The 72,089-nt window shown below is 38.6% G+C and overlaps 1 protein-coding gene across 1 annotated transcript; it reads right to left on the minus strand.

Annotated features, from left to right (window-relative positions):
• Positions 1 to 7,615: 7,615 nt before the first annotated feature.
• Positions 7,616 to 59,567, minus strand: Kdsr (3-ketodihydrosphingosine reductase). The gene is made up of 8 exons (XM_083118543.1): positions 59,524 to 59,567; positions 53,966 to 54,079; positions 41,741 to 41,909; positions 40,790 to 40,932; positions 39,551 to 39,742; positions 38,690 to 38,857; positions 22,281 to 22,382; positions 7,616 to 20,644 (listed from the first exon to the last, which is right to left on the minus strand). Exons 2-8 carry the CDS (start codon positions 54,071 to 54,073, stop codon positions 20,534 to 20,536), a joined length of 993 nt encoding a protein of 330 aa, XP_082974669.1. The 5' UTR covers positions 54,074 to 54,079; positions 59,524 to 59,567; the 3' UTR covers positions 7,616 to 20,533.
• Between the last annotated feature and the right edge of the window lie 12,522 nt (positions 59,568 to 72,089).

Genomic DNA, 72,089 nt, shown 5'->3' on the forward strand with positions numbered 1-72,089 from the left:
TCAGCATTTTGTCAAAATATTACTCGAGAGTCGAGAATCCATTATTGCTTTATCAATACTAATATGACATGTTCCGGATTTCCCGATCTATAAAATTCTCGAATTCTACTTACTATTTCTTTGTTCTCCACATTGGAATGAAAACTGCCGTTTCCAATCAGGCCGTACACAAGGATTGGGGGGTATGGGGCCATGCCCCATCCTCGAGCGATGAAATTCTTAAATTTGAACTTACAAAAAGAAAAACCTGCGGAAATAACGTTGATGATTTTTTCAAATTTTCCAAGAATTTCGGTATTGTCCTTGCACAAATGAAAGGTTGTTTCTGGAAGGAACCATGCCACTGCAATATTTCGTAATTTTAGTTTTATAACCACTGATGTAAGGCTATCATGTTTCCCGATTTATTTGAAACTGTCCATTCCTTTTAATTCATGTCCCGCCTTTTTTTTAATTTCGCCTCTGACGCTACTTGATATAAAGGAAGACTCTTGCACCAATATGCAGGCCTCTGTGGCAGAGTGGTTAGTACATCACAATATGGCACCTGGATTCCGGGTTCGAATCCTGGTCTGGGCATGGGTATTTGTGACTGTCGATTTATCAATTATATCATCATTCGGCCTCATCTTCACAATTAGCCAAACGTGACAAAGGAAATGTAACTGAGAGGATAGAGTACACAAGTTCTTAACTATGAAAAATCATTCATGTCCATCAATGGTCATGTTTTCATGACTTAGTACTGAAGTGTTCACAAGAAACTTGTAGGTAAGTTAAATGGACATTAACCCCTTGAATCCCAGCCTGAAGATAGAGAGCATGATCCCACGACCATGATACTTCAATACCAGTCTCATAAATGTTTTTCACATTAAAGAAATGGATAACATGATCGTCACTTAGTATTTCTTTTTAATGCTGACTTCCACTGCAGATTGGGTAACAGAACTCTATGATTACCAGGGCCCCAGGATTGAATCCCCACCTGGGCAGTGATGGGGATTAGGGGGGCGAAAGGTGACAGTTGCCCCCCACCACTTTTTCCACCACTATATGCTAAATCTTATATACAAAGGGAAATATACTGTCTTTGCTCCCCCCCCCCAGTTTTTGGAACCTAATCACCGCCTGCAATCATCTTTGTGAGCATCCCTTCGTCAATATCATCATATCATTGCTCCTCCTCATTTTCGCAATTGGCCAAAAATGGCAGAAAAGCGAAGTAAAATAAACTAAATCTCAATCAATTATTTCTGTTTAACTCTATTATTCATATAATTCTTCTTTTTTAAAAATAACACATGACAAATTCTCACGTGCATCACTCAAAGGATCATTCACGTTGTCCAATCTCCGACAGACTTTGCCTCGTCTTCTACATAAGATATATCTGAATATTCAGACTCACTACAGTCACTCTCCTTTTCTTCCAGAACATAATCTGACTAACTACTATCCTACTCCTCCATATTTTTCTGCTTTTGTTTTACAAAATATGCAAGAAAACAAAAACACACAGGTCTCCTCAATACATACTTTCAGCAACAGATGGCGTAACAAGCATGCTTTGCTCATAGCTTGCAATAGTCACGTGCTCAAATGACGTACAGCAACATGTAGACATGGGTCCTTCCCAACCAGAGGCATTCGTACCTTTTCTTGGCCATTACCATGCAAGAATATTTCCTTGTCGGTCAATAGTACCAGCTACGTATGTGCCGTACGTAGTGGTAGGAGAGCATGCAGGTTAAGTTTGAACTTGGCAATAGCAATTTGGTCAAGTTTTCGGTGTTACTAGTTCGATAGCTCTTTTTTGTGAATGAGTTTGGGTTTTCTTAGAATACTGTCTCTATATTAAGTGTAAATGTTACAAGATTTAATGGTCTAGGTTAGAACCAATTTCTTAAGGTAGTTAGAACCACAATGCAATAATTTAGTTTACTGACTGGTAACATATACAAAATTTTCATACCCAAAGATACATAAATTTGCCACCAAGTGGACATCCCCTAAAGGGAAAGAGCTTAATTCGCACAGTGACTATAGGCATTGTACTGGTTATGTAGAACATTCTGTAGAATACTGGATACATTCTTAAAATTGTTTTGAATTTAATGAATATAATGTAATTACGAGAATCCACTTCACTGCAAAGCATTGCTGTTTTATTTTGTCAAACATTTGACTGAAGTACTTCTTTCCAGTAGCGGCTCGTGCCTAAAATAACAGGTGAAGAAGTATATTTATAGGCAATGAAAAACAAATAGTAAGTGCCAGTGCCCCCCCTCCCCAATTTAAAACGTCTTTTTTGTCTTCATCCGTCCATCTGGAAAATGGTGTCTGCAACAAATTACACACTAAGTCATTTACTGGGTTCATTGTAGAAACCACAGCTCAACACATGAACCCAACACACGATAGGAAACGCGAAACACACACGCGGAACAAGATCTCGCGAGAACGCAAAGATTTTGCCACAAGCACTGGATGCAATGTTTTCTCCGACGAGAGAACTGCTTCATCTAGAAGGCGACACCCGTTCAAGGCCAACGCTAGGTGACGTCACCGTTGCCATGACAACCAACTAAGTTTTCCGCAACCTAGCGGTGTTTGCTCTTGGGTTGGGACGAACTCAATACGTGCGTAGCGCCGAGCGGCGTGTTATTTGAGTATTATCGTGTGCGTTCTGCTGGGAAATAGTTTAATTTAACAAGCAAATGAAAAATGTCAATATTAATTTGAAAATTAGGTGAAAACATCTGCACTTGTTGCACTTGGCCAGCCGCCACTGCTTCTTTCCAGATACCATTATTTTTCAAAAACACTCAAGAAATGAAGTTCAATATTATTAATGATATTCTATCAATCGGAATTTATTTTAACTATACTGTGCAGCTTTATGACAGAAACGTGTTTTGATGCACCTTTAATGGTTTCATCAGGATGAAGCCAGGCCATACACTTTTCTGCTCCGTCCTTTCAAGCATCCCTTCATCTCCAATCACTATCCTGATCATTGGCGTGCGGTGCTAAATCAGTTAGGGGAACAGGTGACCTGCACTCCCCCCCCCACCTGTCATAATATAATGCAGTAGAGCAAGTAAAATTCAACCCTTACTGAAATGAACCAAATAAATATACGATACATATGTTACAAATTGTCAGAAATGTCATACATGAAGCACGTTAAAATTATGACAATAACATTGTTAAAGCAAATATGATATAATTTAAAGAAAACATTAAAACCAAAATTGTTGATGCACAACAAAGAAGAAAATAATGAAAGCAATTTATGAGTGATCAGAGGAAATAAATGTTTGGTCAAAACCTGTTTCATCTCTCTATTTGTAGATTACAAAACATCCTCAATTAAATAATTAAATTCAGATGGCCGAGTTTTTTCATGACGTCCGCTCGATTTGTAGAAATTGTGACAAAACCCGAACTGTTCCAAACTCCCTTCTCAGGAACAAACAAGGTCAACAATAATTTGAAACTGGAAGAGTATCCAGTTAATCATTTTACAGAGTTGTAGTAACTTGTTTGAAAATGCCTTGTGTATGATTTCGTTTTAGTTTTTAATCCAGTTAGGATAGGTATTGGTTTGCTGTCTTTTCTGTTAAGTTCAATGAACTAAAAGCTTTCGTCTTCATCTTCAGCCGGTCGATCATACAACATTCGCAACCCTACACTCGCAACATTCGCTGTCTTGTCCTCAAAACTATCATTACGACGCAATTAAACTTTAGTACATAGCAAAAATTCGAAAGAAAAGGAATTCACAGGGAACAGCTAGAGAGTTCAGCTTCCATGGTGAGGATCGTTTACCTTTTTTTTTACTTGGCATCAGGCCGTAGAGGGTGGAACGACGAGGGTAGGTGAAGTAAACAAACGCCCAGTCACGGTGAAAGTTTTTCTTCAGCGTTACTTTTGGAAATGTTGATTTCGGGAGAAAGAAATGTTCTTATTATGTCAATATAAATAATTTAAATAGCTTCAATGGGCAATAAGTAGGAGGGAACAGCCTGTTCCCTCTGTTCCATGGAGGGACCACCACTGATCCTGATTGGCTTACAGTGGCCACTCATGAGTTCTGAACTAAACCTCATGTGACTTTTTCCTATGGGATTTTCTAAAGCAAGAAATCTTTAAATATGCAGCAAGGACACTGGGAGAACTGAGATTAACACTGTGATGCAACCATCACCCATAAAACTCTGATTCAAGTTTCACACATGGTTGACACTTTGAACATGTTACGTACAAATTTTGAACTATGCTCTTTCGACAACTGTAGTTCTTTTGCCTGTGCAATGTGCTTAATTCAGGACTCCTTAATTGCAAGGGATCAGTTATTACACCATTGCGGAGGCTTAGAATAAGTAAATCTTCATTGAGAGAAATTCTTCATGTTCTCTATGCCGTGTGAAAGTTTATCAGCGATGTACATCATCCTGTATACACCCCTTTTTTGCATTAGTGTACAGTCAAGAAAGGATATACTTCCCCCATAAGACTACTGGTATTAAGGCACTGTGGGAGAAGAATATTTTTCAATGACTGTACATGCATATGTTGGTAGGTACAGCTGACTGCTCAGGAGAAGATCCCCAGCGGAAGTGAAATGATGTAGCGGCAGGCAACTCCACTATTAGCATTGGAGGAGTGCACCCTGGATCAGAAACATGATTGTTGTAAGGTGTTGGTTTCTTGACAGAGTATACAGATTTTTTTGGTATAAAGAACCTACCAACTGTACTAACTACAATGTTTAAGAGATTTTCAATGACAGAATTGGCTGTTACAGCACTGGCGTTAGAAGAGAAGAAAATAACAAAGAACAATAATTGTGAGAACGTTTATCTGCACTTGCAATACTGCAAATGCCAACAATGGAAAACACTACTTTTTCGGTATAAGTTTGGCATGAAATTTTCAAACTCATTGTTTCATATTGACATTGTTGATCAATTCTTTTATTCAAAAGTTTCTGATACAACACGTGACAAATATACTTCAGGTTGTAAGCCAAGTTTCAGGGACCCAATTGTTACACACATCCAGTGAAGAGTTCCATCCTCCGACTTAAATAAAAACAGAGATGCTTTTTTGTAAAGGAAGAACAAGTTCATTCTTAATCTTGATTTGGAGCTCAATCAAGAATGATATTTTCCCATGGCAGATGGTTAACTCTCCCTTTGCACACACACACACACAGACACACACACACACACACACACAGACACACACACACACACACACACACACACACACACAGGCATAAAGACTATTTGGTTGTCTGCAAAAAATATGATGCTCAATAAGTTTTAGCTTCTTTATTTAAGGATTTAATTTATTTCATTGACTGTAATTGTAATTTGGTTGTTTCAGTTTTTCGGAAGATGAAAGTGAATATTAAACGTTGGGAAATTAAGTTTTTGTCCTATGACAGACAAAAGTTTCTGACAGGTCGGCACACTTTTTTCACATATATACATATCACGAATTGAATTCCTGATGACATCCATGTCAAAATCACCAAGTCACATTACGATGCGGTGGTCTTTTCTTAATCTTTCCAGGGGACTCAAGTTTTCTCATCGGTGACCGATCATTCTACTCCCACGATTTGTTCCGATTCAACCTGATCGGCGGCTTCGACAAACTTGTTGCTGCAGAGGCATGCTTAGGGCTCTGTGTAATTGGAACCAAATATTGCTTTTTTTCAGATTCACGATCACAGAAATCAATTACTTGGCTGACAAATTCACGTGTTTCATTATGCACAGTAGCACCTTTCCTTCTAACACTTGCCATAACTCTTACACCATGAAAATCACGAAAAAACAACAAAAAAACGCAATTCAACACCCACACACATGCACTTTCACAAGGACATTAACCGCAGCGGAAGACTTCCTGCTACTTCTAAAATTTGCAAATGGACCAGTCTTCCCCTGTCCCCTTGCATTCAAAAACAGATGATTCACAATCTCCATGCTGTCATTGGAATTTCCACAAGGGTCAAGGTCAGTGCTCTACAAATTTTTCTCTGAAACCTTGGACTCCAGAAAATTGTGCTCTTAATGGGTTCCGAGGAACACAAAAAGAGCACATTGACCAGTGCTATGGCATTTTTGACCCGATACCAGGGGGAAGGTGATGAATTGTTGGACCACATCACATAGGGCATGAGACATGGGTGAAGCATCTCAGACTAAAGTAAAATTCAAACAGACAATCTCAACGCATAAGATTATGGCAAGCGTGTTTTCAGACAGATTCAGTGTTTTTGCTAGTGGACTTCATGCTGCAAGGCACAATAAACTCACGAGTGTATTATCTGACCTTGTGGTGCAATTCAGAATAAACAGAGCAGCCTACTCTCAGCCAGGGTTTTGTTGCTTCATAACAATGCGAGGCCTCGCACCACTCATCAAAAAGCAAGATCACATCCCATCATTTGGCTGAGAACAATGGGCTCATTCTCCTTGTATCCCTGACCTTGCACATAGTGAACTTGCCTTGCAGGCAGCTGACTTTTAAGAGAAGGGTCTACAAAAGCTCATCGTATGTTTCAACAAATATTTAAATAACCACAGAAATTATGTGGAGATATAGATCAAGGCATGTAGAATCTGATACAAAATTAACTTTCACTAAAAATTCGGCAGCATAGTTTTTTGGCAAAATGGACCTTACTTAAAAATATCCTTTATACTACAACCTAAAGGACTTATTTAAAGAAAGGGTTATTTTTAGGGTTGAGCCGATACCACTTTGAACCGATACTCTTACCGATTCCCACTGATACTGATACTTGGAAATTGAAAAAATTAAAATTTGTTCAAAACATTGATCAATATTGGTGGGTAAATATTCTTCTCAATTATATGCATCAATTTACCAAGAAATTTGTTTTAGAATATTTAAGAATTCTATCAGGATATTAAAATAGTTATTATATAATCACAAAATATATACTGCTGGAGAAAGAAAACCAGGCACCTTAATATTTGACATCTGAATTGCAATGACAGCTCGCAGGTATATTACAGAATGTTTGGCAGATAATGTAGTATCATATGCACCATTCATAGGCTCTGACTTTGTTTATGCATTTGTACTTAATTCAGTTTCTGTAACATTTAATTAGCTTTCGAATCAGAGCTTTTATCGACCCATTGCGTTATCACAAAAAATGCAAGTGTCCGGTTTTTTTGTCCAGCAGTGTAGTTTTTTGTGCAAAATTGGTGCAAAATAAACAGACAGTTTGAATTTCCAGAACAATTAGACTCCGCAAAAGTGTTGCATGAGATTTTTGCAGGCCATGTGAAAGACCAATGTGCCGTAAAAGTATCAGCTGGTATCGGTAGATGAATTACAACCGATACTTTCCGATACTGATACATTGGTATCGGCTCAACCCTATTTATTTTACATATTTTAGACTTCACTGTGCATGGGACTGACAAAGTTTGAAGGGTAAAAGAAAGGTTATTTCAAGAATCAGAAAAATTTTTGGAGTAAGATGTAAAGGCAGTGTAGGGGAAATGTTTAAAATATTAACTAAAAAAGCATAACTGTAGATGTTTATTTTATTGTTCATTAAGACAGTATAAGTAATATACAAAAAGAAATAGAAACTTGCTTGTCAGTTGAATTCCTCTGACAATTTTGCATATTGTATGAGACTCATATTTACATGTTTACTCCCAAACAGTGGCATTTTAATGTTGAACCCGTGCATATACAATTAATTTACCTAGGCCTGATCTCTCCCTTCATGAAACAGTCATGAGAAATTGCATAGAAAATTATTATAAAGGCAATTTAAAAGTAGTAAAAACTAAATGAATGATCTAATTCAAAAATTAAAAGCATCTAACACTACAGAAGGTTGTTTGGAATACATCCGAATGACTTTTCGATGTCACTACCATCTGTGGAATTGAGCTGGGGTGAAGGTGCAGCTGTTGTTATCAGCCATCTATCACAGCTTGCAGGTGGCAGTGGCGTGCACATTGCTTTTAAATGGCACCAAAAGTGAAATGTTGTTGGGAAGGATACGCAATGGGCCTTTTCCATGCACATTTCTCGTATGAGCAAATAGTAAAACAGTTTTGACCATTGGGAAAATCACTGTGAAAGACAGTGTCCAACCGTAAACATTCACCCACAAAAGGCAACAGTAGAGGACACCATTAAAAATATTGCCTGTTGTGCTCAGATATATTCAGCGAATAGCATGCCAGAAAAATCCACCAACCCAACCTGAAATGGCCAGGAGAGTGTATATGGCTTGTAACCGTACATATTACCATTAATATATATTAATACTAATTATGTTAAGTATAGGTATATGCATATTTATATTATTTATTTCAATAAGCATATTGCTCATATCCTCGTTTAAGGAAACTACTTCTCGTGGGAACTAAGCAGATTCTTGTCTCCCAGCTCTGACCTAAATTCCACATCTTTCTTCCAAAAGGGTGAATCTTCTGCCCGTCATCTCCCACCTTTTCAGAACAATAGTAGTGGCTATTCCGGCCCAAACTTTCATCACCACCTACCGTGCTTGGCGACAGCCGCTTGCTGTTTTTCTGCAAAAATAGATCCCTCTTCTCAGATAACGTTCATCAGGTTGAGTATGTCGGTAGCCGACAGTTTCTGGAACCTTGGCCTGCATGACCCCGTGGTTCAAAAGGAAAGGGCCAATCAGAACTTGCCCCTTTATGTGGAAGTGTTAGGAAGAATGGAAGCCCGCGAGAGGAGAGAACAACATTTTTTGGTGGACAACATGAGAACAAGACAGTTCTAGCCAAGTGTTCGTAGAGAGCGGTGGTTCGTTGAGTTACACACACACACACATACAGTTCATTGCAAGTGTTGGATGTGCTTTACAAGACTTCGTGCATAACAGTTCGCAGTGCATTAGTTCAGTGCAGCAGTACTCGTACGCTAAGGGATGCTGAGTGTGATCTAAGTTTCTCGCAACAGACAATTTGTTTGAAATATTGTTACGCCGGCTGAGTGATATTCGAGTTGCCCGGAGGGACTCAATGTGCATTTGAAGTGTCACGCAACTGAATCATCCTGCGATTAGGCCAGACGCGGAAGCAGCAGTGCTCTGAACTACAAGTTGCGACTGTGGGACAAGCCAGTGTGACGGGTTCGCATCCCGGCTACCGTACGGAAGTGTGTGGGGAACTTTTCCGGTATACCAGGTTAGAGTCCCGCCAGCGGGCACCGCAGGTAAGTGGAGCAGAACTAAATGTGCGCCGTACCCAAAGAGGAGTAGCGAGCAGTGTAAATAAATGTAAATAAAATGTATATAGTGTATACAACGTCTCTCCATAAGAGCTCCTTGATTCTTTCACTGAGATCTGCGGGATTTTGTTGTGTTTTGGTCCCTGCAAACTGAGTCGGCCACGTTGGTGAGAATTATTGTATGTCAGCAATCTTCTTACTTGGCGTGGTCTGGCTATATTGTGGCTTCCAATAGCGAGACGGCAACTATTTGAGTGGCGTCTCGGCTTGGTCACTTACAAATTAGCTTACCCAACCTGGGGCTCGTTATTCTTTACGCCCTGAAGATCAATATATCATGCTCAAAAAAATAAATTAAATTCTATCTTTTCGAAAAATCTCATTAATGACTGTTCAGTATACACTTCAAAGGAATGGTAAAGGAGGCATTAATCTGCTCACTTCCCACAATTTTGCTCAATTCAAAACTTTTCACTTTGTTATGCTCTGTATTTGCGGCTAAAGCGGTCGATCTACACATCTCGGTACGACTCAACGACAAAGTTTTCGTACTGTGAGCATGCGCTGGACCAGATTCGGAAGAACAGTATCCTAAAGGAACCTCTTTCGGATGAGGAGTTGGTTGCTGTGATATCGAAACAATACCATTCTTTTGTCCAGCGGACGTTAATAGCGGCGAAGCCAGCTTCCATCCAAGAACTACTTTCAGTCCTGAGGAACCTCACCAAAATAGATCGATCCAGAATATCCCAGACGGATGCAAGACAAGGCGGGAGACACGTCACGAACATGGCCACCGTAACGGAGGAGCAACCACTACGATATCCCGCACCTTTCCGTGGTTCAGGCCGAGGACGGAGAAACAGGAGAGATCATTTTTCGTCATGCCCGAATTCCCCGTCGGAGCTCGTCAAAGCTGGAGGGGCCGCTGAAAGAGGGACCCACGAGGGAAATTTTAGCAGATTGGCGAACAGATATAACCACAGCAACAGAGGCGCCCCAAATCAAGATGGCCGACGCCCCTACAATCGCCCTGTAAGAGGCGACTCACATCAAAATGAAGAGCCGGAAAACTAAATTCACTCAGGCTACAAGGCCCCAGTAACTTGAGTGACAACACCCATGAAGCAACATATTCAGAGAATATACCGGAAGTGACGTATAGAGGGCCACCGGAAGTGACGGACATCCCCAGTTGCACACCCGGAGAAGCGAGCGGAAATGGACAAAAGAGAACATCCTTTTCTTGTGACCGGCGTGTGGAAGATGAACGCAACACCGATGGACAGAAGGATGGCTCAAGGCTACAAGAGAACGAAGTAAGTGATAGGCAAGAGCAAGAGTACAAAGTTTTGCCACAAGAGGAGGAGAGTGCGGAGACGATCGTAAAGGAAGTGATCGAGCCCCCTCTGGAGCAAAATAACGCAATTTCTCGTCCCGAGCAGTGAGGAAAGGCACTCAGCGTTGAGGTCAATGAACCTGAAGAGGACGGCACGCCTGCAAAGAAGCAGAAGAAAATTTTGCCCGAGATTGTTGTGAGCATCCATGGTTCTCCTTATAAAGTTCTCATAGACTCGGGAAGCACCGCTAACGTTCTCAGCCAAGAATTCTTCGAATATCTCTTGGAAAGAGATCCCGAATTGCCGTTCGTGAAAGTCTACAACGTTGTTGTACGTTTTGCCACGCCGTCGAAAGATTCAAAAGTGAAACATCAGGCACTTCTGACAATAAAGATCCAAGAAAGAACTGTTTTGTGTCCAGCTCTCGTCGTGAACGGGTTATGCCACCAACTACTTTTGGGTTGTGATTTTCTATTTCAATATCAGGCGCAATTGGATTTCTCGTCGCAAACCATGACGTGTCAAACAGAAGAAGACGCTGTTACCGTTAACTTTCACTCCAGGGTTGAAACAGAATCGCACAGTCTGTCATTACTGACCACGCTTGATAACTCCGACACAGAAGTCGTGAGGGTTGTGTCCCCCCAGGGGTCGAGCACCGAGAAAGAGAAAGTGAATCAGATCTTCGCTATCTCGAACAGCCCTTTGGAGAAAGTAACGGCAAATCTGGAGGGTGGATACAGTGTTGCCGATATCCGCGAATGCGTAGGAAAACAAACACACTTGAACGCGGAGCAACAAGGAAAGTTGTTTGAGCTTTTGATAAAATACCAAATATTATTTTCGGATGCACCAGGAAATGTAAATAATTACGTACACAAAATAAAAATGAAACAGAATAAGCCTTTTTCGTCAAGAATGAATTACATTCCTTTTCAGTACAGGAGGGTCGTTGATGAAGAGATCGCGAGGATGCTTGAACTCGGAGTGATAAAAAGAGGATGTAGCGAATATATTAGTCCACTCCTTATTGTAAAGAAGAAAGACTTGAAATTACGCATTTGTGCGGATCTAAGAAAATTGAACCTGATGACTGAGAAAGACAGTGAGAGAGTGCTTAATATAGAAGAGGTGTTACATAGATTTGAAGGTGTAAAATATCTTACGTCACTGGATTTGAGTCAGTGCTTCTGGAGTATCAATCTTCACCCTGATAGTCAAAAGTATGTAGCATTTTTGTACAATGGAAAAACGTATGTGTTCGCAAGGGTACCTTTTGGTCTGAAAAATTCACCTGCAGCGTGCCAACGTTGTATTGAAAAGACGCTCGGAGAAGAAGTACTTTCATTTACAGCCTATTACTGTGACGATATTCTTTTTGGAGACGGTACATTCGAAGGATTGTTATTAAGAATGGAAAGAATGTTCCAGAGGTTACTGCAAGCTGGATTCACAGTGAAATTGCGCAAATGTTCATTTGGGAAACAGGAAATAAACTTTCTTGGCTTCATTTTGTCACCAGACGGCATCAAACCTGACCCAGATAAACTGGCCGCCTTGGAGAAACTGCCTGCGCCACGTAACGTGCGTCAAGTGAAACGCTTCTTGGGAATGTGCTCTTTCTACCGTGATAACGCACCGAAGTTTGCAACACTGGCTGGACCGCTGTACGACCTATTGCGCAAGAACACGAAGTGGAAATGGACCTCGGTTGAAGAGGAAGCCTTTCAGCATGTGAAATCTGCATTCTTGAAAGGTGTAGTGTTATATCATCCCTTACAGAGAGACCTGTCCATGTTGATTGTGATAGTAGCGGGATTGGACTAGGAGGGGCCATTTATCAGTTAACAGATGACAATGAGTCTCGAGTCATTGCTTTTGCGTCACTCACGTTGACGCCTACTGAACGCTCGTACACAGTGTGTGAGAGAGAAATGTTGTGTGTAGTGTACATGATAAAGAAGTTCAGATATTTACTAGAAGGTAACCACTTTTACATATGGACTGATCACCGTGCATTATCTTTTCTCTTGCGATGCAGAATAACCAATCGTCGATTAGAGTCCTGGATGTTATTTCTGCAGGGATTTGACTTCAAAATCGGCTACAAGCCAGGAAAGGATAACGTCATGGCCGATTTGCTGTCCCGCCAGCCTCTCAATCAAGATAATGAGATATGTGACAAGTATGATGTTAATGATTCAGCGGAGATGCTGGCTGCTTTATCACTTGAAGTGGATGATCGCGTTTTCAAGGACATAAAGGATCTTGAGAATCTACAAAAGCAGGATGAAGAGCTTGCGAATATTATGAAAAAGTTGCAAGAGGATGATCCGAAGACTCAAGATAATTACAAAATTGAGAAAGGCATTCTTTACAAAAGGATAAGACAAAACACAGAGGAATGGCGAATAGTTGTTCCGAAAGGAACGAGGGAAAAACGTATTGGTACTATCACACCAGATTTGGTCACTTCGGTTACGAGAAATCGTATGCTGGAATATCTGAGTTATTCACATGGAGGAACATAGCCAGGAATGTTCGACAGACACTTGCCACATGCGACATATGCCGGAAAGCAAAAGTCCCCACACGACGCATGCAAGGACCACTACAGCCTATTCTTTCCGAAAGGAAGGGTCAATTGGTGGCCATTGATATAGTTGGACCATTACCGAGAGGTAGAGGAGGCGTGTGCTATATGTTGACAGTTCTTGACTGCTTTTCGAAGTTTCTTGTGCTGTGCGACCACAGCAGCCATCTTGGACAAGCTGCTGACCGACTATCGAGTGAAAGTGCAACAGTTAGAGAATATTCTGTGCGATAATGCCACCACTTTCACCAATAGAAGATTCGTGGGAGCAATAGAAGAATACGGTGTTCACGTGAAGCATAGCTCTCTTTATTATCCAGCAGGAAACCCAGTTGAACGTGTGCACCGAGAAATCAAAAGGATTCTGCACACTTTTTGCCACGAAAAGCACACGTTATGGCCACAAGTCGTGCCCACAGCAGCGTGGTGCTGGAACATGACGACACATTCAAGCTTGAAATTCAGTCCATATGAGATCCATACAGGCAGGTCCCCTTATCGCGAAAGCTTGGGCTATCTAATGCTCCAGACACTTGTCGTGACAGGGAGTACATGATCTCTATGGCTAAGGAAAACATGCAAAAGAGTGCGAAGAAACGCAAAGCGCAGGCTGATAAAAGAGTGCATGAAGTGACTTTCAAGGAAGGAGATCTAGTGTTAGTGAGAGTCAAGTCTAAGAGCAGTGCGCTTGACTGCACAACAGCAAAACTTTTCCTTATTTTCAAGGGACCCTATGAAATTGAGCGCAAGGTCGCTGAAAACGCCTATCGGCTGAAAACGGTGCCTGAGGGTCTTGAAGCAGGTACCTGGAATGTCGCGAATCTGAAAGGGTACCGTAGGCCGCTCCAGTCGCCTGACGAGGACACCCGACAGGAGAAAGTTTAAAGGGACTTCCTCAAGAAATGTAAATAAACACAAGAAAGTGAATGACCTTTTGTTTATATTTATATTGCAAAGATGTTTCTCAGTTTGTGTAATGTAGTTATAATTTAATTTCAGAATATACAATTGTCATTTATATATATATTTATATTATCCATCGTTTAGATATTTTAGATATTTTAATAATGTAGTGTTTGTGATATGTCCATTTGTGATCTTTACATGTACTCAGTCGTACGATTTGTGAATAATTATAAAATAACCACTTTTTAATATGTCCGTTACATAATATTTTATATTTTAATGTAATATTGATTTGTTTGGGAAATTATTTCGTCGATTAAACTCCTCATAACTTCCCAGGAGGGGCAGTGTAACCGTACATATTACCATTAATATATATTAATACTAATTATGTTAAGAATAGGTATATGCATATTTATATAATTTATTTCAATATGCATATTGCTCATATCCTCGTTTAAGGAAACTACTTCTCGTGGGAACTAATCAGATTCTTGTCTCCCAGCTCTGACCTAAATTCCACATCTTTCTTCCAAAAGGGTGAATCTTCTGCCCGTCATCTCCCACCTTTTCAGAACAATAGTAGTGGCTATTCCGGCCCAAACTTTCATCACCACCTACCGTGCTTGGCGACAGCCGCTTGCTGTTTTTCTGCAAAAATAGATCCCTCTTCTCAGATAACGTTCATCAGGTTGGGTATGTCGGTAGCCGACAGTTTCTGGAACCTTGGCCTGCATGACCCCGTGGTTCAAAAGGAAAAGGCCAATCAGAACTTGCCCCTTTATGTGGAAGTGTTAGGAAGAATGGAAGCCCGCGAGAGGAGAGAACAACATTTTTTGGTGGACAACATGAGAACAAGACAGTTCTAGCCAAGTGTTCGTAGAGAGCGGTTCGTTGAGTTACACACACACACACATACAGTTCATTGCAAGTGTTGGATGTGCTTTACAAGACTTCGTGCATAACAGTTCGCAGTGCATTAGTTCAGTGCAGCAGTACTCGTACGCTAAGGGATGCTGAGTGTGATCTAAGTTTCTCGCAACAGACAATTTGTTTGAAATATTGTTACGCCGGCTGAGTGATATTCGAGTTGCCCGGAGGGACTCAATGTGCATTTGAAGTGTCACGCAACTGACTCATCCTGCGATTAGGCCAGACGCGGAAGCAGCAGTGCTCTGAACTACAAGTTGCGACTGTGGGACAAGCCAGTGTGACGGGTTCGCATCCCGGCTACCGTACGGAAGTGTGCGGGGAACTTTTCCGGTATACCAGGTTAGAGTCCCGCCAGCGGGCACCGCAGGTAAGCGGAGCAGAACTAAATGTGCGCCGTACCCAAAGAGGAGCAGCGAGCAGTGTAAATAAATGTAAATAAAATGTATATAGTGTATACGACGTCTCTCCATAAGAGCCCCTTGATTCTTTCACCGAGATCTGCTGGATTTTGTTGTGTTTTGGTCCCTGCAAACTGAGTCGGCCACGTTGGTGAGAATTATTGTATGTCAGCAATCTTCTTACTCGGCGTGGTCTGGCTATATTGTGGCTTCCAAAGGCGACACAGCAACTATTTGAGTGGCATCTCGGCTTGGTCGCTTAAAGGCTCCTTCACTGTGAACACGACTATCCATAACCATCTTGGACTGCAGTGGGTTCATAAGGCCCATGTGCACCACCTCCTCCGTGCCACATTGCCAAATGCAGGATCAACTGCAGAAAACTCTATGAAAGACATCTGACGGGGTCCTAAATGAGGACTGTGGTCACAATCGTCAAAGCATACATTTGCCTCACTGGCAGTAGTTGTATTCGGTCGATATGTACCATAACACTGATGGCAAGGGTTCCCTCCTGCCAGACACTTTTCCAAAGGGCTTCATGGTTGTCACTGGATTCGGTCTTACAGGGAAGTTGCCGATATGTAAGGAGGACAGAAGTGAGAAAAATGAATGCTATCTACTTTCAATCTTCCATTATGATCTCCCATACAGATATACCTCGTTTGTACTGAGAGATAATTCAACAGGCATGCATTCATCTGGACAAGGCCTCAAGCCACACATTCCGAACATCAGTTCACTATTATCAGGAGATGGAGTGGGAAACGGGGATCTGTGTTATCCCATTTCAGGACATTTGGGTGAAAAGCCCTGATACCAGTCCCATGGATTTCTGTGTCTTCGGACTCTTGAAACGACATCTGAAGCATCACCATCCACACACCCTACCCAGTCTTTGGAAATTCTGCAAAGAGGAATGGGATAGGATTCCCATGCCCAATCTCTACAATGCTGGTAGCCCGATAAAACAATCGGTAGCGGTGGCATGGCATTTAATAAGGTCAGTACACCTTGAAAGTCGTTCAGATATATCCTGAACAACCTTCTGTATATTTCAACTTGATCAGTCATCATCAGGAACACATCAAGTATCTTAGTCTTCAGTGCGCAACGGTTGCTGAGTTATTTGCCTACCTGCTCAGCCAGCAGATTTTCTCTGTGCTTAGCAAAGATGTCACAAAATATAGTGGAATTGTGCAACTGATGCAAGTTTTATGGCAATACCAGAATATTTTCAAGGAATCGAGGATAACAACTTGCAATTGTTATAAATAGGGACATGAAGTTTTCATTTTAACAATAATGTCGAAAAGTTGAGTAAAGCAAAATAAAGTGTTTAAAAAGTATTTGGGTAGGTTAAGGAGGCAAGTTTTCAGAGTTTCAGAATCGTGAAATAACTAACATGAACATTTTTCAGAATAACACCAAATTTGTACTTTAACGTGAAAAACGCCACAAAATATGCAATATAAACTGGGCATAACACTTCCAAAAATAACTACCTGAAGCTCTATGAGATCTGTTATTTTTAGTCTAGCTGGTGAAAGTTCGATTCAAAAGAGATTGTCATGCTTCATTTATTGCAGCGTAATGCAGAAATGATTGACAATGCTTTGACCTCATCCTGAAATAGAATTAGCTGTGTGGATCTTCTCAGAAGGGAAGTTTTCTAGGGTGGGGACAATTTTCAGGGAGAAACAGCTGTTGTGTTGCGACTAGCTGTGTGGGTGTATGTGTGTAAACGAAACTGTATTTTGAGGTCAGAGAGGAATTTTTTGGCATTGTTAGGGAAATTTAGTTGAGTCAGAATCACTGAGGCTTCATGGTTTGTGCATAGTCTTGCATTTCCTTTCCTTCTGTGTTGTACTCATCGATGAACTACTAGATGGTGTACTTCTCAGCATGCAGTAAATGCATTAGTTTGCATTTGAAAGACATTATACTTCAGATAGAACTACATGATTTTGTAATCACTGAATTGCAAAATAACGTGGGAGCAGAAGGATTTCTTGATTAAGCACAATGGAAGTGACAGGCATAAAGAGAAGAAAATTTGTTTGTTTGAATTGTTGTTTTACTTTCACTTTATGCACATAAAGGCTAATTGAGACTGGACCTATGGTTTAAATTGGGATTCGAACCACTGTGTCATGTGACTCCACCGGGTATCGGAACTGGAACCACTTCATTACAAGGTGGTGACTTTACCACTATGCCATCAGGGAGGCCCGAGAAGAAAAGTAAAGCAAGTGAAACGAACTGGTACTTTCTGTAGTCGAAGGAAAGAAGACAAGGCCATCATCAGGGTGGCCACTCTAGGACCATGAAAAAATTCAAGTATAATTCCCGGATTTCAAGGCAAACTTTCCAAAAATTCGAGGGTACAATCCGTTTGTCTTCTCTATTTCAAACTTAGATATCACCATCTCTCACCTCCCATACACAACTATACAAATATTTACTATATAAAGGCTTTGTGCGATTTCAGTGGATCCAAAAATTCTAATTCAATTCAATTGAAAGGTATATATATTTATTTTAAGGTGCGGAGTTTACATTTGCCATTTCACATACTCAGACTAGAAATACATCTACCTAGGTACAAAAACAAGTCACAAATGTAACGGGATATATAATCAATGAAAAATTGTTATTTGTATAAGAATTTCAAATTCACCACATCAACTTCAAGATAATTTATCTTGCAATAATCTTCCATCTGTCAGATTCAATTGTAGATTGTTCTGCAAAGGACACAAACAAAGCAAATGGATTGAGAGAATTCTCTTTCATTTTCCAAGGAGCTTTTTCCTTTCCTTCCTTGATAAAAATAAGCGCCTCCCATATGGCATAGTGGTAGTGTCGTCGCCTTGTAATCAAGGTACATAGTGGTTCGGATTCCACTTTAAACTGTAGGTCCAAACCCGATTAGCCTTACTGTGCATAAATTGGACTTAAAACACCAACTCAATCAACCAATCGATAAAAATGTAAGATAAACTGTCAAAAACTTGCTTCAGAGCATTAATAAATATGTATAAATTCAATGGAATTGGGATTTTTAAAAAGTTTCAATTTTTCACGTCTACCAAGAAAAATTCAAGTAGAATTAACGCATAATTCCCGGAGCCAAAAATTCACGCATAGTTCACGGAATTCAAGGAATTCCAGGTGAGTAGCCACCCTGATCATACTTTGAATTATAGCAATAATTTCATTTGAGTGAATTGAAAAAAAAATGCTTTCTATTTAGAAGTGCGTTTTGTACAGCAAATGTTATGTTGTGAGTGAATACTGGGAACATTTACTACGGACTGTACGTGGAAAACCATCAATGTTATTGTAAACTGAAAAGTGAATTTAAGAAAACTATTTTTGAAAATTTTATTCTGTGAGAGTGGAAAGTTGGAAATGTGATTGTGTTCAAGGATTTGGATGATATCCTTCAATAAACATTTCATATTTAATACCGATGGGATGAAATAGTTTTCCAAATGCAAGAAATATGGTCATCTCATACAGTTAAGCCTTAAATTTATTTATTTTTGTCAATTAAACTAAAATTTGTTTCAATTTTCCACAACTAAAGCAATGCGAAAATCTTATGCCTAGAAGAAACAGTAAAAACGCAGGTAAAAGTAACAACGATAATCAATAAATAACACCGAATTTTGCCTTAAACCACGAAAAATAACACAGAATTGCAGTAAAAAAATAACACTGAAATTTAGGGAAAAATAAATCTAAAACTTCATGTCCCAAATTATAAATTGTGCTGAAATGGCTGATCATTCAGCAAAATACACTAAGCAGTGAAGTAAATGATCAGTCCACTCAATGTGAAAAGACTTTGCTTGGATACCTAAAGTGCTTTAGTGACAAAATAAGGGTATTCTGCCAATGGTTATTATACAGCTGAAATACAGTGGGAAGGAAAAAAAGTATGCCGCAAGTGTACTACTTTTTACAAACATTTAAATAATAAATTAATGAAGTTAGCAAAATGCATGAACAAAAAATGTTTTTGCTTGCAACACACATTAGAAAAACATCTGTAACTTTACATGTTTTTTTTATGATGCCTCTTGTAGTAACTTTCCCTTGTAAAATAGGCAAAATTATGTTTACAATCACAAAAGTGTACAAATATCATACGTAAACATTACAATCTTATTTCACTCTTGATGAAGCTCAGAACCGTGTTTACACATAGGTGAAACATGAACATGAAAATACATAAGATTTCATTTCTAGATCAAACCTACAGCAAGAACATTAAATTACAGTAGTTGACCACAAAGTTAATATTGGACCACACAGATTTTATGTAAAAAATGCAATAAAGTGAATGTGTGATATTCTGAAATGTATGTTTATATGCTTGCAGAAAGCACATACACCTACATGTCTTGCTTTTTGACACAGATGGGATAAATATGGTAGAATCAACAAATGTCAGGAAGTGAAAAGTGATATTTTGACGTATCTTAGATGATAATATAAGTAGGTGGATTTTTAGGTTCACAATGAAGCCTCATTGTGTGAAAATGCATTTACATGCATTGCCAATATGCCAGTTAAAAGTGCTCCTCAATAATATTTATTGCATGTACAGTCACGAATACTTCTGGGTTGTAATGGCCTCATTTACTTAGGAATGGAATCGCTACAATGCAGTGTCCGTGACTGTACAATGATTAATGCATAGCACAAGCAAGAAAGGCAAATTCAAAACTTTTGTTTTTGTCTGTTACATAGACACTATTTGAAAAATATATGTATTATCCCCTAAATCATCATATTGCAATAGTTTATCAAGAACACATAACACCCCACAGAAGACAACCCTAAACTATCACATTACTTGATCAAGTGCTTATTTTTTTACAATCTGCTTGAAGTATCATACAAAAATAGAAAAATAGTACATATATAAAACATTGACATTACACTTACATATAATACAGGCAATTATGCAATGGAATATACAATATCTCTTCTCCCTGAAACCATTTTCACTGGTATTTTTAAGTACAAGACTTTTAAGATTTCCTTTCTTCTGTTGGTAACTAAATTTGACATTATTCAGATTTCTTTGTCTGGTCTCTTGTTTTCATGCATTTCAGAATAATTTTATGGAATGACAGCAAGTAAAACACACCAACAAAGCGAAGAACACCCATTAAGAAAACCTGAAAGGAATGTAAAGAGTAATTTATATTTTGTACCCTTCATAAAATATGTTTAAAATTCTTGCAGTTTGGTACTTTTAAATACTATTTGGTAGATTTGTTATGAATCCTGCATTATTTATTTTTATTTTTATTTAAAACTCATGCCATTCATGTTGAAACAATGACAATGCAACTTTTCATGAAATTCTTGAATAATCTTACCTGCCCATGTCATTTGTGACTAACTGCCAGCAGAACAATGAAATACCATCTTAAAATTCGCAATTCTACACAAGAATCATTATCACTAGGGATGCGAAATTCCATTATCTTTTTGCTGCCCCCATGGTGGAGTGATTAGCACATCATGCTATGACACGAGGGGTTCGTCCCGTATTCGAATCCCGGCCTGTGCATGGATGTTTGTGAGTGTCCATTCATCAATTTCACCATATCATCACTCATTCCCATCTTCGCAAAAAAAAAAGCCAAAAGTGGCACATGAAGTGAAGGAAAAAAAAGCAAATTAATCAATCAAACCATTATCTTTTTACCTTCAGAAAACTCACTCTTAATAAAGGAATGTTCAGTTTATATGGAATCAATTTGCTGTTCCAAAGCAAGCCTGTGAGATGCCTGTAAATGCAGTCTGGGCTCACCGTGGCAGTGCCCACAAAGCATTGCCCTCACACAAAGTCCAAGTCGCTCAGCAGTTGCTCCCCGGAGACAATGACAAATGTAAAGATTACCATCAGTGGTTTATAGGAAGAACTGGACGATTGGTAATGGTCTGAAGAAGTGTGGTTTCACCTTGATGGGTATGTGAATGACCAAAATTCTCCAATTTAGAAAACCCTCATCAGCTGCATAAGATGCTTCTCCACTCACAAACACTTGGTGTCTGGTGTTCAATGTCACACAGTCGCATCTCCATTACATTCGTTTATGACACAGTGAACAGTGACCACTGATACATACAGATGGTACAAGAGTTTGTTGACACTATACAAGCAGACAGGTTACAGCATACGTGGTTTCAACAGAATAGTGCTACAGCCCACACCACCAACAACGTAATGGCATATTTGGTGCACTGTTTTCATAGACAAGTAATCTCTCTGGGGTTGTGACCAGCCTGATCTCCAGATTTATCATCATCCCCACACTATTCCGGATCAAGCAAATATTCAAAACTATGTTGATGCAATTGTACAGCATACGTTAAGAAGAGTCTTTAAAAACATGACTCACCATCTCACAATGTTTGTGAATTGTGTGAATCTCACAATGGCAAACACTTCCAGCACTTATTGTAAATATTGTACAATGAATTGTTTTCCCATAAGGTTGCATCTCTTTTTGATCACCCTGTACTTTTCTAGTAATAAAATGGAAGAACTAGCAATTTCTACAACACCCAAGTATGAGTTCAGTAATTAGTTTGTATTTTTGCTATTTAGTGTCATTTTTTTTTACACTTTTGGCTAGTTGCAATGATGAGGGTGAATAATGATTTGATAAAACTGATGAAGGGACACTCACAAAAAACATCCATGCCTAGGTTAGGACTTGAGTCTGGGAACTCACTGGAGAGTCCAAGCCAGCTTTCAAATGTGTTTAAATATAAATTAAACAAATAACAAAATCTACATACCTGACAAGAGAGTTCCAAAACTGAGGAAACTGGTGACATTCCTGAGCACAGTGTGGTCAAAATGTAACTTTCGAAGCCAACTATACTGAAGAAATTACCTTGCTGTAATTAAGAAACAAATTCATTTACAGTGTGAAAATAAAATTTTCGAATTTAGGAATATATATTTAATATATTTTTTGAAATACACACGGAAACAACAAAACCTCATACACTTACTCATTGTTCCTCCCTACCTCGCGGCCAGAGTTGGGGAGTAACATAACACAAGTAACTTGTTTCCTTTCTTGGTACTGCAGTTCATTACTTGTTTTAGTAATACGAGGTGTGGCTAGAAAAAAACCGGACTGTTGCTACAAAATCTTTTATTGGTAATTTTGTACAATACGAACATTATCCCCTTCAATGTACTCCCCTGAACTATCGATACACTGCTCCATACGAATCTTCCATTTCTGGAAGCAGTGCTAGAAATCATTTTCTGAAACCATGTTCATGACTTCCGTTGCTTTTGTTTTCACAAGTTCTATGGTCGTAAATCTGTTCTTTTTCAGTGCTGATATGACCTCTGGCAATAAAAAAGTCGCACGGAGTGATACTCGGCGAATAGGGTGGATGTTCTAACACTGGGATCCCATGTTTGGCCAAAAAAGCCTTGACTGACAATGCCATATGGACAGGAGCATTGTCCTGATGAAGAATCCATGACTTGCTTTTCCACAAATCAGGTTGACGCAGGCGCGGTTGGCTGTATAGCGCAAATGTGCAGTGAACCCCCAGTAATATATAAAATAAACAATAACTGAGATGTTCGTAAGCGTAGAGTGGCAAATTCTCTTAGTGAGAAGGAGAAACCGCGGGCCAGAGCCACTCAGCTCCCCTCTAGTTCCGTTTCGTGCAAAGTCTCCGCTGAACCCCTACCATGCTAAAAGCTTAGGACGGCTAGCAGAAGCTCGACGCGTACATATGGCGAAAATACATGCAGTCTGAGACTGGAGGAAGGCCGTCTCGTCAAAACGGACATGCGCAGTTCGTAGGATCACCAGCGAGCTGGAGTGAATCACGCTCTTCTCTCTTCCAGTGTTGCACTATGTGTTTCAATTTGAATTCATTTGGCATTCTCTTTGTATTTTTATATTTTACAAGACTTATTAGATTAATGAAGAGGGTGTAATATAAATGTAGAGGTAACACCGAACGAAAGCTAGAAGTAAAGATGATGGGACAAATAAGATAAATATGATAGAAAACAACTTGCCTACACATTCAGAGTTTTCATCTTTAAGATGGAAACACTTCAGGTGGAAGGAGCCGAAAAGTCAAAAATAGCGCGAGGGAGAGTGGTCGCTTATCGGACAAGACTTAAACAACCTTTTGGTCTTCTTACGTCAGACTAAATGCTTTCGTTGACATGTTAGGCTTTTTAGGTTTAGTTGTCTTAGAATATATACACTCAATTTTCGGGGCTTACCGTGCTTGACCAAAAATGTAATATTTGCTATTTATTCAAGCCTAACCTAACAATGAAGGCATTTCGCACTTCAGAAGACGACCAAAAAGTTGTTTGGGTTTCGTGCGATCAGTTATACTCTAGCGCGAGAGGGTGTTCGAAGGGACGCGCGCATTTAACTTTGTTACGTGTCATTGTCTCCATACTTGTTAGTTTGTTTTGAAGTGCATGGCTGGTGATTGAAATATATATATGGCATAGTGATACGTTGAGTGAAGTGAGGTGGATTGTGTATTGGAAGGAGTGTAGTTGTTGCTGTGCGAGAAGTTAACATATTGCATAGAATAGAATCTAATCGCTTTGATTTAGCGATATACTTTCGAATAGTTATATAAGAATTATCTTGTAATCAAGGGGTCTTGGGTTCGATTACTGATACATACTCATTTTAGCAGGCAGAGATTTGTATTTTTTAACTGTAGGTTCAGGATCCAGTTTCAATAATATAGTCTATTTGACAGTGGTGGGACCAGAAAAGAGTTGGCAAGAGTGGAAGAGGCAAAATTGAGGCGAGAATATTTTCTGAATTCTGAGATACCCCTAAATACAATACCATACGAAAATCTTAAATTAAAATGATCGCCCCCTACACACACACTCCTTGGTGCTGTCACTGTTATCTGAAGATAAAGCAAATCAACTTTGTCAGTAATCTACTGGCCAAAATTTGATAATTTTCCCAGAACTATCTCTACGAACCAAATCATGTAGTGTCTCAAAAGGTTACGTCCACTTTGCATAATTTTGGTGAATCCCCAGGAAAATTATGCACGAGCCGCGCCTGGGTTGACGTCTTCTTACTCGCTCACGAAGGGTCGTCAGCACCTTAATGTAGTAATGTTGGTTGTTTTGCAATAGCTCGAATACTCAAGCAACGATCCTCTCGAATCAATTCACTGACATTTGCAATGTTTGATTCAGTTTTCGACGTGCAAGGCTGTCCAGGACGCAAGTTGTCCGCAATCACTTCTCGTCCCTCTTTAAACATTTGAAACCACTCAAACACTTTCGTGCGTGATAAACACTCATCTCCTTATACTTCCTTCAACAAACCATAAGTTTCTGTGGCGGATTTTCCAAGTTTCATAAGAAACTTCACATTGATACGCTCTTCCACTTTCACACTTAACATTTTTCCGATGGAGCACAGATGTACGGTTCACTTCGTCGACAAGCTACAGCAGAACTGAGCGCTGCGCACCCTGGGAAATCACACAGTCGTTAGGCAGGATATCACATTATACACTCATGCACTGCTTGAGCTTGACGTGCTTGCCATTTGTCAACAGCAACATCAATCTGTATTTTTTCTAGAAACACCTCGTATATTGCCAAAATTTATGAGTAACTGCAACATTAATTTGTTACTTTATTTGCCCTACTTTGATAAATTCAGAATGGAGGATTTATTTTCCAGGATGAAACGTGCACTGGGAAAGCAGGCACTACAGAGAAAAGTGTGATACTTGTATAATGATTCCGTGCTGTCAGCTTCCTCTATTGACGGTGTAATTCTTCAGTGCAGATCAGCCTTTCTGGATTTAAACGTAACAGATCAACTACAGATCAAATTTTTCACATTAGACAGACACTCGAAAAAAGTGGGAATATAATCAAAATGTCCATCAGCTATTCATTGATTTCAAAAAAGCATATGATTCAGTCAAAAGAGATAAATTATATAAAAAAAGCATGATTCAGTCAAAAGAGATAAATTATATAATATATTAGTAGAGTTTGGAATACCTAAGAAGCTTGTTAGTATGATAAAAGTATGCACCAGTGAAACAGAAAGTAAAATTTGTGTGGGTATTAATGTGTCTGACAAATTTACAATTCATGATGGGTTAAAACAAGGAGATGCATTATCTCCATTGCTCTTTAATTTTGCTTTAGAATATGATGTTAGGAAGGTAAAAGAAACTAACGAAGGACTAAAATTAAATGGTGTGACTCAGTTGTTAGCATATGCAGATGATGTAGACTTATTAGGGGATGATATAAATACAATTAAGAATAATGCTAAATTATTTTTCAAAACTGCTAAGAGATAGGTTTGGAAGTTAACAAAGAGAAAACTAAATATATGCTTACAGGCCGAAACCAAGTGTTAGGTAATAATCAAAATCTAATTATTGATAACAACTCGTTTGAACTATTACTTAGGAGTAATATTAACACGTGAAAATTATATTAAAGAGGAAATAAAAAGTAGGCTCAATTCAGGAAATGCATGTTACTTCTCTCCTCATAAACTTTTGTCTTCTCGTTTAATATCTAAGAAACTAAAAGTTAAAATACACAAAACAGTAATTTTGCCTGTAGTATTATATGGGTGTGAAACTTGGTCCCTTACATTGAAAGAGGAACATAAATTGAGAGTATTTGAAAATAAGATCCTTAGGAAAATATTTGGACCTAAAAGGGATGAGGAGACAGGTGAGTGGAGAAGGTTACATAATTTAGAACTACATAATTTGTATTCATGTCCAGATATTATTAGAATGATTAAATCAAGAAGACTTAGGTGGGCAGGCCATGTGGCACGAATGGGAGAGGAAAGAGGAGTTTATAGGATTCTTGTTGGGAAACCTGATGGTAAGAGACCTATAAGAAGGCCAAGACGAAGATGGAGGGACAACACTGAGATAGACCTAAAGGAAATCGGTAGGGATGGAAAAGAGTATATAGATCTTGCTCAAGATAGGGACACATGGAAGGCCTGTGTTGCTGCAGCCATGAACCTTTGGGTTTAAAAAGGCTAGAGAGTTAGTTAGTTAGTTAGTTAGTTAGATCAGCCCTTCAAGAAACCTAATCCTTTAGGACCACAAATCGCTGACTCACATGCCCAGATGCCAATATCCTGTTTGCCACAAAGCACCCAGGGATGACATAAATTCAGCCCTGGATTCCACCCTCTGGACAATACCGGAAAGTGGAAGTGTGGACAAAGTGAGTGACATGCTTACAGATGTGAATCATGCAGTGAAAAATACTACATGCTACTCACAAAAGCTAAATTCTCTTCTTGGTATGATACTGAACTTTTACTTGCCCTTAGAAACTGAAAGAAAAGCTGGAAACTTTGGGGGAAAAAAATTCTAATGAAAACACACGCAAAATATTTACTGATTTGGCTATTAGAGAAGGTTAAATTTATGCTTTTTACCTCCCAGTAATGAAAAGTAAAGGAAGAAAAAGAAAAGGAAAATTTTACAGAAAAATCAATGTGGCCATCACAATAGTAGTCCAGGGTCATATGTAATCCCGTGGGTTTTGAATGAAGGGAATATAGGACTACCGGTGATACGTTGCCAGTGTGATACACAATCATGTATTACCAGGTGTTTTGCCTGCAATTGTGGCATATGGCCTGTGTAACATCATAATTCCAAGATGCACTAACAAAGAAAATCGATCAACTCCTATAAGAGTGAGTTTTGACAAAATTTTGTAGATAACTTTTTTTATTCAGAATTGAAAAAGAAACAAAATTGATTCTTATAGTTTTATTTGTATCTCGTACTGTTATGAAGATATATCCAGTAAAACTATTTTGTGTCCTTTTCTGCAAGGATTCTAAGCATATTTTACACTTTACTTGGCATTCTGGTATATATAAGGCAAAAATTACTGCCTGTGATATTTTGTTGATGCCTACTATTGTGGCGTATGGCTTGTGTGACGTCATACATCCAAGATGGTTGCCTCTACAGACATTAACAAAGGAAAATGACCATATCTGCTAAACTCCTTTGGGAGTCATTTTGAGCATTTGTAAGTTTGTTGAGTTTTTGCCTGAAGGAAAGACATGTGTATGGAGGATGCCTTCATTTGGATGCATGCAATCATGTATGTGCTAGTGTCGTAGAGGCTTGAGCATTTTACTTTATTTTATGCTCAGAAAATCACAATTCTACTTCACAGCAAATTATGAAATAAGAGTAACGTAAATAGTTCAAAATTACAACACCGTTCTCTGGCGAACATACTTATTATTTATACTAAATAAATACATTAGATTATGCTCGATTTAAAGTGATTCGAACTACTCACAAACATTCTTGTTATCCCTTTCAATTGTTTTCAAAAACTGGTTGCTAAGCAACAAAACAGTATACTATATAAAATTCTTTCTTTTTCTTTTACACAAGAAATTATTATACATGTTACAATTTGAAAACAGTCACATATTACTACAGGTGCTTTGCTGAAAAATGTGTCAGAGACCATACATGACATCCGAAATCCAAGATGGACACCATGGAGGTTCTGCACATGAAATATTGTCCATATCCTAAATTAGAGTTCAATTATCAGATTCTTCCAGAGGCATTTTATGTTAATAAATAACAAGTGAAAAATATTCATTATTATTATTATTACCATTATCATTACTATTATTACAGGGTGGACCATGAATAAGCAGCCTGGCTCCACAGTACCCCATGCCAGCCTGGGGCTACTTTTTCATGGCCCAGTGTGTATAACTATTATAGTAAAGGAGTAATAATACCACCTGTGACTTCCGTATTGTCTTTTGAAATGTAAGCAGCTCATCTGTTATCAAGATTAAGAGTGGTTGTAATCATTTAGGAAAAATCATGTCATCAATACAGTCACTTTAGTCAAATCTCTCGTCACTCTAATCTGAATCTCTGTCCTGTCACTCATTGTTTTCACACTTTCTTCATCTGCACTATCAAGACACAGTTCAGTACGTCGCATGGACTGATCCCGGCATATGCATGAACATTTCCTCTTTCTGCAACCACATGTCAACTGTAATATTCTCTGAAGCTCTAGGCAGTGTCACTATGACAGAAATGATCTTCTTGTCATTATCATTTTTTTCTTTTCCCCTACAACAGCCTAATGGGCTGGGTAGTTTTGGTTGTCCCTTTTATGCTTTTATTTCACTCCAATACTTGGAAGTAACTCCTTCTGGTGAAAGGGGCACACTATTAATGGTATCCCAGTTTGTGTTTGTACTTGCAAAGAAGGCAAAGAGGTGGTTGTTGAACGTATTTGATGGTGCAGAAGATGATGTGCTTCAATCTCTTGCAAACCTTGGTTCTCCTGGATTCGATGAACAAGATGACATAATGAAAGAATGAATTGATTTAATTTACTTATCATTTCTGCTACTTTTGGCTAATTTCAAATATGAGAATGAATGATAAGATTAAATAGATGAAAGGACAATCACAAACAACTCATGTCCGAAAAGTGTATTATGTTGAAGTGAGGTTGACATTTGTATGTATCTTGCACCACAATTTTTAACCAAAATCAAAGATTTTGGCAAACTAATATGGCATCTGTTCACAAAAAGGGATGTTCAAGGCTCACGTCTTCCTCCAACCAAAATGCCTATCACACCTTTTATCAGAACGAGTTACTTCCAACTATTGGAGTGAGATAAAAGCAGAAAAGGAACATCTAAATCTACCCAGCCCAATAGGCTGTTGATGGGGGGGGGAGGAATGTGGATGACAAAGATGATTGTTCCTGTCATATTGACACTGCCTAGAGCTCCAGAGAATGTTGAATGAGGAAGTCACAGGCGACGTTATTACTCCTTTACCATAATACGATAGTGTCCAAAGAGTAGAAAAATGAAAGCGGAAGATTTGCACAATGGAAGATTTGCACAATCACCATAAATATTTAACAAGGAGTGTAACTCACCTTACACGCATAGGCAACAGTACTGCTTGTGTCAAATAGACCCATGATTAAAAGGTAAACAAAACAGAGCATATCAGAACAAGAATGCCTCATTCTGTATCGAAGGCTCATTGTGATCGGAGGATAATCTCTTGGTAAAGTGTGCAATGGACAGTAATAACATGGCACAAAGACGTCAGCAAAGAATCATCGGACTCCTTTAAGCAGGTCAAACACATACTGAAGTCACATCAGGCTTTGGTGACAGTTTTAAGACACAGTAGATGTTCATGGTGGGCCAGAACAAGGTTGTCAACAAGTAACAACGCCACAACATGGCCAATATCTGGCTTTAACTGCACGACGAAACCGAACGATGTCTGCAACACAACTGTCCTCAAAGCTTGCAACCATCTCAGGGGTTAGAGTTTCTATCGCCAAACTGTGTACTGGAGACTCAAGACAGCTGGTCTCTAGGGCAGATGTCCAGTGTTTCTTTCAGAAAATTTGCTCGGGGGGGGGGGGGGGTCATTTCAGAGAACCAGGAGGGCATTGTGAATCTCATCTGCGATATACAACATATGTGCGTTTAACATTGAGAATTAACAGTGGTCATTCATGGTTCATCAAGGAACTTGACCCTGAGCATTACAGATGGGAAATGACATACATACAGTAACAAAAATAAAGTAGGATGCGGAGACCTAAGTATACTTATTAATTCAATGTGGAAATACATATATTTTTCTTTTTACTTGTCTCTGTTTCTTTTTATAAGTCTGTTGTCTAACTTTTACAAATATACTGCTGGACAAAGAAAACCGGACACTTTAATATTTGACATCTGAATTGCAATTACTTATGAATTACGCTCTCAGTTTGGTAGTTTTCTGTAACTTTAGTTTTTGTTCTAATTTAACTTATTAATGTATGTAGAACATCCTCAAAGTTTGTTTTCTGTTGAATATATTTCCAATAATTTAGTTAGCCTTCGAATCAGAATGTATGCGTTATCACAAAAAATGCAAGTGTCCGGTTTTTTTTGTCCAGCAGTATATTATGTTGAGCAATTAGCAATACAATAGTATATAGTGAACTACATCACCTACTTTTACATTTTATCCTCCAGAACAAATTCCTCGATGGTGAACCAAGAAAAATATTACAATTATTAAACTCAATAGAACACATCATGCAAAGCTTAAGATGGCATGAAGAATTTACAGCAATCTTATTCTGCGAGCATGTAAATCTACAGTTTTCTCCAGAAAATCATCAGTTGGAATCTTAGGTCCCTCAATGCTTATTATCATGCAATGCATTGAAGTTCCTGGTAGCATTCTACTTCTTGTCCAAGTTAGTATCATATTCATAGTACTGAAAGACCTTCGCTGGCTGTCACTACGGGAATGGTTAGAAGGACTTCACAGAGTTTTTTCAACTCGCAATATCCCACGTCAGCTTTTAAGATTATCAACAATGGATTGCCAGCTTCTGTATATATTCCATTATCAAGCATCAACTTGACAAAAAATTTGTAGGTCTTGAGGTCAGCAAGAAGGTTCTTTTTTAACTCAACACTTTTCAGTCAGTCCACCTTTGACTCGATAATCGATTTTCTTATCGATTACAAATATACTGTTGTGTATCAATTACAAAGAAAATACTTTGATGACAACGAGTCGGCGCTTTTGGTGTGGAAAGCACTACTGCACATTCAAGATGGGAGAGAAGAGATAAGGCTAGTGCGGTTGCCATTTTTATTCTGCTTCTTTTGTAAGATTGGATAAGTGTGGGTGTTGTTATTTACGGAGGGAAATATAAAGGCAAAAATATTCACCACACAAAGTAATGCGGTCCAATGCGAGGGAAAGAACGGCAGCAGAAAAGTTTTATACTTTGCTTTTTAGTACAATTTTGTCTGGGGGGGCAGTAGATTCCCTCCGGGGGCCCAAAAGAAACACTGCAGATGTCCAGTAGTGTGTGTCCCACTTGATACAGTACACAGAAGGGCCCACTTACAGTGGAGTCAGCATCATCGAATTTGAACCCCCCACGAATGGAGGAACGTTCTCTTCACAGATCAGTCTGCAAAATGATTCCAGTCACCCCATTAACCTGGAGAGAACCTCGATCACGATTTAATCCAACGGATATCATGGAAAGGGATCAGTTTGGTGGATGTGGGATACCAGTATGGGAAAACATCATGCTCAATGGACGTACAGAGCTGCACATATCTGCTGGAAGTACTGTCACTGCCAAGAGGCACAGAAACTAGGTACTCCAACAACATGTGCAACTTATCAGAGGTGCAGTCGGCCCATACTTCATTTTCAAGGATGATAATACATGTGCACATCGAACCAAATTAGCGGATGACTTTCTTGAATGTGAAGAAATCCACTGCTTGGACTGGCAACCGAAGTACCCAGACATAAATCATATGGTGCCTTAAGGAGATGAGTTAACCCGCATGAACCACCTTGTATAGAGCATGCTAAGTCGTTGCATGTTAGGGGTAACTTCGCCCCATTCAAACCTCTTTTTTCGTTAAGGAAGTGATCTTCTATTTTCTTATCTTTTGCATGTGTTGTACTAAAAAACAAATGTTAATTTCATGCATTCTACTCTATTGTATATCAGATAAGGTTTTGATTAATTTACATTGTTTAGGCAGTTCTGACACTTCATTAATTAAACATTTTCTCATATCTAAGTCATGCTTAACTTTTGAACATTACTGTAGTTATAAAAATTGTAATCATATTTTTCACTTTTTAATTATTAACAGAAAATGTCTCTAGAAAATTCTGATAATGAAACTCTAAATCAGGATATGGATAGTATAGATTTTATGTGCAGAATTTCCATGGCGACCATATTGGATTTCGGATGTCATGTCAAGTCACATTTTCCACATGATTCCATGCCTCCAAATGAAGGCATCCTCCATACACATGTCTTCCCTTCAGGCAAAAACCCAACAAACTTACAAATGGTCAAAATGACTCCCAATGGAGTTTAGGAGATATGGTTATTTTTCTTTGTTAATGTCTTCAGAGGGAACCATCTTGGATCTATGATGTCAGACAAGCCATACCCTACAATAGTAGGTAGGCATAAACAAATACCAAAGGCAGTAATTTTTGCCTTTTATATGCCAGAATGTCAAGTAAAGTGTAAAATATGCTTAGAACCCTTGCTGAAAAGGACACAAAATAGTTTCACTGGATATATCTCCATAACAGTGAGAGATCTGAAAAAAAAAGTAAGAATCAATTTTGTTCCTTTTTCAATTCTGAATAAAAAAATGTATCTACAAAATTTTGTCAAAAAGCACTTGATTTTCTTTGTTAGTGCATGAAGTGGCAGCCATCTTGGATTTATGACATCACACAGGCCATATGCCACAATTGCAGGCAAAACACCTGGTAGTACATGATTGTGTACCACACTAGGAACGTATCACCGGTAGTCATATTTTCCCTTCATTCAAAAACCTGCGGACTATAGAAATATTTACATATGCCACTGGACTATAGACCAAAGTGAACAAAAAATTTAGTATGTAGCAGTAGTACATTCCTACAACCATGTAAAGTCCTGCATAAAATAGGCAGATACTCCTTGGGGAAAAAATAATAAAACTATATATGCAGAAAGCAGTGTAGCCATCTTACAGAAAATATTTCAGGAAAATAGCTTCTAGCGTCAGCCCTATAGATGCTGGATTGACCAAATTTGATGGGCAAAGAACACTCTTCAAGAACATGTAATCTTCATCCCTCAATTGTGGGAGGGAGGGAGAAAAAAAAAAAGCAAACTTTTAGAAAATCGTAATTTTAGATTAATTTTAAAAATTGCACATCTCCCGCTGGACCCCTAATATGCACAGAAAGGCCAACCGGGACTGGACATACAGTTTAAAGTGGGATCCATGTGCATGCACCAGGTATTTAACCTGGGACCCCTTGATTACAAGGCAATGAAGCTACCACTGCGCCATCAGGGAGACCCAAACAGCTATGGTAAATTTAAATATATTGTTTTGTCATTCCAGTATGTTATTATTTATTACTTGTTTTTTAATTATTTTTACTACTTTACCCTACAAAAGAGAAAGAAACCAATGCTGCAAAAGAAGGTTGATTTCATTACACATACAGTATTCAACAAACAATGGAGTAATTTCAAATCTTCCATACATTTTTCTTTTACCTCCTTGACAAATAGATCACATATTTTAATAATATTGACAAAGAAAAGTGAATAAATATATCACAAAAATTCCATCTTAATAAAGAGGTCAGGTAGCAGACATGAAATATGTCTTGTGAATGTGCAATTCAGCAACAAAAATGCCACGTAGAGTACAAACAATGAGCAACATGCTTTGGTGCATTTTTTATGGACACAAAAAAATGACTTCATGCAAAGGCTATTCTAGAAGAAATTCTTCCCTTTAATGGTGAGGAGCATTTGTCAAGTAGAGGTACATAATTGGGTCAATTAAATCTCTCAAAGATGCTCCAAAGTGGTTCATGGATACTGGACTGACCGTTCTGTTGAGATTGCAACATAAGCTATGTGCAGAAGTGGAGGAGATATTTGGAGTTGGAGTGTAGCAACTGCAATAGGGCATTCTCATTGTTTAGCCTACAGCATAATGCATGGTGCTTTTAATTTCTGAAAAATGTGATTACAGTGGGTGCCAAGAAGACAAAGACTTATTTGTCATGATATAATAGAATATGTTTGGTATATTTGATTTATTTACTGACTTTCCCTCAAAGATGCAGTTTACTGCATTGGAACTGAATGTAAAAGTGCATCAAACACACCCCAGTAACCCTTCCTTTATTATATTCCTTGTATCAGGGAATACACTGTGCATCTCATGTGTGCTCAGTTATGTCTGTCTGGAAACAGGCAGAGGTTGTGCGGCATGTGCTCCTCTTAGTCCGTGAGCCAGGACCTAAAATTTAGGCGATCGGTACCACTCGGGGGGGGATGGGTTCTCATTTGATTTTTTTTCAAGGTGTGGATGCCTGGAACTGGAAAATGTGTGATGGCATCTCATAACTCTTTGCTTTGTATATAATATTATTGAATTAGTAACCATAGCCGAAAAATAATGGTTTTTCATATTTTTTTATAAAAGGCATATACATTGATCACAATATTTCAATAAATAAATTTAATTTCATCAGACTTATCAAATTCAATGTTATTTTATAATAATTATAACTATTGAGTGCAATAATATTAATATAATCCTTATAATAATAATATAACTTTATTATACTGCTTATATATTGACATAGATTAAATACATAAGTTTCACTTACAATTTCGAATAAAATAATGGCTAAATCTTAAATATGCATGTATGTTATAATTTAACATAAACAAGATTTTATAATTTACATTCATCATCATCATCTTCTGAATAGGTGTCATCACAATCACATGTGGGTAGTCTGCACTTGTCAGTGCAACTGATGTTATTTAGACAGAAGACGCAGTTTGTAGTTTCAAATGGATTTGTTGGTTGGTTGATTGATTTGGTGTTTCAAGTCCACTTTATGCACAGTAAGCCTAATTGGGACTGGACCTACAGTTTAAAGTGGGATCCGAACCACTAAGTGCCTCTACCGAGTATCGAACCTGGGACCCCTTCATTACAAGGCAGTGATGCTACCACTGCACCATCTGGGAGACAGTTTCTAATGCAGTTGCAAGCTAGTAGTCTAACAGAGTTTAAGATGCTGGCTGCCATTCCATCCAATTCATTACCAGTTCCTCTGCTCCATCGTGTTTTTTTTTTTCAATGTCCACCTTCTCCCACTTGGTCTAGGTGTACATGGATCATTCAGAACACATCTCTTGCTTATAGCGGATTGATAATCGCATGTTAAGCATGTTTCTTGCAAGTTTATAAATGTCTATCTCACCCTTCTTTACACAGAATAGACGACATGTCATTTCATTCACACAATGTACGGAAGATTTTGGAGCATACAGTAAGCACGAGAACTATAGTTTGCGCATTACTATTTCACTGAGATACCATTGATCTAAAGGGTGTGAAAATATTTCCTGTGTTTGTCTGTTGGCAGGAAGGATGCACTTACTTTTCTTTTTCCTGCAAATGCACATGGAGACTTATCATATTTCAACAAACATTTTTAATACGAATTGAAGCTATTTTCTTAATGTCAAGAACTCACATGGGTATTTTAGTACTGTATTTCAGAAAGACTTTAACCATGATTCTTTCATGGAATCTCAAGCACAGAATACACACATCTGTGTCGTCTGAGCCTCTAATTACAGCTTCATAACCATCATGAGCAGCGGCAGTATTCACCAACAAATTACCATCTCCTATTCATGTTTACTGTTGAGACTGAGCACTTTGGGGCTCCCTTCAGACGTGATGTTCCATCATTTATCTCCATAGTTCGCGAAGTGTTTTATTCAAAAGATTTACAAAATGCTTTGGTTTCCTACATTCGTTAACAAGAAATGCAATTAGAGTTGTTTTATTCATTACGTGACAGGAATTTCCTTCACTTTCTGACAATCTGGGAAGATGAGATGCTCTGTGACTGATGCCCGAGTTCTTCCCATGTGATTATCCTTTTGGTGTTCTTTATAGTCATCTCATTGTATGTATGAAACAAACATTGATTCTTGGACTAGTATTTCCTTCTGGAAAGCAATGGACAAGGCAGATAGACCTCACCAAAGTTTGACTTCTCTTATTTTACTCTCTGAATAAGAACCATATCATCAATCGCCATGGCTGAATTTCCAGATATTTCCTCAGGGGGAATAACATTTTTCTGCAAGTATGTATCTGAAGCCCATGATAATGGTTCTAAGAGAAATACCATTTGAAGATTTCGATTCTGTGCTGTCACAATAATTCGACCAAATAGTGTCTTTTCTGATAATTGACCTGCCATAACTATCCCCCGCCTTCTTCTTGGATCAATGGAAGAACAGAAAGAACTATACGAAAACAATTTACAGCCAATGTTTATGCAACTGAAAGAACATTCAGAGAACAGATACAGCAGTGTATGGATTAGTACAGGTAACAGGAATACCCTACAGTGACTTGAACCAATGCTCACATGATGTGTGTCACTATAGAGCAATGTACCAATAGAACAGCTCAGGAACGGACATAGTCATAGCAGTAACTCACCCCTAATATGGTGGGTTATCTCGAATGCCCAACACCGCTGCACATCTGTGTGGCATGGACTCGATGAGGTGATTAATGAGAGCTTGGAGGATTCCTCGGCACTCTTCACTTTGAGCAATTTCGCTCTTTAATAGTTGAGGGAGGTGTCATCCTACCAAGAATGTATCTGCCAAGTGAATCCCAGACATTCTCTATGGGATTTAAGTCCAGAGTAATCATAGTGGCCACTCCATACTCGGTATTCCCTCATCCTCTGGTATGTTGTGCACTAACAGAACTCTGTGAGGATGAGCATTATTGTCTATGAAAAGGAAACGATCACCTATTGCATCTGCGCACGGCATGGCAAGAGGTCTGAGGTTCTCGTCTCCATATCTAAGGGATGTCAAACTGCCATTTTGGATGACGTGGAGGTCCGTACGTCCCACAATTTTGATTCCAACCCACACCATCAGTCCACCACTTCCATTTTAGAATGTTTCTTGAACAAAAACAGGGCTATAGCCTGTTCCACATTCCCTTCAGATTAGGCACGTCTATTGTAAGGCTAGGGGCTGAATCGCGACTCATAGGAAAACACCACCCAACCCCATTCGTTGTGGCCCCAATTGCGATGTTCCTCAGCCAAGTTTCTACGGATTGAAAGCTGTACGGTGATGGAACACACACCATGAATCTATATGCATAGAGGCCATCTTTAAGAAGGCGATTGCAGACAGACAGTTTGAGATGACATCCGCACCCTATTGCTGTGAGAATGGCATGTTATAGTTTCGTTTCATTCTGTCGTCTGTTCCAATTGGTTGTTAACAAGAGGTACCTGCTGTCTCTTGCTGTTGTTGATCGCAGATGGCCTTGACCTTGCCTTCGTCGCACATTTCTCATTGTTTGGAACCGAATCTACAGGCGAGAAATGGCATTTTGAGACACACTAAGGGATACAGATACCTCTTGTTGTCTGTCCAGCTTCCATCCTTCCACGCCATTGATTCAGGTAAATCACACTTTAGAGGCATTGTAGCACTTGCCATGTTCCTTGGACTGCTACTGTTATTCTCTCAGCTGCGCACTTCAGTTGTTAATTCAGAGATATCGGCATTAATGATGGGCAAATAGCCAATTGACTCCAGTGATGGTGTTAAATACCACCCAACTTGTCAATTAAATTATTAAAATATTAACATATTTTAATTAGTGTTATTATTATAATCTTAATTATTATTATCATTATTATTAATTTAGATAAAAATTACTGTAATTGTCATTTCTAATAGTAAAAGTCAAAATATTAAAAATTATCACAACTTTCCATTTACATCAAGGTTATCTGGAAAGTGGAGTGATAACACACAGAAGGAAAAGAGTTATGACATGCTATCACATATAGGCATCCCAACCTTACCAAAAAATCATATTAGAACCCGTCCCCCCGAGTGGTACCGACAACTTGCCTGGCTCAAGGGCTATCTGGAAAAGGAATGCCACCCATAAATTAAATAATTCACACATATAATTTAATTTCATTCAGAGTAATTTGTGGTAATTATTGTAAGGAGATTGCATGAAAATGATAACTTCAAACTGTAGGACTTTTATGGGGAAACATATGCCTCTTCCTCCTCCCCCCCTGGAAAATTTCTGCCGACATCCCTGTGCTCAGTTGTTTGTTCTGCTTCCTTTTTTATATGGGTATTCTTGTATGTAAAAAAAATAGAGATTTCAAGTCCACTTTATGCACAGTAAGGCTAATTGGGACTGGACCTACAGTTTAAAGTGGGATCTGAAACACTATGTGCCTCCACCGGTATCGAACCTGGGACCTCTTGATTACAAGATGACGACGCTAAAACTGCACCATGGGGGAGGCCCAGATTGCAAGTCAACATGCCAGAATACAGCAGCAATCATTTGCAATGGAATATGTTATGTTTTTCAACACTACACTGCAAAAAAAAAAAAATAATAATAATAATAATAATAACAACATAACATCTGAAAATGACAACTTACCAAGGCATCCTTAACAATCTGCTTTGCAACCACAGTTGGGGACACCAATCCTGCTGACTCAGATATCATGCGAGTCTCCATTAGCTTCGTCTTCTCCTCCTCTGCAAAACCTGGTGTATCTGTGTCAGGTGGCAGTGCTAATGTCACTGATATGTTATAAGGTTTCACCTTCAAATTGCAGGAATATATTGTTAGTACAATGTACATGTACAAAACACACAGATAGAGAGGGAGGTAAGAGGGGTACAGAAGAGAGGGAGGGAGGAGAGAGAAATGCATACATATTCAATATGGTACAGGTGACATAGTTTCTATAGTAATTAGAATCTTTCCTTTGAACTTTATTTTAGTGGATGAAATTTGAGCCAACGTGATTGCTGGGCACACTGACTGGTGACAAACAGAAGTTTCTGGCTCAAGTTCAGGCCTTGGTATGGGTGTTCCTTTGTGAGTGTAGTTTTGTCAATTTCATCTGATCACCACTTATGTCCATTGTTGTGATTAGCCTAAAATAGCAGAAAAGCATAGCAATAATGCATTGGTCCAATATCAAACAGCAAACATTTAGTTCAGGAAACTGAAATGATATATTCACTTCAGACATGTTTTGGCTTGGGAAAGCACATTTTGTATTTGAAATTGACTTTCAAGTATCATACTTTTCATATTCATTCATTCATTCATGCTCTCTTTCTCTCTCACACAGACACAAGGCAATAACCGAATTTTGGAAGTTGTAAGCTATTTACAAAAATATTGGCAAACTGACTGATAAAAGGATATGTCATTATCTCTATTACCTCACCCCGATCCTTACTGAAAATATATGCAAAGTAAATATTTCGTAACTCCTTTACTTACTTCCATTTGAAGTGCCTCTGCAAGACCTCTCAATGCAAACTTGGAACTGCAATACATTGTGAACCCATAAATGCCTAACAGTGCAGCTTGCGAAGATACAATGACAATGCTTCCAGAATGTCTTGCCTTCATCTTTGGCACAACCGCTTTTGTTGGGTACACAGTGCCCAAGAAGTTGAGATCTAAAAGAGACTAAAAAAAGAGAACACACAGATATTTTCAAAAAAGCTCCCATCAAAATTTAAAGAAGTCTTGCATACTACTAAAATTATGCTGAATCCTTAGCTCATTTTAGAAATAATTTTCTAAATATATTGTTTTTCTGGAGCATCCTCTTTTGAATTGCATTTGTGTTTTCTTTATATACAGTATTAATATAAAAATATATTTTTTACGTCATGGAATTATTACAAATATGTATGAGGATGTTAAAATACAATCAAGAATTGAGTTTCAAGGAATGCAAGAAATAATGGATGGAGAGATGTAGGATATTTTCCAGCTGTCATTGTTAGAATTTGGATCCCACACCATTGCACCAGTCAGAGAGAAGTGGCATCAAGTATTGTGCAGAGCATTACCATCAAATAATGGGCAAACAAAGATGTTATCTCACTTGAAATTTTTACTGTGAGTAGAGTACAGTTGAGTGATCGTTGCTTGTCACAGGCGAGGGCATTTAGTTGGGTCAAAACATTATGAGGACAAGAGCATGTGGAAAACACATCTCATTCTCAGGTTTATTAAATGAAAATGGAAGGGAAGAGAGATAGAGAGAGTAGGCCAGCAGACAAAATGAAAAAGGGAATAGCAATAACAGGAAAAGAACAGGGTGAAGGGCCAGGAAAAAAGTGGAGCAGCTTGCAACACATGGAGGATTCACAAGAAATGGAGATGTCACTGGAACAAACCAAAGTCAAGATATGTTTAAACAAAAAGACAAGCATTCAATACATCATAATTGTCAATTATCAATGAAATAATAATAGAGAAAAAAATGCAGTACAGACACGAGAAAATTTCTCTTGTTGTGGAATCATTAAAACATACCACATAATTCACATATATTTTTCTTTAACAGACAAGTGCAAGATTCTTTTTCATTATAGGATGTAAACTGCAGGAATTTAATGTTTTTCAATAAGTCCCTAACAACAGCATTTCCCCTTTCACAAACAAGAAAATTGAATGCCTGTTTCTGGCAAAATGTATGTGGAAGAAAATCAATCCAAAATTTACCTTGATATTGTCTACTGGAATATCTTCAAACTTTCCACATATTGATGATCCTGCACAATTCACCAATAAAAATATTGGACCCAAATCATCTTCTGCTCCAAGAATCACCTTTTCCACAACTTCATAGCTGCTGCTTACATCAACTGAAAATAATAGAACATCTCACTTCTTGTGCTTGTATTCCATCTCCTTCTGGTGACATTAAGTAGTAACAAAAATACTTAAGATAAAACTAAACAGGAAAAAATTACTAGTTTCATCAATGATAGCTGTTACAGGATAAAAAGCTGCATGCCTTAACTATGAAGTACTCTTGCTATGCAAGCCTCCCCCCCCCCCCCCCAAACCTACTGTGGGTTTTCTTGTAATTATAACTACACTTAGTTTACAAAAATAAAATGCTCCAACAGGCTGTGTATATATACCCCCTCCCTCCTGTACGCATTTATTCAAGGCTATGTGAACCCCAGAGCTGCTTCATGCAGATACATTGTTGGAAAAATTCCCACCCAAAATCACCCACCCTGGATCTCTGGCACAGCAGTCACATACAATACTTTCATCCTCAATTCATATGAATTGTGACATTTTCTGAACATGAATAGCAAATAAATTATTTAATAGACAAACAGATTATAAATGTAACCTATTCTGAAAGGTTTCTCCAGGGTCAGAAATTTCTCCTTTACGAATATTTACTGGCAAATGGGAGAAGAACATAATGAGCTCATTATCTCTGTTTGAAGCATTTACATTTCAAACATGAGACTTTGTTTCCATATTCCTTCACCTTTGAAAAAATCCATTCCCTAGTAGTAACACAATGAAAGAAAGTTTCTCATCAAACCAAAAACTAATTCCTGTTAAATTACAAATTCCTACCTAATGCCAAATGCTTATAAAGTTGATTTCACGACTTACAATCAGGTTTTTAAAAAAAATTCAACTTACGTGAAACACATTGCACTTTTTGACTTTCAGGAAACTTTGTGTGTTTTAAAATCTCAACTTTTGCACTTTCAAGTTTCTTCACGTTCCTTGCTATAAGAGTGACATTTGCTCCTTTCTCTACTGCTTCAATGGCCACAGCCTTGCCTATCCCACTGGACCCTCCAGTCACCTGGAAATGCAGAAAGATCAAATGAGCACAAGTTCTGTAGAAAGAGCAGAAAATGCAATTGTATAACTAATTCAAAACATGTAATTTTATACATGGAAGGAAGTATGTGTTTGGATAACATGACCAGTCAAATGTAATACAAGACATTTAAAATTGGGAAAATACCTCCACATGATTATGAAGGGGGTAGCCATGCTAAAGCATAGGCCCAAACTTCAATGGTAACCGTACAACTAATATAGATTCGGTAAGGAAGAAATTTTCCGATATATAAGATTGTTTTATTCACTAGAACCTGTGATGCTTATAATTTTGTTACGATTGAAGGTATTTAAGTAAATAACAGAAAATATAATGTCCCCGTCATGTTGAAACTGCTGCGTACATATGGCACTGAAGTCAGTGGCGTAGCATAATTCTATGAAAGGTGTAAGGCCTCCTTAGATAAACCTGACCTGAATATTGGATAAAGAAAACCTAAAAACATTTTAACTAAATAGAATCTATTTGAATCTAAGTCATGTATGGGCACACTCAATTTCAAACACAAAATGCACACACTCTATGTTAACAATAATAGCATATTACTTAATGAAAATTCTCATTTATACTATAACTCGATCCGACGATCCTTTAGTCTGAACACCTCAATCACATCGTCGTAGAATCGGGAGTTTCTGGTCAATGTCTTTGGCAGCTCCTTTTCAATGGATATCAGTCCCAAGTCAGATTTCCTTGCCTGAGTCTTGTGCTGCGTTAAAATGTATGAATCCTCTTCAGTGCAGAAAACGAACTTTCCACCGACGAGCTTGAGGCAGGAACAGTGAGGAACAATTCTGTTAGTTTTATACACTTGTTCAACAGCTTCATTCAAATGGGTAGTATGCAAGTACTCATGACGTTCAAACACACTCTTTACTCGATATTCGGCTTCAGAATAGATTACCTGTAGCTCAACTTTCAACTGGTAGCAATTGAAAAATTTTGCGTACAGCTTAGTTAAGGACACAAACTCTTCTTCTGGAAAGGTCATGTCATATTTTTATCCTTTATCTTTCACTAAAAAAGGCATTTGTGGGAAATGCGTAGAATACAATTTGCAAATGCAAGCAAATGGATTCGAGAATATTACTTATTATCATGGTTACGATATTTGCGCAAATTTTGAAAAGCATATCAAGCAACTTAGTGAAAGGAAAAGCTCAAAAAAATCTGTAAATCATAAAGCTAAGTATTATGCACGCACCAAACATTGCGGGCGCTGCCAGATCTAGGATTGCCAGACATTCCTCTTTCATCATTAACTTTGCTGCTTCTAATGGAGGTAATATCCAACATTAAACCATCTCGTTTGTGAACTTAATAGTTAGTTTAGACATTAAAAATGACACCCGTTTTGTTACACCTCCTGTCAAGCATTGTTGAAACAACACGGGAGTCGAATTTCTTTGTTCTCTTCCGACCGTGGCAAGCATATGAGTCATACACAGCGGCAACCATGCCAGCGTAAGCTTCGCCTGCCTAGGGACAGAAATTCTCGCCAGTTAACACCCACTCGTAATGTGCCTTACATCTGTCCCAGAATCGGGGTGCCCTGTCATTGGTTGAGAAGATACTACGTAAGCTAACACACCCACCATGGGCGAGTCCAAATCATTTCTTCCATTCACCTACACGTAAGTCCTCTGAAGAAGCCTTACAGAGAAACAACTCGAATCAAAACAAGTCCTCAATTGTTTCGTTAAAAGTTCTACTTGCAATCTGATATTGCTATGTGTGTTCAAGCGATAAATACGGGAATGAAATACGTTTTCTTCAATAATTTCAACTTGTAAGGTGGACTTACAAGCCTTACGTGGACACTACGCCGCTGGCTGAAGTGGTAGTTTTGTCAATACTGGTGCATTTTTTTCTCTTTTATGACTAGTATGGAATATTTCATGGTGAAACAAAGATCACATGCTTTTCCCGCAAGTATCTGAAATACTATGTGAAAAAATGAAAACATTTCGTTCCTTCAGAAAGTAGTGGTTATCATTATAATTTTTGAAGTGGCGTTTCATCGCAATATACTCCAAGGTGGATATTTCAGCCAACACTGTTGCCGAGATTTCACTCCGTGTTTTCTACCGATATGATCAATGCAAGTGCTTCGAAATCGTGAAAGTTAAACCAAGTTACCAGAGAATAACGAATCCAGTACATGCTGCAAGAAGGGAACCTCGGAAAAAACCCAAAGGTAAGTCTTATATTTAAATGCTTGTTGCTAAATCCATCAAAAGCAAAACATTTGCAATATGCAAGAGTGATGCAGAATGTATGATTTATTTATATGTTGAGGAAATACCTTCCGATATAATTTCTGTGAGAATATCGCTTCAACTTGTCTACCTTTTCAACGCAGCACGCATTTTCCCTTACAAACGAAGTTGATAATCCTTTGCAATTGCAAAATCAGAAGAGAATGTTATTTTAAATTAGGCATAATTCAGATAATTACAGTTTCGTGATTATTACTAGAGCATGAAATACCATGATATAGATTACATTCTGGCATTAAATCGATATTGCACAAAATGCTCTATCGTTCCTGTGAGATTATTTTCGTATTTCACTGGTGCTATTCAAATTTACTTACATCGAAATTTGTATTGCAAATCAGTCGTTCATTATAGTTTCACTTTGCCTTGTACATGGTTGGAACGTGTCGTTTCTGACTTCTTTTGAACAAGATTTTTCTCCTCTTTGTTTTTGAAACTTGAACACAGTTCATAAAGCTCGCAAATGTTAAATGCATTAAGTACATAGGTTAAGCTAAGTTAGGTTGGATTGGAATAGATTTAATGTGAGAACCACGAATTTTGTACAAGTTCTGGACAACGTTCTGCTATCTTCTTTCACAGAATCAGGTCAGAAAACTGGTTTTGTAAGCTGTATAAAACTCTTCGGTTTTCTCGTTCTTTCATAATTTTGAACGCCTTGTAATGGTAGTGCATGATTTCCAATAAGTTCATGCTTTATGTATTTAAAGTGTACAAGTACACCCTATCAGCTAAAAGAGTAAAGTCTTAACCGTCTACCAAACAATAGTTTGCATGTTTAATGAGAATTTACAAATTAGTATAGATTAGTAAATATTAGAAGTACACATATTTTACAAGTGCAAGGCCAATCATTTATTTGTGGGTAAGACTGATTGATTTTCAGAGAAATCATAATTCGTCCTGATTATGTTACGAATATTTGATTCAATAACCTACTGAAGTCCAAGTCATATTTAATATGCACTGTAAAGATAGATCTGAGTCACTGAAGTGAGCTGATACCGTGAATCAAACCTTTAACCTTTTGAGTCCCAAGGCCATTTTCCCAAGGCCCTTGGTCACAAGCCGATTTTGAGCAAAATGCAGAGTTTCAATTAAATGAGTGTAGATCGGAGGCTAATTGCCCTAGAGAGATGAGTGATATACCGTTGTACGCGGAATGAACCAGAGATTCAGACTATATGAAATTTATGCAAATTCGGCGTATATGTGGCGGGGGGAGGGGGCTAACTCACAAAATTCCAATTTTTTTGGAAAAAGATAGGGGCCCCCCTCCCCCCCAATAAAAAAGTACATGACAGTGTCGACATGCACATGGAAATGATCGCTGACATGTAAGGAACACAAAAATATTTGCATTATTATCATATGACCAATGTAATGTGAGTTGTATCCCCAAAAGGAATGGTCAAGCTTCAAAATGCAGCAGTACCTTGAAATGACTTTAGCTCAGAGACTATTTGCCCTGGAGATATGAACGATATACCATTATACGCAGAATGAATCACAGATTCAGACGATATATAATTTATGCACATTCGGCGTACATATGGAGGGGGAAAGGGGGTAAATCCCCTGAAAAATACTTCTTTTTTTAAAAAATGGGGTTTCTCCCCCCTCCCCCCCAAAAAAGGATATGAAAAGTTCAAAATGCACATAGAAATTATTGCTGGCATGTAAGAAACAGAAAAATATTTGCATCATTGTCATATGACCAATGTAACGCGAGTTGTACTCTTGAAATGAAAGGCTTATACGCCACTGTCTCAAGCTTCGGAATTGAACGAAATGCAGAGTTACATTGAAATGACTATAGCTCAGAAACTAAATGCCCTAGAGATATGAATGATATACTGTTGTACGCAGAATGAATCACAGATTCAGACGATACATAATTTATGAATATTCGGCGTATATATGGAGGGGGGAAAGGGGGAAATCCCCTGAAAAATATTTTTCTTTAAAAAATGGGGTTTCCCCCCTGCCCTTCCCGAAAAAAGGATATCAAAATGTCAAAATGCACAAAATGCAAAATTCATGCAAATTCGGCGTATATATGGAGGGGGAAGGGAGGAAACCCCCAAAAAATAATTTTAAAAAAATATGGGAAGAATAGTACAAATAAGAAGGTTTCTTTGTATATACCTTTGCTGCTCCAGCTCCCAGGCTTGGTCTGGAGCCATGATGCCTTACTTCTGGTGGTACTCCATAAAACATGGCTCCAGACACAGGGGCACCTTGCAGGTAACGCAGCGGCATCTACTTTGCCGTGAAGTTCGTGGCCCGCACAGCACACATCTCCGTTGTTCCAGTGTTATGGTGGGGAAGTGACGGAAGCCACTAACCTCGTAGCGCATGTTGGTGGATGGAGACAAACTTGATGATGGACCAAGTTGTGCCGCACCTTGGGGAGCTGGGGTTCGAGTGCCTCGCCCGCCACTTGTCCCCAAAAGACTTATAGCCAACTTCTCACGGAACTCACAGTGCCTCACGTTCTAATGAAATGTCTTAAAGAGCGGGTAGGCATCGAGGATACATTGGTCGAGTAGGTGGAAGAAGAGCTTGACAGTCCACTTCATGGTCTTTTGTTGGATATCGTAGGAATTAGTCATGCGGTCGGCCTTGTCAACGTAACCCATGTGGCTATTGCATTCGCTTGAGTACGTTGCCATGGTCATCCAAGAAATTTCCCTCCGCTGGTGACTGATGGATGTTCGTCAACAGGTACACCTCTCTCTTGACTTTCCAACATATCACAGTCAAGTCATTCTTCACCCGAACACGTAGGTCACCTCTCTTCAGCTTCAAGTCAATCTTTGAAAAGTTCGGTGGGAGGCCTTTTCGTCGGGGATTGACGGTCCTGCAGCAATAGATACTTCTTGTTGCAAGATCATCAAATAGCTCTAGAGAAGAGAAGTAGTTGTCCATAAATAATGTATGACCAACTTCTCCGTCAATGCTACAACTAAACCATGCGTCGCTGATGTCGTGGCAGTCGCTCTGTTCTTGTCCTTGCCCAGATATACGGTCATGTCATAGGTGTATTCCAAAGAATCACAGAGTTTGTAGATCTTGATCCCAAACCTCTTGTGTTTCTTTGAAATATACTGTTTGAAGATGACTTTCCCTGCTAAATGCTCTGTAGGATAGTAGCAATTAGAGCTAAGCTCATTGATATTGTCAAAGACAAACCTCATCTTCCACAGCCTGTCATAATCGGAATCTTGGGGGAAGAGGTTCTTCGTGTTGTCCTCAAAGTGTAGGAATCTGAGCAAGTGATAAAAGCGGTTACGTGAAATCTGTTGTCTGTAAAACTGTGTGTGAAGGTGGGGTTTTCTGGACCAGTAGTCTCGCCAACGTAATCTGCGGTCATGTCCCATCAGTATTGTCAAACCAACGAAAGTCTTCATTTCGTCAATGGTCACGTCACGTTCGGGCTTTGTCGTTGGGTGCTTTGTGATATGTTGGTGGTAGTACCTGTTGGTCTCAGTCACCAGATGCTGGAAGATTTCTTCGGAGAAAGTCAAGGAAAAAATGTCCAAGGAAGAGGATGCATTGTTAATGTGTCGAACCTTCAGTCCAGTCTGTCCCAGGAAAGGTTGGGGGTTGGGAACAGTTTTACCAGTTCGGGAAGGGGATTCCCAGTCAGATGGAGCAGGAGGAGGGGAAGGGGAACGTCTTTGTGACATATCATCAGAATCTGAGGGAATCAGAGGGAATGTCAAGCTCTTCTTCATCCCACTCGGAGTCTGTATCTATATCCTCCAGCTCATCTCGGATTTCATCAGAATGGAGATCACCGGGCCCAGCCATGGTCGACTATAAGCCTTTTGGGGACACAGCAGACACAAACGACACTAGCAAACTTTTCACACCACAAGAAAAACATGTAGATGACAAAAAAGTCCTTGGAAGTCTGTCACTTCACTCAAAAAATATCCTCGCACTTGGGCACAAAACGACACACACCTACGCACAACTTTCACGGACGAAAAGCTAGAACGCAGTGAAAAATGAGTGCCGATTCTTGCAGCTGCTTGAAATTCTATTTTTAGACAATGCAGGGTAACCTGTGTTGCAACTTGTGGAATACTTGTGCTCAAAAACAAAGGTTTCCTTCAGCGTGCCTCGAAATTCCATTTTCACAATGCAGATTCAACAACCAGTCTTCCCCCTCCCCCACCCCCTGCTTGCGCCCACATGGAAAACTTTCATTTTGACATCGGTTACTGATAAACAAGCTCCCTTCGAATGCAGTTACCAGGCAGGAGTGAAAAGCATTGCTTTAGAACAACAAAGCCGGTCTTCCTTTGTCGGCAAAAATTTTCCCTTGAAAATAGACGCAAAAGAGAAGACCCTTTTCCCGCCTTTTCCCCTCCATTTTTATGAAGGAAAAAAAGTGCAAGAAAGATTTCTGTTAAATACATGTGTTAGGAGCAATATATATAAAAAAATCGAAATTCTAGCCAAAAATAGAAAAGTTATGACGTAAAAGAGGCCCACTTCGTTAACCATTATAGTGCAGTTTAGATCAGGGTTGTTAAAGGTCCAGGAACCCATAAATTTTAATGGGTTCTGCTACAGAACCCAATTTAATTCTTGCACAATTTAAATTCGGTCCAAGATGCGTATTGTTTCATTGAAAAAGGTTCCTGGACTGTATTTTAATTGTTCCTGAAAAAAGGTCCCTGGACTGTATTTAAATTGATGCGGGAAAACGTTCCTGGACTGAATTTAAATTCTTCTGGAAAAAAGGTTCCTGGACCGAATTGAAATTCATTCTGGAAAAAAGGTTCCTGGATCGAATTTGAATTGATTCGGGAAAAAGTTCCTGAACCGAATTTAAATTCTTCTGGAAAAAAGGTTCCTGGACCGAATTGAAATTCATTCTGGAAAAAAGGTTCCTGGATCGAATTTGAATTGATTCGGGAAAAAGTTCCTGAACCGAATTTAAATTCTTCTGGAAAAAAGGTTCCTGGACCGAATTGAAATTCATTCTGGAAAAAAGGTTCCTGGATCGAATTTGAATTGATTCGGGAAAAAGTTCCTGAACCGAATTTAAATTCTTCTGGAAAAAAGGTTCCTGGACCGAATTGAAATTCATTCTGGAAAAAAGGTTCCTGGATCGAATTTGAATTGATTCGGGAAAAAGTTCCTGAACCGAATTTAAATTCTTCTGGAAAAAAGGTTCCTGGACCGAATTGAAATTCATTCTGGAAAAAAGGTTCCTGGATCGAATTTGAATTGATTCGGGAAAAAGTTCCTGAACCGAATTTAAATTCTTCTGGAAAAAAGGTTCCTGGACCGAATTGAAATTCATTCTGGAAAAAAAGGTTCCTGGATCGAATTTGAATTGATTCGGGAAAAAGTTCCTGAACCGAATTTAAATTCTTCTGGAAAAAAGGTTCCTGGACCGAATTGAAATTCATTCTGGAAAAAAGGTTCCTGGATCGAATTTGAATTGATTCGGGAAAAAGTTCCTGAACCGAATTTAAATTCTTCTGGAAAAAAGGTTCCTGGACCGAATTGAAATTCATTCTGGAAAAAAGGTTCCTGGATCGAATTTGAATTGATTCGGGAAAAAGTTCCTGAACCGAATTTAAATTCTTCTGGAAAAAAGGTTCCTGGACCGAATTGAAATTCATTCTGGAAAAAAGGTTCCTGGATCGAATTTGAATTGATTCGGGAAAAAGTTCCTGAACCGAATTTAAATTCTTCTGGAAAAAAGGTTCCTGGACCGAATTGAAATTCATTCTGGAAAAAAGGTTCCTGGATCGAATTTGAATTGATTCGGGAAAAAGTTCCTGAACCGAATTTAAATTCTTCTGGAAAAAAGGTTCCTGGACCGAATTGAAATTCATTCTGGAAAAAAGGTTCCTGGATCGAATTTGAATTGATTCGGGAAAAAGTTCCTGAACCGAATTTAAATTCTTCTGGAAAAAAGGTTCCTGGACCGAATTGAAATTCATTCTGGAAAAAAGGTTCCTGGATCGAATTTGAATTGATTCGGGAAAAAGTTCCTGAACCGAATTTAAATTCTTCTGGAAAAAAGGTTCCTGGACCGAATTGAAATTCATTCTGGAAAAAAGGTTCCTGGATCGAATTTGAATTGATTCGGGAAAAAGTTCCTGAACCGAATTTAAATTCTTCTGGAAAAAAGGTTCCTGGACCGAATTGAAATTCATTCTGGAAAAAAAGGTTCCTGGATCGAATTTGAATTGATTCGGGAAAAAGTTCCTGAACCGAATTTAAATTCTTCTGGAAAAAAGGTTCCTGGACCGAATTGAAATTCATTCTGGAAAAAAGGTTCCTGGATCGAATTTGAATTGATTCGGGAAAAAGTTCCTGAACCGAATTTAAATTCTTCTGGAAAAAAGGTTCCTGGACCGAATTGAAATTCATTCTGGAAAAAAGGTTCCTGGATCGAATTTGAATTGATTCGGGAAAAAGTTCCTGAACCGAATTTAAATTCTTCTGGAAAAAAGGTTCCTGGACCGAATTGAAATTCATTCTGGAAAAAAGGTTCCTGGATCGAATTTGAATTGATTCGGGAAAAAGTTCCTGAACCGAATTTAAATTCTTCTGGAAAAAAGGTTCCTGGACCGAATTGAAATTCATTCTGGAAAAAAGGTTCCTGGATCGAATTTGAATTGATTCGGGAAAAAGTTCCTGAACCGAATTTAAATTCTTCTGGAAAAAAGGTTCCTGGACCGAATTGAAATTCATTCTGGAAAAAATGTTCCTGGACAGAATTTAAATTCACCTGGAATTAAAGGTTCCTGGACCGTATTTAAATTTATTTAGAAAAAAGTTTCCTGGACCGAACTGAAATGCTTTAAATATGAAAAGGTTATACACTGTATAGAACTCATTTATGTTTGCTGATTTTCTCTTCCCGTCAGGGATTGAATCTATTTACAATTTGTAGACCAGGATTGACCGATTGAAAGTTGCCTTCTAAAAATGTCCGCAAGTACGTATACACTGGAATGTCACACTGCGGTTGTAGAAACCGTATCGCAGGAAATAAATCATAACGCTGTTGTGGGCCATACTTAAATACTCCCTTGTCGAAGACTTACTGTACATTGTACATTACGCAATATACTATATTAGTGTGGCATCACATTGAGTTAAAACAAACCCATCACGTGTTGCACAGGCATCTGATACATGAACCGCAGCCAATAGGAGTTGTTGATGAGGTAACGTGAGGCTGCTGTGTTCCCAGAAGATATTACAACAGGGACAGAAAGTGTTGCTACAACCAAGGGAAGGAACGTGTATGATAGAATGGGACTACATGGAGAGGGGTAACGTGACTGCAAAGTTTCCGTTTCGCCCATTTCTACCTTGTACCTTAGATTCTCGAGACAGCCAGCACCTGGATTAGTCTTTCATGCTCACAAGTGGATAATTGTTTATCGTCAGGTCCGTATTCGATCCAAGTTGCGTATTGTTTTATTTCAATATGGAACTTGGAACCTATTTAAACTGATCCTGAAAAAACGTTCCTGGACCTTATTTAAATTCATCTGGAAAAAAGGTTCCTGGACCGTATTTTAAATTCATTCAGAAAGAACGTTCCTGGACCGTATCTAAATTCATTTAGAAAAAAAGGTTCCTCGACCGTATTTAAATTGATCGGGGAAAAAGGTTCCTGGACAGAATTGAAATATTTTACAGATAAAAAGGTTCTTTACGGTCCAGAACCCATTTACACTTGATGATATTCTCTCCTGGACCGGAATTGAATTTATTTAAACCTTTAACAATCTTGGTTTAGATCAATTATATTCACATCCACTTACACAACATCTCTAACTTGTTTCTATTTTATTATTAACTCAACTTGTAACAATGTAATGTAAATGTTTTTTGACTAACAATGGTAACCCAATACCGTTGAACTTTGTGGATATGCTTCTATGAAATCAACATCGTCTGTGTGGATTGTTTGAACTTACACATTCTGCAGATACATGATTGAATGGTGATGATTTACAAGAAATCAAGAATCCAAAATATACTCAAGAAATTATATTACAATACTTCTTAATATCTGGTTGCAAGTAGTCAGCAATTGGGAACGGTATATTCGAGAAACTGAAAATAATTGGAATGGTATATAACTTGTTTTTCTTGTCTGTCAAGTTGTAGCACACATTCCTTGAATTTTTTTCTATTCCAATTTTTAAGGGCATTTGCTCAAAATCTTAGGATATTCATTGCTTTCTGAATGTGATGATGATTCCAAGACAGCAAGAAGCATACGTATCTCTGAAAGAACAACATACTGTTTTGCAGGATGAGAAAGAAGGAGAGTGAAGTTACATCGAAACATAAATGTTAATTTGAATTTATTCGTATATCCCGAATATATAGAACAAGGAACGTAAACAGTTTGTGCATGTATGTCTTGTTAGGCTGAGAGTTCACATTCCTGCTGCTAGGCGACACATCAAGATCACCAGATCTACACCGTGTGACTTTTTCTTTGTGGGGTTTCATCAAAACACAGGGTAATCATTGCATCCTTGCAGCTTGATATCACAGACCTAAGGGAGTGATAGACACCATCAACAGGCCCATTTGATGCAAGTATGGCAAGAACTTCGAGTATTGTGTCGATGTGTGCTGTGTCACCCATGGTCCACACATTTGTAGGTGTCCTGTTTGAGTTCCTTGTTCGTTCTGGACTGGTTTCATTAACGTAAGTTCAATAGTTTACTTGCAATAAATTCTTGTAACACCTCAATTATTTCTGAAACACCCGGTATAACTTACTAATAAAATACCATACAGTCATATCCATATCCAGATGGTTTTTGAGGGGTAGGAGGCAGATACTGGAAAAAGAAATCTGAACACCATGATGTGTAGGAGGATTTGCCGATTTAGTTTCATTTATGTCACATCTCTACCACATTTGGATAATCACATGATGGGAATGAATGGTGATAAGCTGAGATGGGTAAAGGTACAAACACATGTAAACGACACAACACAAACCTCCAGAGAGACTGTGCATCCAGGTGTTCGAGGCATGCTAGCCTGCAGAAAAGGTAGCACAGTGTGAACTACGTGGAAAAGAGGTTGACAATTGAGTGCCTTAAGGGAAGTTTTCCCCTTAAACTCCCATTATGTGTAGAAAAATGAAGCAAAATAATTTTATTGAAGAAAATAGGTCAACATAATTAAGTGCAAATAGGGAAAAGTTCTGATCCCAGTAACATCCCTTTGGTATGTTTCTGCAAATAGGGAAAAGTTCTGATGCCAGCAACACCCCTTTGGTGCATTTTTATCTCCACGACATATCTGGTTGGAGGAAAAAATACAGCAACTATATAATGTTAGTCAATTAATATCCATGCAACTACACAATGTTAATATGTAGATGTTTATACTTATACATGCATGCGCATACACACATACTCACACACACCATTAAACAATTGCACTTATGTATATATTCAAAATTAGTAAATATATTATTCAATGAAGTATTTATTTAAAAAAATAAGAATCCCAAACCTTAATAAATACATTTTTACATGTTAACATGAGTGACAAAAACAGCATATGTCAATGTTTCATTACTTTTCGATGTACAAAGGAACCCAAACAATGTAACATGTTCTACATTTGATGCAACTTTCCCCAATTCACTTTCAGTTTGGTTTGGTAATAGCATAAAAAATAAAAACTTTGATGAACATCATTATAAATTACCACAACATGTTTTCCTGTTAAATCTGCAGGCTTCTTTCTCAGCAGGTAATTCAGCAGCAACACTACCAAAATGACTACCAGTACAGCAGCAAAAATAACTTCCAACATTTTCAACTGTAAATTGAAAATAAAATATGTTATTTCCCTTTGTTTTCTTGGGGGGGGGGTTACATTTCATAAATAGCACACAATAATTTGAAATTTATTAAAATATAATTAGTCCAACATAGAATGCATAAATTTATATTATTACTCTGCAATAAGAGAAGGTGTATATCATACCAAGAAAGCAGTATGACAATATAATGTTCATTTGGTGATATCACATATCCAATTTTCCTGTTTTATTAAGAAGGATAGATATGTCAAAAGTGCCAATATACACTTCATGAATGATGATTGATTGATTTATTTTACTTTGCTTTTCTACCACTTTTGGCTAATCATGAAGATGAGGAAGACTGATGAAGGGGCACTCACAAAAAATGCCCATGCCCAGGTGGGATTGAACCAGGGAACCCTGCATAGCATGTTGTGCATTCACAAATGATGGTTCTTCAGTTACGAAGAAAGGTTGAATCACCCTCCCAAAATTCAAATATTTGGTTTTTGACCAACCAACTTCAATTGGAATAAAATGAATAAGAAACAAGAAAACCTCTTCACTCCTTTTCATCAATGAATACAGGTGTCTTAAAAATAAATATTCAAAATATGTATTCAGTAAAACTATAAATATTGAATGGTAATGGTTCTGAATGTTTAATGATTTATGCAAGTTTCATAGGAATATTAAGAACTCTTTTAAAATACTGCAAGTTATTGTGGAAACTAATTAGCAGAGTTTCACTGACTAATATTCTCAGGAGAAATTATGCTTTCAACAATAGTAACTTATATGCAAGCATCCATGCTTCCCAGCCAGCTGTTGTTTTTGGTTTACGGTTGTCTCAACCCCACACTACTACAAGAGGCTCAAACGGAGTTTCTTGTTTGAAATCCAATATTATGTAATCAGCTGTTGGAAGCACTTAGGAATGTGACTTATATCATTTAATGCTAAGATCACTAAACCTGACCCATCCAAGTCTTAGTTTGTTGCACTTTTTGACACTTGGTGTAGTGTAAGTGTGTTCCAGTTAAGGTTGGTGCAAGTTAGTGTTCAAGTTCAGAAGATTCAACATCCTCCAGAACGAAGAGAGTGTTCTCATTTCATTATACCACAATTAACAACATTTCAACAAAATGTACACAATTTTCCCTTGTAATGCTTAATCATGCAAACATTTATTGTATCAATTGATCATAACAGTTGGAACTATGATGTGCCACTATGGTTTCCCCCACATAAGGAAGCTGATTGATTGATTTGTTTTATTTTACTTTGCGGTTTGTGCCTCTTGGCTAATTTGCGAAGATGGGAATAAGTGGGGATAAGTGATGAAATTGATGAATGTACATTTACAAACAACCATGCCCGAGTGGGATTCGAACCTGGGACCCCTGGCATCGCAGCACGATGTGCTAACCACTCAGCCCACATAAGGAAGTCCCTGATAACCAAAGTGCTAACATATTTCAAAATTATAAGCTTTGTACAAATATGCTGCATCAATCAATGCAAACATTTTATCTAAAAATATCTGATACTTTTTCTTTTTTGTTTCTTGGATACATATTCTTTATATTTCTGTTACAATTCCATTTCTAGCATGATTTGAGGAAAATAGTCTGAAAACCCCACTATGACTTGTACTGCATCCATTATTTTTGATATTACAAGCTCTGCTAAGCCTTTTCTTTCAAGCTTTCTAAAAAAATTTGACAATCGTTGACAATTCACAACATTTTCTGAAAACAAAACAAAGAGTTTTTGACTGGGTTTTTTGGTGGTTTCTTTCGAAGTGGGTTTTTCTGAAAAAAAAAACATGTGGGGAAAACTGGGCTTGGCCAACCAGGGCCAACCCTGTTATAAACCCACTTGGAAAGCCTAACAAAATGTTCATTGTAAAATAAAGAATAAATACAGTATTTGCCTATTTTATGTAAACATATAAATTGTTAAAATCCAATTGCACATATTTCCCTCCAAAAACTTAACCTTTGAATAACAAGGCAGTGCCGTATGTGACACCCATGATCTTGTTTTGCAGGCATGCAAACCAGTTAGAGGTTTCTCACATGTGGTATGCCTTCCTAGCCAGTACGTAAGTAGATGTAGAGCTAGTAGTCTGTATCCCCACCTAACATGTGAGCTAGTAGCTGCATTTTGTTTTAGGGCATGTGCACATAGGTGTCTTGTTTGACACTGCCTTGTTGTTTGTGTTTCAACTGTTACTGTGGCCACGACTATGAATTTGCGAGTTATTACCGAGGAATGTAAACGAAAAGAACTGATAAGGCAAGGAGAAGCAAGCAGTGATGATGTAGTTCAGGTGACTCAGGTAGTGAAACAGAGGACTGTCTTTTATCACATGAACGAACACTACGAAGAGGGTCTCACTGGCGATGTGGAGGTATGTATCAATGTTTGATGACTCAGATGTGGTAGTGTAAGTAACTAACATGCTCTGCGCCCCCCCGGAACTTGCAGTAGTGCACCCCTACTCATTTTTTTTTAATAGCTTTCTTTTCTAAAATATTAATTCACTCCTGCTTTTATATTAGGTAGTACATACAAATATCAACATACATACATGTAATTTGATTCAATGTAAAAACTTGTATGAAAGGTTAAGACAACAGACAAACTGTAAAAAATTATGTGTTATAATATGAAAATGCACTGTTACTACAAAAAAATATGATATTGTTAAATGCCCATTACCAGTTCTCTGCGTTTTTTAATGGAAGTGTTTTCTTGTGATAGTTTGGTTAAGTCCAGTTTTTGAGCATGAGCGCTTTCAATGCTTAACAGCGTCAGTCCACTCAATCTCACTCTTGTCATTCTGCTTCGCAAGTAATGTTTGATCAATTTTGATTTGGTTGGTTGGTTGATTTGGTGTTTTAAGTCCACTTTGTACACAGTAAGGATAATCGGGACTGGACCTACAGTTTAAAGTGGGATCCGAACCACTATGTGCCTCCACCGGGTATCGAACCCGGGACCCCTTGATTACAAGGCAACGACTCTACCACTGCGCCATCGGGGAGGCTAATTTTGATTTGGAAAACGTCCTGTCAGCTGATGAAGATGTCACAGGTAGGGTCAAATTCAGCATTTAAGTAGTGTACAGATCAGGAATGTTACTAGCCAGAATTTTGTTTTCTATGAAGAGGAATTCTGCATCTTCGCTGGTGTTCGACATGTTTCTTGTTTTGATTTCAATTGACACTACATTGAAATGGGAGCGGATTTACAATACTGGAAGTATCAATTGCTTTCAAATTCGACAAAACTCACTAATTTTGGCCTCGTAATCACGAATCTGCAGTTAAAATTTGGCGGTCACGTCTAGAAATTGCAAAATAAGTCGAAAAAAGTGGGTCCGTGAACGGAGTAAACAATACTGGAAGTATCAATTGCTTTCAAATTCGACAAAACTCACTAATTTTGGCCTCGTAATCACGAATCTGCAGTTAAAATTTGGCGGTCACGTCTAGAAATTGCAAAATAAGTCGAAAAAAGTGGGTCCGTGAACGGAGTAAACACCCTTCATTTATGAAGAAAACAACTATTTTTTGTAATGATTAGTTTCAAAACTATGTTTATGATGACCCTTAATTTTAACTATGCTTGCCTAACCTAACCTTACTGTGAATGGTTCGTGGGCAAACATGTTTTCCACCTTTACGCAAGATGCCATTCACATGCAAATCAACACTCTCACTTATTGCACAACACTTGAGCAACGTTGGTAGCAAGACGTCTTCATATCGTTTCCATGTTTGTGTATGGAGAATCATAACGATAATTGACAAGGTTATTTTGCAATTTCTAGACGTGACCGCCAATTTTTAACTGCAGATTCGTGATTACGAGGCCAAAATTAGGGAGTATGTCAAATTTGAAAGCAATTGGAGATACTTCCGGTATTGTAAATTCATACCCCAAAATGAAACAATTTGTGTAAGATCTTCATAATTCTCACAGAAATTTGTAGCAGATTCTACAACAACTACAAATGAAGCTTAACAACAGCACAGTTTCACCAAACCTTGCTGAAAGGTGGGCAGTATGTAGGGGCGGGAATGGGTGAAAACGTTGCCAGCACATTTTCTTGACTGTCATCTACCCTTGGGTGACATAATATATGACTTGAACTATTCAGCTAGTGAACTTTAATTCTAATCTGGTCATTGAATTTTAACTTTCCTTGTGATTAATATTTTCTGTTTTTAATTGCAGGCCCTAAATATACATTATGCTTTGTTGAAAAAATATTCTATTTAATGACGAAAGAAAAACTTTTGTGAACTAATATCAGTCTTTCTAAATTTATCATTCCTACTGCCCCCCCCCCCCCTTGCACTGGAGGGTGTTATTTACGCCACTGCTCAGATGTCAATTATGGAATTGATATAGAAGTTGAAGATGATACAAATTTTACTTTGGGTAGACTTGGAAACTGTCTGGGCAGACAGACAATTGAGTAGCAGAAAATCTAGAACTCCAAGCAGAAGCAGGAATCTAGTGATCTAATGACACGCTTACCTGGGCTAAAAGGAAGAGCCAGGGAGCTTGGGAAAAATTATATACTTTCCTTGATCATCCCTGACAATATTATTGATGTATTTTCTTTGGACATTTTGGCATGTGATATTCTTTCTAAAGGTATTCTAACTATATTTGCAAAATTGGAAGTTGTTATGGGTCTAAAAACCAGAAATAGGGTAGGTGTCGTCCATAACACCTACTTGTTAAATTTGTCATATCATACAGCCTTGTTACTCAAAGGTTAATGGGCATTGACGTATGAATACCAGTTATGTGATGCTAATATTGCTCAATTATTATCATTATTAAATACCCAAAAATGGAGTTAACGTCATTTTCCTTAGTTGTGTTTTTTGGCACCACAACGTAATGTTTGGGGCACAAATAGTTTACAATATAATGCAAAGTGCACTGAAAGTAGATACTGGTCAATTTAATACTCACCCATCTCGATTGGTACTCATGTTCGAACATGATAGACGGAAATGTACTGGGACTTAACTTGTAGTACCCTTAACTTATTATTATTATCAAATAATAAAACAAAAACCGAAGTAGACCGGTCAATAGATAAGGATAAGATTCTGAATGAAGTGCATATGGAGAGATACTTTCCTTTTTACTACAAAGATCAAGGCCTAAGTATGAGTTCCAATCACGATAAAGGCAAATTTTGTGCAAATATTATCCTCTCAAAATGTTTACTGTTGGTAGCTACCTGATTTTTCGACATTTCATTATGATTACGAAATCAAGATGGAAATATTACAATGGTAAATAATAATAATTTTGGTGCGAAAAATGAAATGGCATATGAAGAAGTTATTTAGAATTATAAGCATACATTATTTTAAATATAATAATAAATATATTTCGCATCTCCTAACTTAAAACAACACACCTGTTATGGTCTGCGCAGCCGCCGTTCAGTTGTCATCAGTGTTGCAATCCTTCCTTCTTCCTTCCTTCTTCTTTGTTTGGCACACACCGCCTATGAGCGATTTCTTGCCAGGGGTCCTATTTGATTTGTTATGAGAAAGTTTGTTTACATTCCAAGTGTCTGTTTGTTTATGTTACAATGTTGTTCTTTCGTGCAAAGCTGTACAGTATTCACATGACATCAGACCGTGGCTCGTAGAGTAGAGTCGAAAGGGACATCGGAAATGGAATACCCACACGTTGTAACTGTTTGTATAGAGTATTGCGATGTTGTCGAATTGGGCAGTGTAAAAACAAATGTGTGGTTGATTGAATAGGTTCTCCACACGGACAGGAAGTTGCAGGCACGGTATATGAACTGGGATGTATGACGACGTGACCTGTACGCATTCGCATGGTAAACACTAAAACTGCACGGGGGAGGTTAATGTGTTGAAACCAAGGACGTTTATTGCCGACTTGTGCATGCCATCTATATGTATTGGTATTGTGGAGTTGCTGGGTACACCAAGCGTCCCATTGTTGTTCTACTTTGAGTTTTACCCGTGGGAGGAGGTCAGTGTACGGCAGGCGCATCCGGGTAACAGTTTCCTTCGTTCTTGCTTGTTTAGCCAGTACATCAACGCGATCTTGATATTTATTGAGGTCACTGTGGGCTCGAATATATGTGAAGGTTGCTGACAGACCCTGCTGTTGAAGGTCTAACATGATGCGGAGAATAAGATAAGGAAATACCGTTAATTTATATGCTGCCCGACCTGTTCGTGCTAACGTTTGAAGTACGCTCAATGCGTCCGTAAGAATTAACGAATGATCGATTCGTAACTGCAGGGCGAATTGTAGTGCTTTATAGATAGCGTAACATTCCGCCGAGAAAATCGACATATCGGATGGGAGGGAAAATTGTCGGGTGATGTTATGAGATGGTACGTAAAAAGCACATCCCACACCGTCTGCAGACTTCGATCCGTCAGTATAAATAAAGGTTGATGTGGGCCACAATTCTCGATAATTTTCATGTCTGCCATGATCTGCATATTGTACCTCTACTCGGGGTTCGGTGGGAATATGCAGTTGATATAAAAGCGGGTCCGGATGGGTAAAAGTGTGGTGGTAAGCGGCAGGGTCAATATTATAACATTGTAAGAAAAAAAACGTTTATTGGGGGGAGGGGGGTTCGGGAGGCCAAACCATTGTCGTTGAATCGCAAATGTTTTATTAAATGGATGAGCGTGTCGCGCCCACGATTTGAACAAATATTGCACAGTGAGTTTGATGCGTCTGTGTGACAAAGATGACTCAGTGCTTTCTAAATATACACTAACATTGGGACTAGACGGCATGAGTCCTAGACATGTACGTAAGGCTCGTCGTTGTAATACGTCGATAGACGTAAGAAGTTGTGGATTGGCTCCACCATATGCTGGTGCTGCATAATCAAACAATGCACGAAAACAATTTTTATAAAATAAAAGCATTGTATGGGGGTGTCCGCCCCACTTGGTCGTGGAGATACAGCGGAGTAAATTAACAATTTTCAAACCCTTTTCCTTGAGATATTGTATATGCCTTGTCCAATTCAGTTTCCTATCAAAGTATACACCCAGGTATTTGACATTGTCGACTACGGGAATGTGCTGTATTTCTGTGATATTGTTAGGGTAACTGTTCTCGAGTTAAAAATTATGATTTTGGATTTCGGAATGGAAATAGTGAGTCCTAAGGTATCTAAGTGATCTGTAAGAATTGGGATTGTTTTCTTTAGAGCGAGTAAGCCTTGCGTGGCGTCAGGGGTGCATTTATAGCAGCACAAATCGTCGGCGTATTGTAACAATTTAAATCCGTGCATATTTAGGTGATGTATATGGTGGGTATAGATATTAAATAGTAGGGGGCTAAGGGGCGAACCCTGTGGGATTCCCGTGCGAGCTATACGGGGGCCTTCCAACCTATCTTCAAACCAGAATTGTAAATTTCTTTCGTGATATAAATTCCAGATTATGGTCCCTACTATGGGATGTATGTTTAGTTGGACCATCATTTTATATAAGATCGGGATGTGAACAGCATCATAAGCATGTTCTATGTCAGTGAATAGGCCGAAGCAATAATCATGAGTAATCTGGCTATTTTGGATTTCAACTGTAAGGGTAGCTATGGCATCTTGGCTTCCATGTTGCATGCGGAAACCCATTTGTGTTGGCGAAAATAACTTATTCTTTTCCAACGCCCAGTTAATGCGATGTTGAAATGTTCGTTCGAAAAGTTTGGCAACTACTGGTATTAATACTATTGGTCGGTATGAGTTTGCCTCCGCGGGAGGTTTGTTAGGTTTTAATATGGGGAGGACTATGTGATGACGCCACTCGATAGGGATTCGTCCTGTGCGATAGACGGTGTTGAATATGTGAACAAGTAATTGTATACCTTGCTGTGGCAGATGTTTGAGCATGTCATAGGTGATACCGTCATATCCCGGGGAAGTGTTCGGCACGATTTCTAAAATTTGTTGTATTTCGGTGGCATTAACAGCCGGGAAATCGGCAGTGAAATCGAAATTCTGTGCAAAGGATATTGCCGCTCTTGCGCATACAGAGGGTGGCGTGAGGAGTTGCATAAATTCTGCTTCCCACTGTCTATCAAGATTTTTCCGTTTTGGGGGGGCCGGGTTCCTAATAGAATGAAATTTATGCCATATGGAACTAAGACTATCTGTGCAATCGAGTGAATTACAAAATGAATGCCACGCTTCTCTTTTTGCTTGTAAATATATTTTCTTCGCCTTAGCTTGCAGTCGCCTAAGTTCGATTTTCTTCCCCGGCGAGGGGTTTCGTTCGTATCGTTTTAATTGATTTTTTTTTTACATTTTATTGAAGCACAGTCACGGGTCCACCAACTGAGGGAAGGAAATTTAATTGGGCTACTATATTGGCTTCGATGGGCACTATTGTCTATTGCAATGGTAATCATACGGAGGAAATTGTGATATGTTATGTTTCCGTCATTGTGGGGAGTTGTTTGATCATAAATGCTTTTAAATTGTGTTTTAAATGCGTCCCATTTTATGGAAGCTTTGGTCCAACGTTTCACCGGAACCGACCCCCTATTGTCTCGCAACAAGTATGTGGAAAACGATCGACGGGCTATAAGTAAAATGGGGGAATGATCACTGCCACGGAGATCTTGTTCCTTTACCCAATGAAAACGGTGATACAATCGGGGAGAAGTAATTGTGAGGTCAATACAGGAGGATCGGTTACCATTTAAGGGATAATGAGTGGGACTGCCGTCATTGAAAAGTATAAACCGGTTGTGGGTAATCCATGCATCTAAAGTTTTCCCCAAACGGTCCGCGTACGTATGTCCCCAAGAGGGGTGATGGCCATTAAAGTCTCCGAGAATGAGGTAGGGGCCCGGAGCAAGGGTTATGATCTCTTGTAACTCGTGAAAACGGATTCTTTGGGAGTTATTTGAGGAGGGAATGTATAAGGAAAAGATAACTATATTGCGGCCATTAAGGTTGACTCTGATAGCCACTATCTCGAGTTGGAAGGTCTGAACGAGGGAAAGGTTATGTGGAATTGGGATTTCGGTATGGGAAAGGGTTTCATGCACATAGATGACATTACCACGCTGATGCGCAGGGTTTCCGTACATGTGAAAATGGGCGAGTCTATATTTCTCGTGCTTCGTGCCTTTAACCTCCTGCAAGCAAAGAATAAGCGGGTGGTGTTCAGCAATTAAATCTAATAGTTCGAGTTTCCGTGCGGAGAAGCTATTCACGTTCCATTGTAAGATGGTACCCATTTCCGACATCACCTTAGGCATTGTCTTCGAGTAACGTCAAAAGTTTGTCTGTCAAAAATTGAATGTGGTGGATGAGGCGAATTCGATGGGCGTTGTCCCGTATTTGTCGAACAGTTTCCCACATGCTGGGAATCATGTCTAACAGAGCCTGGTACACCTCGCTGTGTTCGGTAGGGCGTTCAGTAATGTGCGAATGTGGATTATGCTGCCTCTTGATCGGATGCACATATGGTTGGCGTTGGTAATGCTTAGAATGGGAAGGGGTGTTATTTATCGGGTATGCGTTGTTTCCTATGGGTTGGGATGTCGCTTCCTCTGGGTCGGTAAGGGTCGATGAACTAGCAGCGGACACTATTGCGACGTCATCGTCTTCCCATCGCGGACGGCGATGTATTTCTGTCCTCGGAGAAGGGCGGATTTTGGATTTCTTAGTGTTTCGTGGTTGAGAAGTAGTCTTAAAGGATGGCACCTTAAAACGAGAAGAAGCAATTGATGTTTGAGAATCCTTATTTTCAGGAAAGTCTCTGTCAGGTTGATTACGTAGCGTGGAAAATATATTGGCATATGTCCTTGTGTGATTAGTAAAGAAAGGTTTTGTGCGGGAGGTCTGCAAGTCAGGGAATGCCTCTTTTGTCACTCGGGGTCGATAAACATCCTCGCGAGTGGGAGTGGGGAGGAATATGCCTTGCAGCTTGAGTTTCGCCTCCCGATATGATAAATTGTTTTCAGCCATGCTGGTTTGGACAGCTGATTCCAACCGCCAGCTCGCACAGGTACGGTCTAAGGCTGAATGTGGTAGCTTGCAATTGATGCAACACAAAGGACTGTCACAGTCCTCTGTGTGGGAGTCCAATCCACACTTGGCACACTTGGATTTTGATTTACAAACTAAATTTAAATGGCCGTATCGGAAACATTTGGAGCATTGCTGGACTGATCGTATACGCGGTTGAACCGCGAATATTTCACTATTAATGAGAACTTTCTCCGGCAAAATATTACCGCGAAATGTGATGCAAAAGAGTTTAGTGGGAACTAACTGGAAAGATCCATCCTCTTTCCACAGTTTTTTGTTCATGCGCTTGGCCGAAAGGGCCGGGATAGGACACTCGAAACCATCGAGTACGTCCTGTTCTGACACGTCATGAGCTATGCCGAATATGAGTCCTTCCCGTTGAATTAACGATAATGGAATTCTCGTTTTGACTCCCGTATCATGATGCATTGCACTACGCGTGAGGAACTCATTAGCAGCTTTAGCGGTGGGGAAAGTCACCCGGACGCGATTACGACCACATTGTTCCACTAAATGTACTCGGACTTCTTTCTTGCGGAGATAGTTACCAACACTTCCAGTGGCAAGAAATTTCTCGTTAGTGTCTATACCGTCAAATAGGACTATGTATGGACCCGGCATATCCGTGCCATACCAATATGTAGGTGGAAGCTGGGGGGACACATTAGTTGTATCACTTCTGGAGATTTTATCGGGGGGAACATCGTCCACGTCTTCTCGAGAACGTTTATTGGAACCTTTCTCCGCGTCCATGTCGGATTGGGAGTCCGTAGTATGAGTCCCGGCCATGGTAGAACGGGCCTATTTCACGGTCCCGTAAATTGAATTCGATATTCAAGCACAAGATCACTTCACAACACTATCACTGGTTCACAAATAATTTCCCGTACAGGAAATGGAGATGGAGACAGTTCGAACAGGTATACGGTGGTAGTTACTCAGGACCGCTTTAACTACAGGTCTTGATCCTATCACTTCCTATCGCGAACGCAGTGTTGCAATCAATTAGGAAAAGTTGCCACATCTCTGCATAAACACCTTTCAGCTTTCAGTATGCGCCATGCGGGACAAAATATGAACCTACCAAGGGCAATAATTGTATATTTATTTTGAGAATGCGTACGTACAGATCAAGTATTAGTTAATGAACACTTAGCACGTCTACAAGTTGTGCCCTCAACCTCCTGTCAATGCGGAGAAGCTTTGCAGTCAATTAACAATGGACTTTCCATTATGACTTGAAAAACGTTTTAAATCTATTCATTTTACTGATAATGACACCAAAATGAGATGTGCAAAATATCTCGGCAATATTTGTTTTGGTTCTCGAGAAACATGCCTTCAAACTCTGCTGAAAGTCATCTACGTCACTAATTTGAAAACGTCCTCTGATTGGCCTGACGTCATCATTTAGAAATGCATGCACGCAGCGCTTCTCTTCGTCCCGTAAACTTAGCATGCGCCGCGAAAGCGACAGCAAAAAACAAAGCAATACTTGTAATAGTCAATGGCTGAACACGAGAACAGCCTTGTTCATTGCCAATACATAGGTTCTCACTGGCAAGAAATTATTGTTACAAGAATGCCTTTTCCGAAATTACAAATATTTTCTTCGCAAATTTTAAAATAACAATACGTTTAGAACACTCGGGTTTACACGCCAATTTCTTCAATATAAGATGCGATACGGTAATATATATACAGGGTGCTCGGAAATTCCCCTTACAAACTCTTAGGGCAAGAAGAGGGGACTGAGTAGACAATATTTGGAATAGGCACCCATGTCCGGAAATGTACCGTTTCCGTTTTACAACCATGATAATGTGTCGGATGTGCCTGTGTTGGTATGTAACCGGGTAGGCTGTACATGACGTCAGAAGATCACCTGATGGCAAGTGACGTGTACAAATTGTTGCGTATCACTGTCGACACAGGTGTTGATCAATGAATAGTACGTTTCTTTTTTGTACCCTTGGCATTGTTACCAAATAAATTTGTTTGTATTATGGACTGATAAGTGAGTCACAAGTCATTCACTTCTGTACCTTACGTAACACCTCATTTGACATGGTTGTAATAAATGATGTCATTTTAGGTCATTAGGTGATCTTCTGACGTCATGTACTGCCTACCCGGTTGCATACCAACACAGGCGCATCCAACACATTGTCATGGTTGTAGCACGGAAACGGTACGTTCCGGACATGGGTTCCTATTCCAAATATTGTCTACGCAGTCCCCTCTACTTGCCTAGGAGTTTGTAAGGGGAATTTGCGAGCACCCTGTGTATATATATATTTTTTAATTTTTTTAAATTTCCTGCGGTAAACGACAGTTTTCTTCAGTGTTTTCTTCAGTTAATATATTGGAAATGTATGTATTTATCCTACTTTTCCGTCAATTTGTTTAACCGCAATGACGATTGATTGATTGATTGATTTAGTTTATTTGACTTCGCGTTTTGTGCCTCTTGGCTAATTTGCGAAGATGGAGATGAGTGATGAAAGGATGAAATTGATGAATGGACATTCACAAACAACCAAGCCCGACCGGGATTCGAACCCGGGACCCTTGGCGTCGCAGCGCGATGTGCTAACCATTTTTTTTTTTTAAGGAAATACCCCCTACACGGAGGTATCCCCCACCATTCACTCTTTTTCTCACTTTTACACTTTTCAATTCTTACATTTTCTCTTTGTTTCTTATCAACTGGACGAACACAAATACCCATGCCTTACCCGGGACTCGAACCCAGAACCCCTGGCGTTGTAGCGCGCACTGCTAACCACTTCGCCACGGAGGTCGACATCCATTCGGCCACAGGGTCGGGCAACCGCAATGACGAGAACGCATGGTTAATTTAGTATGTATCTTCTCTAACGTCACATTTCTTCCCGCTTTTGGCTAATCGCGACAATAGAGATGAATGACTACAAGCAGTATTCGAAGTCGGGGTGCAGTAGAACCCCCCCCCCCCACTAACACCACCACCAACCAGCACAATCTAAGTATCTCCCAACCTGCCCACGGACGAGACTTTGGTCTCTCCCATCTTGTTCCGAAAACATTCACTTGTCCTGTCTCCTTTTATGAGATGAGACGGAAAATCTCTCGTCTCATGAGCAACACTAATGTTAACATAGAAGCATCTCCCTAGCTGTCCCCAAAGTCTCGAGCAAACACCCCCCACCAAATAATTTCCACTTCAATGAAAGGACATTCACAAAGGAACAGTCATGTCCAGGTCGAGAATCAAACCTAGAGCATGCGACTTCCTCAGATAAATCATGCATTTTGTGTATAATAATTACAACGTCAGTTCATTCGTGGTAATTCTGAATTGGTGGTTTGGTTTGTATATATAAACAGGTTAATATCTAGTATTCGAGAGCTCGTAGCGTTGAACGAAGAGTCAAACAAACTAACCAAAAAATCATTGAGAAAAGTTGTTTGTCTTTATAATCTCTATGCACTGTAAAAGTTTGTACGATAAGACTTTGCATACGTTGTGAATTCTATATTTTTCGAGACTTGAGACGAGAACGAGAATTGCCCTCCGAAACCGAGAAGAGACCGTCAACGAGGCGTTTACAAATAAACATGAGGCAGGCATTTACAACTCTTAACGAGAACGAAACCAAGACTGCCAACCAACCAATTAATGTGTTCGTGGTAAAGAGATGAGGCGGTTTTTATCGTCCAAAATTCGTACCATTTCAGTATGTGATATAATGTTATACACATTATTTCCTTGTAATAATTACACATAAACTAAGCTTTGAAATGTACTGTGTAACTGATGTATTCTTCTCAGTGTATTTTCTCTTATCTGAACAAAAATATTTTATCATCATTTGCGCAAAATAAATTAAACACAAACTGAAATTGCTTGATGAAATATAAAGTAAAATATGCTTTATAAATAAAGTGAAGAATGTGAAAATTTTTATTTTGCACTACATAGGTTACGGTAAATTTCGATCAATATAAATTTAAAATATATTTTTGAAAATTTGGTCTGTAACCAATTTTACAAGCAATATTTTTCGCATGACCTGAGAACACGCCCGCAGCAGAACCCTTTCATTTATCTTGCACGTGAGCAGCAGGGATATTTAATAGAAGAATGATCATTACAAATCATAGTTTTCCCTTTCACTATTGCTCCTTCTTCCATCATTCAAATATGTACAGATTTGCAAAACTGTTGCACACGTTGGCTCTCCGTGGCTAGCCCCAGTAAACACGCTCGAAGACCAGACGACAAACGATCTCTTAAGTAGTGACATATTAACATGGCGTGGCGTGTTTCTACTTTGGAAGTCTCGTGTTTACCTTAAACTGAACGCAGAGAAATGCGAGAACTTGCAGGGGTCATTTTTCCAGGGTGTAGTTTTTAAAATTGCTGTAAGAAAATTGAGTGGAAATGTCCATTAATCATTTATTTTTTCAGTGCCATTTAAGGCAACACCACCGTGATGCGTGAAACTTCATATAGAAATTTGAAACTCGCAAAAATCTCATTTCCGATATCCCTATCAACACTTCTTTCTGAACCTAAAACTACGATTGTGTGGATCTTGTATGGATTTGCCCGTAAACATAACTTCACAATGTAAAGGGGCCGACATACACAATAAGATATTCCGTATATTAAGAAATTTCCTCTGTCAACGCCCAAAATTGGCAATCGGAGGAGGGGGGTTATTTTACTGGGAGTTTGTATTTACCACTGTTTTTTCCTGAGTTTTTCACTGTTTTTATTTTCAATGTTGATTTTCTCAAAATTTCGGAGGGAGCTGTACCCCATTAGCTTCCCTCTGCGTACGCCAGTGCCTCGAAGTGGAAATTGTTATGTGGGGGGATGTTTGGTCGGACCTCTGCCTCTGGTAATAGATATATTAGGGGTGGGGTGGGGGATGCTTCTGCGGTTAACATGGTTGAAAATGAAATGAGAGACAGGTCCTACACTTCGAGCACTATTTATCGTCATTCATCCTCATTGTCGCGATTAGCCAAAAATGGCAGATAAGGGACACAAGGGAAGTACAAAATTAACAACCCGTCTTCATCGTTGCGATTAGCCAAAGTAGTAGAAAAACGACGCAATAGTAGCTAGTGAAATAAATAAATTTGCAAAATATGTATTAACTTAAGAAAACTATCGTTTACTGCTGGAAATTCAATAACTCTTGCGTAATTTTTTACCTTATCACCACTTACATTGAGCAAATTAACATGTAAATCTAAGTTTTGTAAAGTATTGTAATTTTAAAAAATTGTGAATAAAATAAAACATTACGACGAAAATACATGTGACCTTAGTAAATGAATATATAACTATAGCTCTTTTATTTTCTGTTAGAACTCACAGTCAATATACTCGTATAGTTCATAACAGGCCAGAAATTATTGACAACGAATAATGCTGCTCAGGTGTTCTGCCATTGCTAACATTATCGCTGTGTCAGTTTAGTGGAAAATCCTCTACTGAGTGGTTAAATTATACTAAATGCTGAGGCTTTAGGACGTAATGCATTTACAAGAAAATGGATCACACGTTATTGCGCTGCAAGTTATAAAATGTCCCATCCTACACATCCCTACAAGCACATGTGATTTATCTACTTTTATTTAGCGGAGTTAATGTAGTGATTTAGCGACTTTGTCTAATTGTTAGCAACACTGATGACAACTGAAGGACAGCTAAGTATAGCGACAGATGTGTAAGTAAAAAATTGCAAAATATACTTATTAAAATATTATTTTATTTTATTTGTTGCTATCGCTTTAACGGCTCGTGCTAAGTTTACGGGGCGAAAATTGATATTTGTATGAAGATAAATGTTTCGTGTAGATAACTTTCGCTTTTTAGTTTCAAAAAGAAAATGTTTTAATATGGTGATAGTTATGTTATGCAGCCCTGTACCTAGATATTTTTTGGCGTCCTAGGCAGGATTGTGGTTTGACGCCTTCCCTGTACTACCATCACCAACATTTTATGCACCTCATTCGATAGTTTCTTCTTATGACATGGTGTGAGATATTTACATCCTACAAATTTTGAAATCAGGAAACAAAGAAAAAACCTATAAGAAATAATACTATAGGTTATATTTAACGATTAGTGATTTGCATTTATAATTTTTTAAAAATTATAAGAATATTTCAGTTGTGGCTTAGCCTTAGTGTACGAACATCTTCAAAAACGTACTACTACTTTGGGACACAGAATATTCCAGCAGCGTGTTACCAGAATATAAGCCTACAAGTAAAAAAAAAAAAAAAAAAGAGTTAAGAATAATAATTTAAATATATAATACAGTGTGCAGTATGTTCAGAATAGAAAAATTGTAATTTAAAATTATTAAACTCTGCTTTAATAAAAACAACATCTTTATTACACATATGTATTACACATTGTTGTAAGTAAAATATACAACATATTTATAAAACTTCTCAGAAAAAAAATATTTAGAATTTTACTTTTCTTGGTTTCGATGAAGCAAAATCGTCAATTATCCTATTAAAATTGGCCATATTTGCAATTTTTTTTTCAATTGACAATATCGAGAAATTATTTAACCTCTCGTGATCCAATGACGATCTCTGGTAGTGTTTTCTTCTCTTTTTTAAATATTATTTTTAATTTGAACAAGGAACATCGTGTACTTACCTAGTTGAATGACTTCATCTATTTTTACATGGTGATCCTCCAAAAGAAGTATATAGGGTTCACTTCATCACTTGTAAATATTGAATGGGAACAGGGTCGAGTAACACCACAGGCAAATTAATTAACGTCTATTAACTTGTCTATGATAACACCTTTTATGTTTTCCTTCTTTCCTTACCTCAACCAAGTGTAAATTTTTTCGTCGAATATTCGGGCTTTGGTGTCTTTGAATGGCGCCCTATGCTTCAGCCAAGGCCCCTACACAGAGGGGGCACGGGGGCCATGCCCTCCTCGAGCCATGAACATTTTTAATTTCAACGTATAAAAACCTATGAAAATAACGTTGATGATATTTCAAATTTTGCTAGAATTTCGATTTTGTTCATGCACAAATCAATGGGCTCCAGAATTCTGCAGTCTGCAATATTTGGCAATTTTAGTTTTATAACCACTGATGCAAGGCTATCAGACATCCCGATTTAGTCGGATGTCAATCCATGTTCTGACTTTTTTCGTCTCGGCTCTGACACTACGTGCTATAAAGGAAGACTCTTGCGCTACTGCAGACATGGTACTGGTTATGTAGGACTTTCTGTAGAATTCTGTGTTCACTTTAAAAATTGCCTGAATTTTTTTTATGAGTCAAAAACAGTTGTTTGACACTCGAGTAATAGGAACCCCTTGAGTATTGAATGGTTTCTTCTATTACAGTGTCACTAATTTTTCACATTAATTTGCATAAAGGGGAATTATGTAAGTAGGTATATTAGCTATGTTCAAAGTCACACTTGGTACGAGGCCTATTGTTTTTATTAATATAAGCACAATGGAAAACCTATTTTGACGATGTTTTTGTCGATTTTATACTATTGCAAATATGTGATTTTTCACCTCACACTTGGTACGAGTGTCATAATTCCTTACGAGTTAAAGTACGTAACACCTACACCCACCCACACCTATACTTAAACCCACACAAATTTACTTCCGGTCTACTTCCGGTTTACTTCCGGTCTACTTGACAGACACCTGTGGGTTTTTCTAGTTTTTTATAAGTACATATATTTTAGGGGTTCAAAGCAACACTTGGTACGAGGCCTATTGTTTTTATTAATTTAACCACAGTGGAAAACCTATTTTGACGATGTTTTTGTAGATTTTATACTATTGCAAATCTGTGTTTTTTCACCTCACACTTGGTACGAGAGTCATAATTTCTTACAAGTTAAATTACGCAACATTGCGATGG

This window comes from Lepisma saccharinum, chromosome 3 (assembly GCF_977018435.1).
Source record: "Lepisma saccharinum chromosome 3, izLepSacc3.1, whole genome shotgun sequence".
In the NCBI taxonomy this organism is placed as follows: Eukaryota; Metazoa; Arthropoda; class Insecta; order Zygentoma; family Lepismatidae; genus Lepisma; species Lepisma saccharinum.

What these genes read in the sequence shown, in the direction of transcription:
- Kdsr (XM_083118543.1), bottom strand. Translation starts at nt 54,073, where the DNA reads ATGTTGGAAGTTATTTTTGCTGCTGTACTGGTAGTCATTTTGGTAGTG. An exon ending in TTCCAGTAGACAATATCAAG is followed by an intron (nt 39,743 to 40,789) that starts GTAAATTTTGGA and finishes CTCTTTTTTTAG; the next exon opens with TCTCTTTTAGATCTCAACTT. An exon ending in CAGAGGCACTTCAAATGGAA is followed by an intron (nt 38,858 to 39,550) that starts GTAAGTAAAGGA and finishes TGCAATTTGAAG; the next exon opens with GTGAAACCTTATAACATATC.